The sequence below is a fragment of the Micropterus dolomieu genome, linkage group LG15 (assembly GCF_021292245.1).
Source record: "Micropterus dolomieu isolate WLL.071019.BEF.003 ecotype Adirondacks linkage group LG15, ASM2129224v1, whole genome shotgun sequence".
NCBI classification, from domain to species: domain Eukaryota; kingdom Metazoa; phylum Chordata; class Actinopteri; order Centrarchiformes; family Centrarchidae; genus Micropterus; species Micropterus dolomieu.
This window is the reverse complement of record NC_060164.1, coordinates 6,649,572-6,720,743: the sequence shown is the minus strand read 5'-3', so window position 1 is coordinate 6,720,743 and position 71,172 is coordinate 6,649,572. Positions and strand designations below refer to the sequence as shown.

At 40.9% G+C, this 71,172-nt stretch overlaps 5 protein-coding genes across 12 annotated transcripts in view; 1 reads left to right on the top strand and 4 right to left on the bottom strand.

Annotated features, from left to right (window-relative positions):
* The window catches only part of sgpl1 (sphingosine-1-phosphate lyase 1), a 10,772-nt gene extending 3,261 nt beyond the window's left edge, over positions 1–7,511 (bottom strand). The window contains exons 1-13 of one of the 4 annotated variants that reach the window (XM_046070287.1): positions 7,287–7,511; positions 4,546–4,711; positions 3,911–3,978; positions 3,383–3,530; positions 3,146–3,225; positions 2,909–3,037; positions 2,713–2,801; positions 1,540–1,648; positions 1,351–1,449; positions 1,115–1,261; positions 674–912; positions 432–578; positions 212–332 (exon numbers count right to left, since the gene is read on the bottom strand). In XM_046070287.1, the coding sequence (XP_045926243.1) occupies positions 212–332; positions 432–578; positions 674–912; positions 1,115–1,261; positions 1,351–1,449; positions 1,540–1,648; positions 2,713–2,801; positions 2,909–3,037; positions 3,146–3,225; positions 3,383–3,530; positions 3,911–3,978; positions 4,546–4,711; positions 7,287–7,298 (1,554 nt within the window). In that variant the 5' untranslated portion in view covers positions 7,299–7,511. The other 3 variants (XM_046070288.1, XM_046070286.1, XM_046070289.1) reach the window with 3 other exon arrangements.
* Positions 7,512–12,200: 4,689 nt separating this feature from the next.
* Positions 12,201–13,849, top strand: neurog3 (neurogenin 3). Its single transcript, XM_046071224.1, has 2 exons — positions 12,201–12,358; positions 12,646–13,849. The coding sequence occupies exons 1-2, from the start codon at positions 12,246–12,248 to the stop codon at positions 13,319–13,321; spliced, it is 789 nt and encodes a 262-aa protein (XP_045927180.1). The 5' UTR covers positions 12,201–12,245; the 3' UTR covers positions 13,322–13,849.
* pdlim1 (PDZ and LIM domain 1 (elfin)) lies at positions 13,754–20,549 on the bottom strand. Its single transcript, XM_046071223.1, has 7 exons — positions 20,291–20,549; positions 18,623–18,774; positions 18,019–18,103; positions 16,682–16,866; positions 15,574–15,722; positions 15,193–15,310; positions 13,754–14,405 (listed from the first exon to the last, which is right to left on the bottom strand). Exons 1-7 carry the CDS (start codon positions 20,381–20,383, stop codon positions 14,219–14,221), a joined length of 969 nt encoding a protein of 322 aa, XP_045927179.1. The 5' UTR covers positions 20,384–20,549; the 3' UTR covers positions 13,754–14,218.
* A 2,001-nt stretch (positions 20,550–22,550) lies between these two features.
* Positions 22,551–57,764, bottom strand: LOC123983762 (sorbin and SH3 domain-containing protein 1). Of its 4 annotated transcripts, XM_046070084.1 has the most exons (27): positions 57,554–57,764; positions 54,459–54,501; positions 54,057–54,146; positions 53,560–53,676; positions 52,733–52,839; positions 52,458–52,599; positions 52,220–52,249; positions 51,043–51,185; positions 49,012–49,072; positions 48,784–48,858; positions 46,669–46,704; positions 46,375–46,477; positions 45,437–45,551; positions 39,015–39,064; positions 36,890–37,068; positions 33,570–35,033; positions 32,290–32,354; positions 31,943–32,113; positions 31,211–31,257; positions 30,608–30,722; positions 30,332–30,457; positions 29,965–30,159; positions 29,206–29,727; positions 28,408–28,503; positions 26,566–26,618; positions 26,303–26,409; positions 22,551–25,977 (listed from the first exon to the last, which is right to left on the bottom strand). In XM_046070084.1, the coding sequence occupies exons 1-27, from the start codon at positions 57,731–57,733 to the stop codon at positions 25,910–25,912; spliced, it is 4,500 nt and encodes a 1,499-aa protein (XP_045926040.1). In that variant the 5' UTR covers positions 57,734–57,764; the 3' UTR covers positions 22,551–25,909. The 4 variants fall into 4 exon arrangements, with proteins under 4 accessions (XP_045926040.1, XP_045926037.1, XP_045926039.1 ...); XM_046070081.1 differs by lacking the exon at positions 33,570–35,033 and having other exon boundaries at positions 57,554–57,748; XM_046070083.1 differs by lacking the exon at positions 33,570–35,033 and having other exon boundaries at positions 51,049–51,185; positions 57,554–57,748.
* A 9,470-nt stretch (positions 57,765–67,234) lies between these two features.
* pik3ap1 (phosphoinositide-3-kinase adaptor protein 1) overlaps positions 67,235–71,172 on the bottom strand; it is a 10,949-nt gene continuing 7,011 nt past the window's right edge. The window contains exons 15-17 of one of the 2 annotated variants that reach the window (XM_046070738.1): positions 71,015–71,085; positions 69,704–69,804; positions 67,235–67,466 (exon numbers count right to left, since the gene is read on the bottom strand). In XM_046070738.1, the coding sequence (XP_045926694.1) occupies positions 67,349–67,466; positions 69,704–69,804; positions 71,015–71,085 (290 nt within the window). In that variant the 3' untranslated portion in view covers positions 67,235–67,348. The remainder of the gene's footprint in view (positions 67,467–69,703; positions 69,805–71,014; positions 71,086–71,172) is intronic. The other variant, XM_046070739.1, reaches the window with a different exon arrangement.

Below are 71,172 nucleotides of genomic sequence, written 5' to 3'. Positions count from 1 at the left end.
TCTGTTACAGAACTTAAAAAGCCAACTTGTTTAGTGCTACCGTGTCTTCTATATCCTTGTTTTTTTGGGATGATAAAAATTCACTCACCACAATATGAAATGTACACATAACAGCTCTTTTAGAGACTACGTATATATAAAATGTACCAATTAAACATTGTACTATATATTCAGTGTATGAATGCAAAGTGAGTAAGCAGAGCTAGCTCACCATTCCTGTGGTTTTCTCTTTGGGGTTCTTCATAATGATGGCAACCTGCTCTTTGATATCACGGATAAACTTGTCAGCGACGCCTGACTGTGTGTGCAAAACTGTGCAACAAATGTGGATGCTGTGAAAGAGAAGATCATATAGTTGTTACACTCTTACTGACTGTCATAATAGTACTTTTGTTTTTTAAATTATAATATTATTATTTTTAAATATGTACCTGGATGGGTACTGCAGTGAGTTTAGGTTCCAGCCCTTTGACGTCAGCGCATTAGACAGACGGAAAATATCAAAGACATCTGAACCTATTGCCACCACTGACACCTCTGGATTCCCGAACACAAACACACCATTTATCTTGCTGACTCTGTCAATAAAAAAACAAACAAAATTGTTAACAATGTTGGGAGGATAAGAGATGTAGTTAAAGAGCTCTGATGTTGTTTTGTATTTGTGTCTTACTCTGTTTTGATTTTGCGTGCTGTGCTTATGATCTTCTTGGTGGCATCTACATATCCATTCTCTCCCATGTGCATCATGGTCGCCCAGCAGGCGGCGATGATTCCTCCAGGCCTGGAGCCTGCAACAGAGGGCGAGGCGTAGATCCCCCCCTGCCAGTCTGGAGCTACAAAGTACTGGTAGTGACGGTACTTTTTATCACTGTAGAGGATCACTGAGGAACCTTTGGGCGCGTAACCATACTGGAGAGGAATGCAGTAACATAAGCAATAACATAAGCACACACACACACACTCTATTGGTCTTTCAATTCCATGACTATTGCATTAAACATAATACTGAGTCTAAGTCTATTATCTTTTTTATAAACCTTGTTTAAGTTATGAGAAGAACAAAACAGGAAAAGAAGCACTGATCTGAAGGGACTAATCAGCCACTCCTTACCTTGTGGGTGTCTGCAGAGATGCTGGTAACACCTTTTAACCTGAAGTCAAACGGGGCGAGTTGGTAACCAGCCTTGGCCATGAACACAATGAGAAAACCTCCCAGGCAGGCGTCCACATGCAGCGGGAGGTTGTAGCGTACAGCAAGCTGGAACACACCGAAGGAAAGTGTCAGAGATCTGACTTCCCCGTTTTCATCTCAGAACCTATTTTGTGGACATTTTTTTCACTTCTGACCTTGGCCACTTCCTCAATGGGATCCATGATTCCATGAGGAAACTGAGGCGCTGAGCACACAAGCATGGCGGTGTTCTTGCTGATGGCTCTTTTCATAGCCTTAAAAGAGAAGAAACAACATGAGAATAACTCATGTCTGAGAATAGCAGTCAATTAGCACATCCTGTGTGTGCATAAGTGGATCCTCACCTTCACGTCTACTTTCATAGTTTTCTTGTCAAGGGGAATGTGAACAAGCTTCATCCCAAAGTAATGTGCCGCTTTGTCAAAGGCTGCGTGGACGCTCACAGGTGCAAGACTGCACCAAAAGTGGAAAAGCACAAAAGTCATGTTAGCGCTTCAGTAGAACACACAGTCAAGAACAAGACCTAAAAAAATTGTCCCATGTCTTGTACTGAAATTCAAAAGTATTGGCATGGTCAAACTTAAGCACAGTGCTGCCATATAATGTTATTCAAGGTTGACAAGTTTCATGATTCAGTATGTATGGGAGAAATCTAAGAAAAAAGGTGAGATATTACTGCGACAAAGACGTTTCGTGTTCTGAGAAAGAAAACGTGTTTACAATGAGATTCATTTTTATTTGGGCATTAAAACTTAAAGGACTTCGCAAAACATAACATCCATCCATGGGATTCATTTCCCAGTGGACCCTGGAATTTGTCTTTTGGTTAACTTCACCAATTTAAACGTTTGCCCTGGCAACGCTGTTAAACTTGCAGAAATCTTAATTAGCCTATAGCCAAAACAAATATGTAGCACAGGTAAATGGAAATCAGAAGTACCTGAATCAGCTGGAGTGCGGATTGCAGTAATAATTCTATACCACTAGAGGAAATTTCATATTGTTTGAAAAACATGAGTAAAACCTTTTACAAGATAAAGCAATATTTAGTATTCTATGAAAGCCATTCTTCTAAATGAGAGTGTGTAAATCTATAATTATCCTGTAATTTTGTTTTAGCATACTACAATATAAGAAGAAGAGAGACAGAGCCGCAGCTGCCCAGTGTTGTGCAGAGTTGTGTGTGCACCTCGCCGGACGTTCAAATCTCATTTATCACCGTTGATGAACCACAAAAAGAGTATTTTATTGTTTTTTAACAGTACTGGGAATAGAACTGTGAGGAACCGCGACGTGCATGCAATTGTCGGCAGGCCCAGCTCTGCACAAGACCGGTGAATGGCAGGCAAGCAGAGCAGAGAGAAAAGGGTCAACAATAACAATAATAATTAAATGTACAGTGTAAGTCACAGTGAGACTCCAGATTTGCAGCTTCTCAGGATTAAAGAGCTACCGCGCTTTTCTGTGTGAAGAACGACTTAGAACAAGAAAATTGACGTTACTCATCAACCTCTTACATTTCAGGGTGTTTAACACCACGTTCATACGCCATGTCTCTGTATGCCTTGCAGGCCATCAATATGCTCTCAGTTCCCCCAGAAGTAACCTGGACAAAAAAGGCAAAGAGTTATTTAAATGAAATCAATACGTGATTTGCCTCCATCCATTCTTATTGCTTATACAATGTGTGAGCATATGTTTCTGATAACGTACTGTGCCACAGGAGTTAGGTCCACCATGGAAAAGTGTGCAAGCCATTCTAACAACCTCTGCCTCCATCTTTCTTACGCCAGGAAATATGTCTGGGTGCAGTGGGTTGCTCCATGCAAAGTCTCCATAAACCTAGGAACAAAAGCAAACAAGAGGGACAAAAAGAACACTGAAATGTATTCAAGTTCAACTTTGACTGTTTGTGCTCGGAAGTCCAGAGATGTATACAAAGACACATACCTTCACCAGGAGGTTGGTCAGTGACTCATCACCCCAGTACACTGCACCCGAAACACATCCTTTCTCCCACTTCACGTCATCTGCAACGACACAGTGTGTCCTCAGAAATCACTGGTTTTCCCAAAGAAATTTCTTTTCAATATGAATAAATCATGTAATGAATGAGTAGAAATGCTCTCCAGGAAGTCGGCTGTACAGATAATGAGCCATGCAGCTCAGGAATAAACGACGACTTACTCAGAGTCTCGTACTCTCTGATTTTGTCCAGCACTTGGCTCTGAGAGAGACCTTTAGAAGGCAGCTGTTTAGTGTAGCTCATCCCCTCCTTCAGGGTACACAGACTAGCAGACATGTCATCCAAAGCCTTGTTGAGCTGGCTCTGAATCTGTCAAAAAGAGAGGACAAAGTTACTTTACAAGCATAAGCTCTCTCTGGATGCAGTAAAAACTACAGTAAAGCATGATATTCCGTGAAATGAGCGAAGGTCAAGTAACTGTGTTTCAGACTGAACATGACAACATGTCCACTGTGCCATCAGGTCAACCCTTTATGCAAAAATTTGAGCCTGAAAATGAATGCTCCGTTGGTGACATAATGACCAGAAGTAACCGAATGTTATCACCAGTGCATGATGTTAAATGTGCCAAAGGTCTTCCCCCCCGCACGCTGTACTCAGTCATCTAAGAGTGACTCATAAAAGCCTCAGATGAGAGTCACTGCACATCTGCTGGGAGAAGAAGGAACAGATTCACCACTGATACTTACTGCCACGCCAACAAAGGGTATTTTCCTGATGAGCCGAAAGCATGACTTCTTGATTCGGGATGTGAGACCTATTAAGCAAAAAGACAGGGCAGCAGCTGTGGTTAAAGGCTGGCACATGTTCAACCACAAACATTAAACAGCTGACTATGACCTATAATCACATGCCAAGACAAGACGTGGCCTACGAAAAATGGAACCATACTGGCAAAGCATTTCGTTCTGACCCTGAAAGGTCTGAAGACATTTAGCTAGTTTTCTAGAAGACTTCCCTCTCTAGGAGCTGCACTAAGGCGGGTAGAGCTGATCTTGTTGCTGAGGAATTCAACCACTGATTGATTGACAGCTGATCTAGAAAGTCTTGTTAATTTCTTTGTCAAACAAACAAGTACTATGCTAGAGGATACTAACCGCAGAGTACCAGTAAAACCTTTTCATTAAAAAGCTATTCACTTATTTGCTCACACCACACGATTAGCAGAGGTTACACCTGAGGTCAGCAGCTCAAAGAATACGACTCAAACTCTGGCCACTAAACTGGCCCAGGAGCGAAGCACATGAGGATTTCAGGTGTTATCATCTCTGGTTTAGTCCCCCAGCAGCCCTGCTTTGCACCCATGTATCGTCTGTAAGATTACTTTCTTGCTGGAAGAGGAAGCCTTTAATCCAGACCACTGCCAGCGTGGCGAGGACTGTCGCGCCGATGATCTGCCATGGCTCCAAGTCCGCGCAGTGCAAGTTGACCTGCCGCCGGCCCTCCTCCACGTACAGCAGGACCATCTCCTTGTACACCTCCAAGGCACTCTGGACACAGAGACATGTGCAACACATATTACAATGTGTTAATGTTGCGCTGAGAGTTAACTGTCACAGCAGAGACAATTCTTGAGACGAGAGGCATGATTACCCGCATTCCGTGTATCTTTGTTTACCTGATTAACAGTGAATCCTTGAAGACCAAAGAGAGAATAGCGTTGAATTTCCAAACAGCGACAAAACATAACTCAACAACTCAATTTTAAGAAAGAGTAACTTTGTAAGCAGTTACTTTAAAAAGGCAAGTAACAGATTATTCAAAACAAACGTATCAGCGCCAGAACCTAACAATTGTTTTCTTAATAAATGGATTAGTTATCTGGTTATCTTTTTTTTTTTTTTAAATGACTAAAAACCTGCTATGATTAACTGTTAACATGACTATAAATGCCAGTTAGTTGTCAGTTATATTTACATATAGCCCAATATCACAAACTGAGTACTCACATTAGAAGACATTGTCAGAGTCACACTAATACTGTCAGGAGTCTCTTTCTTCCCCAGGTGAGAGTGAGATCACGCTAATTAGCCAACTATCACCAGACTCCTCCCAGCACCCAAACCGGCAACTACACATGCAGCCAGCGGAGAGGGGACCAATCATGATCAGACAAAACAGCAAGTTCCCCTCAAAATAGGCAGAAGTATAAAATATATTGCACATTTGGTTCCCAGCCTGATCACCACTTAGTGCTGAAATATTTGTTCTGAATCCGAATACAGTGTTTTTTTGACTGCCTGAGCAGATCCAACTGAGTAAATGACTCGCTGACCGTTTCATAAGCGCAGCAAAATTATCTTTCCATTATCTCTCCCCGGCTGTGTCTTTATGACACAGTGGTCTGATAGCGAGGACGCTTGTTTCTCCACCTCAGCCACAATCAGATGGAGAAAAGCCTAAGGTTCAAAAGACAATATCTGAAGTAACCCCAGTCTGCGCTGCCTGAAATAAACATCCCATAATAGTATAATGCGGCAAGTTCCCTTGTGTAACACTGCCTTCATAATGCATTCAGCATGTTTTTCAGTCGTTGTCTCCCCCCCTGAGAGTATGTGACGTATTGTTTCAAAGCATCCTCCACTTACGGTGAAAATTCATGAGTCTCATGATGCCGCTGGAGTCCGCCCCCCCCGCCCAGACTGCAGCTGCCATACCTGCCTGTTAGGATAACATCTTCTCCTACAGGTTTGGCAAGATCAGCTGCACGGACCCGAGTGGGAAGAAATGGAAGATTAGCCTCTAACATGTGTTGATTGAAAGGCCTGCCTTGAGTTTTCATGATAGGAATAATGTTTGTATGTAAAAGGCAGAGCGCAGGCGCAAAAGCCCATCAGTGATCTCTGCCACGCATCGGCCATAAAGATTAAGTGGTGTTATCTAACATCAGTGCAAAAGGCAAGGCTGGCCCTTAAGATCCAGGCCTTCTTTCTGTTATCCAACACATTATCTGTCTATGTTTCGTCTGCAGGTCCACCCACACTTCTCCAAGCTATTCAGTGCTATCTTTGCCTCAGGAAAACTTCACACAAAGACTCTTGTACCAGTATTGTCAAACTCATTGTTGAGCAGTGGACGCCCATTCCTTTGCTCCCCCTCGTACAACATTTGAGTATTCTGTAAGGAGAGCTTTTGTTGTCTCAGAGGGGAGGTCATGTTCTCATGGAAATGTACTGGGTGTGAGGTGGCTGCTCCTGGATACATCAAGGGAAAACAGATCAGCATGGCTTTTAGTCAAAGAGAAATCCAGAAATTATTCGGGGGGGGGGTGGGTAATTACAGCTGTGGTGTCTGGAAAGTTTCCTTTAACTGGCTACAAAGCCTGGGGGCTGTCATGACATGAACTGACATTAAGGCCAAAATCAAAATGATGCCTTCTGAGTTACTTGAATGAACCTGGAGGAGTCCAGACTGTGACAGACAGTTTGGAGGTTAATTTTGCAGTGACAGCAGATATGTGTCAGACGAGCCGCCCTGTAGCGCTGAGTCCTCTGTCTAATGTCTGCTGTCAACAAAAAACAATAAGTGATTCTGCTCCTTTAAGGAAAATACCAAATATCTCTACAGCTCTCTGGTGTCAGCACCAAGAGGGATGCTTTGTTAAAACTTCCTGCAGGTTTAAGCTGAACAGGAACTCCAGTTTTAAACACTGCTACAATAAACAATAGGAGGGAGCCTTAAATCTTATTACCAGGCGCCTCATCAAAAAAGGAATTCAGATTGCGACTTTAGAGAAGCTTAAAATGAATCTATGTCCTTATTTTATTATGAAAACATACTGTGGCTCATCTCATGTAAAGAGCCCCAATTCAGGGGCCAATGTATCAACGTGGGTTAAGTCAAAAATAGCCATTCACCTGTAATGTGTTAAGGTTTTGGTAACAATGCTCGCTTTAAAACACAGTTTTTGGACTTTAAGCATCACTGAGACCGAAACAAGTCGGGTCAACAGCTCACTTTACTATTGATAAACAAGCCTTCGCCTCTTTACAGCAGCACTGCCATCGTCCTGTGTATCATTATGTTATGTGGAAAAACAACTGTGTAAAGTGAAGTCACACCTACCCAGTAATCCATGTTGTCGAGGCAAAGTCTCACCGAAAGGCCTCTTTTTTTGGTCTGCTACTCAGGAAAGTCACCTCCAGCAGCCTGCTTTGGGTCTTCGGGCTCTCATCTACATGCTACTATCAAACGCAGCCGTAACAAGCTAACCCTGATCCAGGAAGTGAGCAGCGGTCTGACGTAGCAGCGCGCGGTCCTAGCAGATCTGACAAAGCCGTGGCTGGGTCTAATTACACGCCGGCCTGCTGTCCGCGTGGCGCCGCCTGCTTTGTTGATCTCATTTTTTTTAGGAGCGAGTAGCGTCGCAAGTTTTGAAACCCAACAGCGAGCGAGGAGCTGGTGCTCCGTTTTTATGCTCTTCGGAAACTTCAAGCCCTAGTCGCGTAACTACAATTACAGCATAACTAACAGTCACGAGTCGAGCCCCCCCCTGCCCAGTATTCAAAATATCCCGCTTGTGATGAGCCATGCAAAGAGACCAATTTCCATCTCTGTTACAATGCTTTCTTCTTATAATCCAAATGTTTTAAATGGTTTGTTTTTTCCCAGCATGTAGAACAAATTTGTCAACCCATAACGTAAACATTTGACATTTACCTGGAAAATATAACAAACGTACACGTTTGGAAATTCGTGGTTTTAATGGACGACTCTGGACAATTCCACAAAGTCAGCTCTGGTGGGGAAGTAATAATTACTTTAATCTTTATCTGTATTATAACAATTAATATGTTGGTGAAACTATTAGGCTATTTTGGTGAATTGCGTGGTATTGAGCTGCTCGTTTATGACAAGAAAATGCTTATGAGTGTGAAATTGATGTTGAAACCAAGGATGTTGCGTAAAAACAAAACGCGACGACTGAACTGACAGACTAGACAGGCTATTTATGAAGTCCTGCATTTTGAAAATAGTACACTAATATTTGCAACTGTGTTGGTTTGTCCACCTTTGTTCTACCTGTAGTTTCCATATTTTCGACATTACATGAAGGCATCATTGAATGTTGCTTTTGTAACGATCTGAAATGTTTTCTTTTAAGTGAGTGAAAACAGCAAATACTCTTTTTGTACAAGGGCTGGGGGCTGTCATGACATGAACTGACATTAAGGCCAAAATTAAAATGAAGCTTTTTGAGTTACTTCTTCTTCTGCCCTAATTGAACCTTGAGGAGTCCAGACTGTAACAGGCAGTTTGGAGGTTAATTTTGCAGTGACAGCAGATATGTGTCAGACGATCTTGTTTAGGAGGGCAAACAGCGCCTCAGAGCAGCCAAGCACTGGCACTGCAATTATACATCCAACAACAATGTGACGGAGACACATGCTGCAGATACAAACCTCATTTCTACTTGAGATAGGTTCTGTTCTTTTGATGGGGAATGTTTTATTTTATTTTATGCTTTTATTTTAATTTAAAAAAAATATTAATGCTGCAGCTGGACTGGTATTATGGCAATATACAAAGAAAAACTAAGGAACTTTTGTTTTACTCAAATAACGATTTTTGATGTAATACGGATGCACCAACATGTTTGAAACAATAACTGTGCAAAAAGTGGTGCGCAGGTTGGCTGGCTACGTGGCATGCTGCGCATTATTATCCCATATACAAACAGGTGTGTTGTGTAGTTTGAAGTCCACAGTGGTTAAATTGCCCTGCACGGTTTGAACTCAATGTTTTCGTCACTGAACCACTGAGCGCCTTTTGCATATTTGAAAAAATGAAAGACTTTATTAGATACATTTTTTAATTCTCTTTAAAGATGTACATTTAGGGGTTATTGTAATTGTTTGTGATGCAATTGCTATCACACTGCAGAGTGGGCTGCCTTTCTCGAACAATTAATTCTGTTAATTTCACTTTTAATTGTGATCTACGAGAGAAAATGGCTAGGTCCACCATTTAAAGGGACCCGATAAAGTATCCTTACCAGTCAGTTGAACTAATATTTATTTATGACTCGATGGCATTGCAGAATACTAAAATATGAAATAAGATATTTAATGTATAACAAATATTCCTTCGGATAGGGCCACAGTTATCACAGAATTACTGGATTTTACTACTTTCAAAAGAAAAGCCCTACAAGAAAGACCTATCATTTGATCTTTTTTTATTATAGAAAAGTCAATATGCAAATCTTAAATGGCTAAATTATACATTTATAAACAGACACAGCCTTAATGTTACATTTCTTCTGATGATTTAACCCACGTCTATTCTTTAAATTCACAAAAAGCCACTAATGAACACAAGGTGTGGCATTATAAACAACCTATCAGAAGAAAGAAAAAAATCATTCATTATTGGGTTAAGGGGAGAAAGGATGCAACTTGCAGCCACAGCCCTATTCGTGCACAAAATGTCTATCTTTACAGAAAGACAAACTGTCTCCATAGGGCAGCTATTCCACCGTAATTGGTGTACACTGTCTTCAAAAGATGAGGTGAGAGGTACAAAGCATTGCTTGTGAAAGGAAACTCCAAAGCACATTAAAAGTGAATTACTTCTTGTGTAAAGTGTGTTCAGGGTCATTCTGGTCACGACGCGCGCACCTCTCCAAAAGCGCATACGTCTCCAAAGGCGCACTCCATACTTTTTAAAAGCCAGTCACATTGTTGAGGGGGTTCACAAGAGGTGTACATATGGCATCTGTGTTGCAATTAAATGTTTGTAAGATGTTTTCCTTTCTTGAAGAAGTTTCCTTTTTCTTTTTTTCTCTCCCGGCAGCTCTTTGCCAGACAGAAGAAGAGGAGGGGGGGGGCACATTGAATGGCTTCGCTGCTAGTTTGGGATGACAACAATCTGGTCAGCGAGTTGTTGGACTTTGATTGCCTCCCTCAAAACGTCCTTCAAACAAAAAGCTGCACACGAAATAAAGCCCCACCTGGTACCTCTGTTTGCTAAAATAATAATCAATAGATTCAGTTTTATAAATAAGCATAAGAGACCGTAAAGTGAAGTAGTACAGGAAGTATTAATCAGGAGCATCAGGCAGGTATCACCTGCTCTGGAGCTTGCTCAGTTTATTGTTAAATATTGTTAAATCACTTTTCGTACCAAGTCTGCTCCGATATCTGCTATTTCCACAGCAACTGGGCGCTTATGTTTGCCTATACTTTGCATAACAAGCAGGACACTACAGCACACTGATAAAAAAATCAAGGAGAGAGACTGACAACTTCAAACCCACACCTGTCCATAATTTCCAAATATGGATTTGGCATCAATGATTATTTGTAAAGTGGTAATATGCAGTTTACTTTAGACTTTTCGTGCCTTTTATAACAGCGAGGCACCATCTCGTATCTCACTAGTGTATTTGTCCAGTTTATTGAAAGCATATGGTTATCAGATTGTTCCCAAAACACATATTTAGACAGAAAGTTAAGGGGAGCTTTTTGTGATCCTTTGTTGGCAATAGAAAATCATGTTTGAGCTCTGCCAAACTCCCCCTCTCCCCCTTGCCAGAGCTGAAACGTGTCTGCATATTGTTGACATATTTTACTAATCTTTAACTTCTAAAAGTAAAGATATATTATATAAATGTTACGCGCCATTGAGTTGTGGCGATAGTGGATATGTTTTTGGAGATGTCATAGCGCACACTTATAGGCTCACATTACAGAAGAAATCCAGCTTTTATTGTTCTGACACACAAGAAGACCCTTTGTACTATCAGTTCACGCAACAGGTTTCACCGTCTCAAATACTCTTTGTTCGGTGGCCCCATGCGTAATTGTCTTTGTCAATTTACCGGAGATTTGCGCTCTAACGCATTAAGTAAATGTTTGTCCAAATATATGTGGCATTAAAAATGACATTTTTAAAATATAGATCAGAATTGGTTAAGCTAAACAGGGAGATATGTTACTTTTTAAAATAACGTTTGGAAACACTCAAGTAAGGGCCAACTTGCAGCAGCTTAATTTTATGCCAAGTTAACCAGGCTTTGCGCACAATCAAATACGCAACTGCATACTTAACAATAAAGAACTTATTTGAAAATGATTGCGGAGATGCTGTTTTTTTTACCTCAGTTTTTTACTACTGTGGTGTACTTGAAGTTGAGTTTAGAAGCCAGTTCGCCATGTTACCATGACCACAATGTATAGCATGTGCCAATATTTTGAGTGCGTAAAATGTGGCATTAGAAGTATCCTAGAATCTCCATAGAGATTTGATAATGTCTGCAATAGCAAACTCACACTTACCATCTACACTCCCGTGCCACATCATTCTTCTAGAGGTTGGTTGTGGATGAATGTATGTGCGTAAAAAGAAGATAGACATATTTATATCACATAATTATATATTTCTTTAGTTTATGTCAGCAACAGCACCTTTTCATTTATGCCCGGAAAACTCCAGCTCCTGCACTCCGGCTGCAATTTTAATGTCCAAAATACAGTCCAGCTTGGAGTCTCAGTGAGAATCTCTACAGTTGTGCATCAGAAACTGAAACCCAAGACAAAGCAAAGCTCCCAGTAGGGTTTTCTACGAAGACGTCTAGCGTTGGCTCAGTGAGATGCAGAAATTACTGGATGACAAACAAGATGTTAATACTACATAATGAACAGTGTGTGAACAGTTACCCCCAAAGAATCGGCTCAGAACCAGCAGCTCCCTGATTTTAATAATATTGCTTCCAGGTAGACTTTTGGGAGTTGATGGTTGATATTCGCTCTCCAGGAAATATCAAGTTTGATCTCAGTTTTTTCATTGTTAACCTGGCATACATATATGGCACTTTTCCACACACGTGTCTGATTGAAAAAAATGACAAAGAATACACAAAGAAATAGGGCACTGCGAATAATGAGAGAGGAGGGGGGTTGGGACGGAGTGGGGGGTGAAGGACGCGCTGCCTGGAAGCTGATTGGCCACTTGACAGGCGCTGTTGATTCAGGAGTCCACCATGCAAAAAGATAAGATAAAGGCCATATAAAAATAACAGAGATGCGCATCCATCCCTCACTGTCAGCTGCACATATAGTATCAGCCGCCTCCAGCTACAAGAGTGGATTTGCGAGGACGACTGGCTGTCTCTTCATCCAAGCATCACCTGTCAAGTAAGTGCAAATATATTCACCCATCTTAAATTCTTTTTATGTTATTTGATCTTTTCCAGATAGTGGTTCAGTTACAAGCTTATTCTGTCTCATTTTATCACTTAAATCTTCTAAAGAAGTAAAAACCTGAATGTACAAAAGTGAACTCATTCTAAAAAAAAAAGACAGACGTTTAGGATGACTCTTTAAAACATTGTTCCCTTGTCTTGGAAAACAGTGATACATGCTCTTTTGCTTTTGTGGCTATGCATCAGAGTTTTGATTACATTTAACTTTAAATTGCACAGGATGTCTCCTAAATTACGGTGCGCCCCCAATGACCTGCACACATCCAGAGAGGCAGGGACGCTCAGCCGGTTTTCTGTTCGCAGCCCAATGAAGGAAGCTGGAGACACTTCAAATGACTCCGGTGAAAATTTGCCTCGAAAACCACTGACTATTATCAGAGGGGAAGCCTTCTCAATGGAAAATCTAAAACACAAAACCAGACGTGAGAAGTGTGGACAGCGGGGCAGGCGCAGGATGAAGGCAAACGACAGGGAGCGCCACCGGATGCACAACCTGAACTCCGCTCTGGACGCGCTGAGGAGCATCCTGCCGGCACTGCCCGAAGACGCGAAGCTGACAAAAATCGAAACTCTGCGCTTTGCCCACAACTACATCTGGGCTCTGACCGAGACTCTGCGCATGGCCGACCAACACGGACACACTCCGGATTACGTACCTGTGGGATCAGATCTCAGCAGCCCAGCGAGTGTTCTGTCTGCGGAGTGGGACTCGGCATCACCTGCAGAGTCTGGTTATATGACTTCAGCTGACTTTGACCCAAGAAACTGTTACACACGCGCTCATGAAATGAACTGTAAGATTTTATCAAGCGGCCAATCCAGTGTTATCCCCGTTACCATTTATTTCAAGTCATTCTGTGGTGAAAGTGATCTCAAAAACACTTGGCACCGTTGACTTTTCTTGACTTCCATCTTTTTGTGACGAACTCGCAATGGCTGCCCATAACTCACAGAAAACACAAAAGTGCTGCCGCTCTCTATGAGGTGAAAAACTTTTAGGCATGTTGCACTTTCAGACGCAGTGATCAGTGATGTCAGAGCAGGTGTCATCGATTGGGATCCTAATTTGCCATGAAACACACGTGCCCATACAGAGCAGAGCAGCATTTTCTGCCTTCAGTGTAAATATATTCTTTAAAAGCACTTAAACAGAGTCACAAAACTGAATCTGTTCAAAATGACTGCATAAGAGGTACTTTCGAAAGTAACTAACTTCTTTGTTTTAGAAAATGATTTCATGACTGTTTCACTCTGTTTTTGCAAAGCAATGTTAAACAGTTTTGATGAAAGACCATGAAGCACAATCAATGATTTAGGAAAACAGAACTGGTTCAAAGATAACATTTATTTGGTAGACATATTCAAATGTGGTTTTGCTGCATAAAAGCAAGTCTATTTATTTAATAAAACTGTAGAAAACGTGTCCCTTGGAGGGAAAAGTTGTCCGGCTTACCATTGTTTCCATAATTCAAAAGAACGTAATCAACATACAAAGACAAATACTACTTAAACTAACTGACCATCATTCAATGCAATGGAAACAGAATTTTATGGAGGGAAAAAAGTGAATGCCGTCATTTTAAGAGTATTCATCACTTTTCCTTTCGTAGAAGCCAAAGTTAATGTGCAAATAAACACTTTCAAAGATGTGTTTCTTTACTGTCCTGAAGCATAATGCAAGAGAAGACAATTTTAAAGTCTTAGGAGTAGCGAGCTAAATGTTGCGATGTCTTGGATTATGTCGTGGTGTCCCATTGTGGCGTGCAGTCCGAGGCGGAGCTCAGTGAGCGCTCTACTTAGGGAAGACAGTGACCACGTCGTAGCCCTCAGGCGGAGTCACTCGCTCGCGTGCGTGCTTCTCACAATAAATCTGGTCCTCCACAAAGAAATGTCCCTTCTGTTTTAGGTTGATGTCGCAGTCTGTACAGGTGTAGCACTCGGGGTGACGGAACTTGTCCCTCAGCTTTACCACCATCCCCCTGAAGATATAAAGATCACATTAAACTTGATTAACACAAAATTCATGAACTGGATTTAAATGATTTTGATTGGTTTTTGATGGTATGTGAGCTTTGAACAGTTAGGAACTACACTACATGGCTAAAAATATTTGGACACCTGAACATTACATCCATGTGTCATTGGTAAACTCATTCCAAAAAGACTGGACATCCACCTGCTGCCATTACAGCCTCCACTCTTCTGGGAAGTTTTTCAACAAAAATGTCTGAACCTGGCCGCAGGGATTTACTCCCATTCAGCCATAAGAGCATTAGTGAGGCCCAACACTGAATATATAAATAAGTCATAACCTAAACCAGGGCTGCAATATTTTTCTTGCTACATCAGGTGCTTCATGCCATTGATGCAAACAGTTCAAGATGCAGAAACAAAGTTAATTTTCATACGTTTCAAAAATGGCACAAACTCTACAAAGAATGAAATGATCGTCACAAGAAACTAACAGTTTTTTAGGGATCCTGATCTAAAACAGAAAACTCCACTCAAATGTAAAACATGTATAGAATATGTTTTGGGAGAAATCCATGAATATGAGCTAACTGAAAGGCAACAGCAGCAACAGGACTTCAGGAAAACAGGTGACACAATTGTCCTGTGGTCTTAACTAAATTCAGCCACAAGGTGGAGACAAACTCCAAACAGAGACAACAACACTGGGGCCCATAATAACATTGGGGCCATTATTGGCTCTGGTGCACTTCCTCAGAGCTGTAAAACAGTATTGAGGAATCATAAAATACTTACACAATCCCGGATCCACATTTGTCACAGGTGGGTAACTTCTCTATGTTCCCCACTGATGACCCAATCTTTGTTGAAGGTGCTTTCACACTCCTGAATCCTGACGGTTTATCAGAGTCGCCTATAAACATCAAACAGAGATAAACAATCTTAACATGCTTTCTGAGGTTCCACTGGTTGTACACACATCTATAGTATTTCTCGTCATTAGAACTTTGTCATTTTAAGCAATAAGTAACCAGGAATGAAACCAAAGAAACAGAAAAACCAAATATATCGGTTTTCTAATGAAAACTGAAAGTGTGTGCCCCAAAGTCATACACTGTAAAAGAGAAATTCTTGATTACCTTTGAGGAAGCTGTGAGTAATAACCAGGATTCGTACCTGTCTCAAGAATCTCCTGAAGCACTTTGAATGAAGCAGATTGTCGAGGAGGCTCATCAGACTCTTGGTTCTCCTGTAGCATCTTGTAAACCTCTGAATCTGCTACTACAGGCGGCCGCTTGCCTGTCTGCGATGGATCTGACGGAGCTCTACAAAGCAAGTTTGTACATTTCAATATGTCCGCAGGAGTCACAGGATGCATAAATGTCAAAACCTTCTCAGGTGACAACAACTTTTGTTTTTATCATCCCTGATGTTGAGACATTGACAGCGTTTCAAGTCCAAGAGAAGCAAACAGAGATGTAGAAGCAAGGACGGTGAGAAAGCAGATTTCTCTTCTTTACTGTGTATACACAGCGTGAAGCAATGGAGCTGTAGCCTTTATACTGGATTGTTCTGTTATTAATTGATCACAAAATACCTGGCAATATTAGCAATAAATATAAAGCAGTGGTAAATATAAGCAGTGGAGCACCTTTTGTTCGGTCTATGCATGCATGTAATAATTAATAATAAGAAAGCTGCCACCACAGTTCTGTGGGAAACACTGCACTTGTCTTGGTCTCAGACACCTTCATTGTTGACTAAAAATAAAATTGCTTCTGTTTAGAAGGATCCAAATTACTAACGTTGATTTGTACCCAGCATTTTGGGAGCTAGCCTAAATCTTGCAAGCTCAATTTTTGCTAAGAGAACTAATCATAACTCTACTGGGAGTGTTGTTCTATCAATGAAATAATTGATTCTTAGATGCACTGCGTGCCTTTGTGAGGCAATATATTACTCATCTAACGTTTAAATATCATTATAAAAAAATAAAAATACATATTATTTTTTTATTATTAAAAAAAAACAATAATCAAACATAAAATACTGTCAGTATTAGATATTGATGAGGTGAGTGAAAATTATTATTTGATTGACCCAGCTCCAACTTCTCTGCAATCGAACTTCCACAGAGACCCTTTTAAACTCAAGCAATGCTTTTACAGCTTTGGTAAAGGACATCAATGGTAATGCATTTCTGTGTTGACTAAATCATGACCCCCTTGGGCTCCAGTCTCAATTTGGACGGGGCTAAAGTGGTGTCATCTCAGACTTATCTTACTTGTTGTTGGGCTCATTAACAGCAGCCATGGTTTGAACTTCGTCCACAGCGGAGTTGAAGCTCTTGATGTTCTCTGAAGAGTAGAGACCAGAGGGGTTGTTGTACTGGTTGGTCACAACTTTGGGGCCAAAACCAGAAAATGGCAGGGCGCTCCTGTTGTGGGTCGAGCCTATGGGTTTCACCTCCTGCAAAATTGTGAGGAACCAAGCAACAGGTGGTGAGTGCAGGTATCAGATTTTTGTGAAAGAACTGGCACTCTGTCTGAATCATGCATAACCTCTTAGTTATGAAATGGTTGTCACAACTTTTGAAGCCTTCAGATGAACTCATCTTATTTTCAAATTCTTTACACACTTGCAGAAACATGCAGTCAACATTGTGATACTATTAACATTACTCAATATTTGAAAACACCCAACCTCTAGCGTTTTCAACAGTGAATTCAATAATGTTGCAACTGCAGACTTTAAAAAACTGAGGCTTGGTAAACTGTTCAACTGAAAACATCAAAACAGACTAATTTGCTTCTTCAACTGCTGCTCCTAGTTTGACTCAAAGTCACACATAATTTAGCAGGATAATGTATGACTGTAGATTATGCCTTAATTATAGCTAAACCTAACGGCCTTGAAAGACAAACACATCATGTCGCTGGCATGCCATCAAAGTGGGCACATAAATACCACCAAATGTAGCTCATGCTTCACAGTGGGAACACGGAAATGCCTCCAAATATAGCTCATGCTTCAAGCATCAGTCATTTAAATTGCAGAATACCCCAGAGTCTCTGCGAGCAAGTAAACTTACACAAAGAAACTGAACACACAACTGTAGCACTGACCGATGTTATAATAGCCTAAAAGGTATGAAGCAATGGTTTAAAATAATAAAACAGTGAAGCGAAATCAAAGTGACAGACGCCACACAAGCGCTTGAAACGTGTGTGGGTGAGAAAAATGCACATCTGTGACTTGTGAAACACACAGAGGTTGGGACACATCACACCGTTTCCTACATGAATTCACACTTTGGCCTCAACTTTCCACTCAGCGGGCAGGAACTGAGGCTTGCGTCAGAGCTTGGCTGATAAATTACCGTCTCCTAGGAAACCTCCTGTTGGGAAGTAAACAATGACTTCATCGTTGGCAGTATTAAACAAAGAAAAAAAAAAGACAAATAGACCATAAGCCTTTGTGGGGGCGTAGTGGGAAAGGAACTTGCAGGCTTCCAGAAACTGTATGGCTACCTGTGAATGGGATTCCCGATTTCAAATCTAAATGGAGGGGGGAGTCATTTTAAACATCCAGCTTTGATACTGAGACAGCAGACACACACACCCGTGGCTCTGATGCAAGATTCATCTTGTACGGATGTGTCCTCCCTTCCTCAGATGAAAGCGGTGACCACAATTTAGTTTCTGACCTGCAGGACAGAGGAGGGACAAGAAGACTTCATAAATATTGTTGCTAAAATCCTGAAAGCACAAAATAAAAATGGTACACATATTGGGTTTTTCCTTTCACAATTTTTCCTGCGTAGCTGCACATGAAAATGATATTGTATCTCTATACCTTGCAGGTATATTCATTTGTTTACCCCACCCTGCTTTCAATACATTCCCTCTTAACTTCAACAAACATATTTGCTTCAAGCTGCTTGTTGTCCATTTCAACATCCACACTGCTTGAGATCATCCGCTGCCACAAAGGTATGATGTAATGCACCGACAGGACACAGAATTACAACACACACACACACACTTACTTCTCGAACAAAAGGTTTCAGTGAAAGAAAAGACAGACTCGCCTTTAAAAATCCTATCATACACATAACGTCACTCCCCAAAACACCTGGATTTTGGCTGAGCTGTCTCCTATTACTCAGTGTTTTTCAGGCCCACGGCTATGCAGATCAAGACTGCTGCATGTTGCTACATCCTACCTGTCTATGGAGAGCACCATCTCCTCTATGCACCCCTTGATCTTGTTCTGAGCTTCCAAGTGAGTCATGTTCTCTGTCGGTTCTCCGTCGATAGCCAAGATCATGTCTCCGATACTTAGGTTGGCCTGGGCGGCTTTACTCCCAGGGGTGACCTACAACACAGGAAACATAATTGATAAAAAATAAAATATAAAACAGCAACCTTTTGGACTGTACGTACTACACATTTTTAAGATTTATTAAGAGCCTGCAGAGTAGGGCTGGAAGTAATGATCATTTTCATTGTTGATTAATTTGTCACTTATTTTCTCAATTAATCGACAGATTGGCCTATAAAATGTCAGAAAATGGTGAAAAATATTGATCAGTGTTTACCAAAGCCCAAAAGGACATCCTCAAATGTCTTGTTTTGTCCACAACTCAAAAGATATTCGGTTTACTGTCATATAGGAGCAAAGAAACCAGAAAACATTCACATTTAAGAAGCTGGAATTTTGACTTCTTAAAAAATGACTCATACCAAATATTTGATTATCAAAATAGTTCGTGATTAACTTAATAGTTGACAACTAATCGATTACTTGTTGCAGCTCCACTGCAGAGGCAAAGCTCTCTGCTGGAATCAAATATAAATATGTAGGCTGTACTTTCAGCAAGATTCTTTCAAAAAATAACCACATAGGTATAAAATAACTTGGAATGTGGGAAACACAGTATGTAAGCAAGATATAATCTTACAGTCTGAAAGCCTCTTTTCTGATCTGCTTAATTCTGCTGGCATATTGTTTAACTTTGACCTTCACACACCTTTCATTATTTACAGTCAGCACAAGGAAAGCCACTTGCAGAGAGGTGTTTCAGGCTGAGGGCCGCTCCATGGTAGACACTTTATAAGAAGATAAAGGTTTGAAGCAGAGAGAGAGACTCTGGCACGGTCTAGGAATTCCTAATCACTTTTCCACGGGTGGGGTGGACATACCACTGCCACAACATTTACAACAGGAACAGGAGCCTCAACTCAGCCAAAGTACACAGAGGAGAGTCATATTCTGTTTCATTACTGTTACACTGCACAGCACGTAATAATAAGGCTTTGCATTTATGTATAGCATGCTGTTACAAAGCAACAGAATGTGCTTCAAAAGCTGTCAGCTAACTCAAATAGTTGCTTAGGAGTTCATCGACACTCAGGGATGACTAATTAACAGTAAATTACAGTTTGGATTTTCGCCTTCTATGTTACGTTATGCTTTTAATTTGAAGTTAGGACGCAGAGAGATAACGTTAAGACAGTGTGGTATATTTCGGGAAAGTTTGTTAAACCTGTAACGTTACACTAAAGTTTACAGTTACATTAAAAAAAAACCCACATTAAAACACAGAGGAGTGAACCACTGGACAAAAAGTTAGCAGAAAGTACAAGAAACCCCAAAACAACATCCAATACTGATAACGATAAGTTAGCTGACGCTAGCTACATTAGAGATATCTGTGTAGCCTGTGAAGTTAGCCTTCTGTTAAAACTAGCTCACGTTAACTAAGTTTCTACCAGCCGGTCTCTCAGTAAAGTAGAGAGGAAACAACGAGAGGTGCAGGTTTTGTCGGGACAAGCCCAAGTGTGGTTACACTGAGTTACAATGCAGCAGCTAACACAAAACATAAACTTACCCGGGAAATAGTCAGTGGCTGCTCGAAGTCCTTTCCCCCAACCAGCCTGAACCCCCAGGGTCCAGGGCCCTGCACGACCACCCGGAGAGGCATAGCAAAATGTTTTTTTATTTTTAAACCAGGGTCGACTGTTAATGTGCTTAAAGATCTGGCTCAGACCACCAACTCTCTTTCTACTGCATATGACATGTGCAGTGGTCGATAGTCAAAAGTCCCTGCCTGGCTCCAGCTCCGCAGCATTAGAGGAGGGGGAGGACCCTCAGGTTACAGTTGGACGAATAGATTTTGAAGTTTCCACGCTGATGAGTAGAGCACAAAGATCGTGTATTGTGAAAATGGATCACTCCGTAATGTGTGTGGGGGAAGCTGACCAAGCTTCCAGGGATGGGGAAAGATGTTGTCATGGTCACAGTCAGAAATTGGCGTACTTTAATAAAATATATTTTTCTTAAAAGACCAAAATCAACAAATCTAGGCTATGTATAGGCTAAGGTCTAATAAAGCTGTGCCAAAAATAATACAACATATACTGTATCAGTTGCACTGGGTGACATCCATCCATCCATCTTCAAGAGCTTCCACCAGCCACCCTCCTGAGAAAACCCATTTCAGCCGCTTGTAACTGCATGATCTAAGTCTTTCGGTCATGACCAAGCCTTCATGACCATAGGTGAGGGTAGGAACGAAAACTGAACAGTAGATCACTGCGTGACATGTTCCCTCAATACAATAAACATAGGAACTGTAGTTTGTTTTGTTTTTTGAGTCAGTCTCACATGAATTGTCCTGCTGCTGTAAATATGCATCTAATGTGTATCAATCTGCAAAAGAGTCCCCAAATCCACTATTTACCACTGAGTACCACTTGCTAAAAACTGCAGTGCCCAGCTGAATCAGGAAATGTTTGCTCCTTTTGAAGAAACAGCAAGAGTACACGTGTGTCCCATATTAAAGATTGACATCTTCAGTTGGAGTGAATAGATTTGGCGCTGATGCCACAGACAGGATAGGGAAGTCAGACAGTGAGAGACAAACCATTGCATTGTTGGTGTTGGTCTTGGGATTTGTTGACAATACGAGAAAGATAGGATGACATCAGACTTATCCTTTAAACGGAGAATAAAATCTAGCCTAAGCATCACACACACATTTAAAAAGTTACTCACAATGTTATGTTTGTTGTGTTCTGATTAGGAAAATAACAGAAGTAGAGAAAATGCAATATTCCCCTCCACTCTGTTCATTCTTGTTGTGAATTTGATACTACCAATTTTTAAACCTGACTGAAACCAGCAAGCTAAACAAAGACATGACTCTTATTGAATTACAGCAAAAAATACCAACTATTCAAAACAAGTAAAATAATTAAAGTGAATCCTTTCACTTTTTTTTCAATTTAAAAGCTTTTATTTAATATCTTTTAAATTCAGCTCAAATGCTTTTAATAAATGGCCTCAGATGGCCATATGGAGTTAACTTTTCGCCTAAAGGAAAACGCTTTCAAAGCAGAGCAGAGTGATCCCTCTTTATGTTTTTCTCCTCTCAGCTGAGCGCCTTTGTTTGTTTTAGGGATGTCGGCCTACCGGTACGTCACCGGTTAATATGCAAGCTTACCATTTATGGTAGAGCTAAATCCCAGGATGTGGAATGTGCCGCTCCCAAAACGTGAATTCCTGCTTAGCCTAGAGGATCTCTGCTGAAAGTGAAGAGAAAAAGCCCCAGGCAGACTGACAGAATGAAACACGTCCTTTCTTGTGGGTTTTACTTAACAGACCTTAAAGTATGCCAGTGGAGTCAATGTAGTGAAGTGAAAAGTAGGCCTACATCAGCTCCTGGCTGTTAACGCCATAAAAATACATCTGTCAACATTGGGATTGTAGGCCTACATATGAGCATAGTTGCCTATACCATAATTATTTATGTAAACCCACTAACATTACAGAAGTCATTCTCTAACATTTATTACTATTTTATTTCACCTATGTAGTATTCATTTCAATAGTTGTCCAGGGTGTAGCCTTAATTGTGTGCTACATTATAAAGAAAAGATAATTAGATAACAATGGGCACTTCACCAACCCAGAGACCAACAGCTCCACCTTTGGCTCACATACATTTGCACCACTCATAATTACACAGCCACAGAGAATGTGCTGCAAGACTTTACTGTATTAACTAACATGCCAAATGACCTTATAAGTTATAAAAATTCACATCTGTTTCTGCTATCATTAAGGAAATCAAAACAGGTAATACGCCAGATGGTTTAAATGGTTTATTAAATATTGCATAATACCGAAGTCACAGCAGTGTATAGTATCTTTATTTTTAATATTGTCAATGTAACAGCACTGCAAATTGAAGCAAACAAACCGAACCTGTTGCAGGTTGTGCGTCTCATCAAACTAGTCCATTCTTATGATTAATAATCATTAAGTTAAAGCATCGTGTCACACTTTAAGGTACTTGCACAGTAACTGACAAGTTCTTAGAAAATGTTCTCCCATCACAGAGACTAGGACTAATGGGGAAAACCATGTTTACATTAAATATGGATACATTTCAGTGATACTCCCCCCCCAAAAAATTACATGAAAATGAGGCACAATTTTGCATCTAACATAAGGCATTATGATCCTCACAAATGGCAGCGTAATGTTCATATGCGTCAAACTTCCTGTGCTCGGTAATGCTCCACTCTGTGCTTTGCCAAAAATCCTTCAGGTAAATAAACCACTGCAAGTGACGGAGGGCTCAATCTGATGCTCCCATCGCTCGCAGTCTATTTTTTATTTTACATATTTACAACCCTTCTTGTGCCATGCTGCTCAATAGTCTGCATGTTCATTCAAGATGAAAATTATTTTATTTATTTTTACATATTATGTGTGCATCGCACCACATTCATACATTCATACATTCTGTGATGTTTTATGGACCACAATAAAAATCTAGAGTGTGTTGTGTTATGACTAAATGAGTGATTGTTTATTTGTCCATCATGTGTGTTTGAGACGGAGCGAAGCTCTCTCCTTTTGTTCGGTCAGGGAAGAAAACAATTCTACAGGTCAACAGACTCCCAAACCTATCAGCACAGTCGTGGGGAGCTGGAGTTACACAGGAAAAAAAATGTTTAGCCAGCAGTGGAGAGAAAAACATGCTTCTGTGGTGTAACAAAATACCTGAAGATTATATCAGTGCTATACAGGCAAACCCATAATGCAGTGTATTGTATTGAGAAAACATTCCCTTGCTGATGTTGGCAAAACTGTCAGTGGCGATCTGCACGAGAAGACACACCTGATTTTGTTCCAACAGCAAACGTCAGAGACAATGACACTGATTGCTACTGAATTTTGGTAAATAATTGTACTTCATCAATGATTAAAACTTCATATAACATTTATGTGGTAGCCACATACAGCTTCAAACCATTAGGTCAATGTTTATCATCATTGCACAACTGTAGCTAACAAACTCAGATGCAAAAACCAACAAAGATACAGTAAACACACTCTTTTAGATCTAGTGAGAGTTACTGTTTTATCTTCTAATACTTCACATTATGTTTCAGAATTTTTTTTGCACAATCATAAAGAGTTAACTAAAAGGCAGGTCCACTGATAGTCTGGCACCATTTGATAAGATATGTGGGGATTGGGAAAAGGCTTCCAGCTTCTTGGGGCATCAGATAGCTCGCCACGTCAATCCTCCTGGCAAAACTAAACTGACTTTAAAATACTTCTTTAGCGGTTGCCCTACAAACTGCATCCATCTGCTAGTCCGAGCAGGCCATAACAAGCACTAAGAATTATTTGCTATTTTGATTTGACAGCTATGCTAAGGACTGGTGAGCACAGTGCAGCAGTTGATGACAACGAGGAATTTGATGAAAACACAAGCAAAGAAAAGCTATCATCTTCCAATCTGTGCATGAAACTCTGTACTCGCAGGACAACAGCTGCGTTGATAGCAGAATTCACAGCCATCTTCCATCAGCAGACTGGTAACCCTGTCATCACTTGTGTTTTCTTTAAGCTATAGGTGGTAAATATTGAGGAGTGTGTTTAGTGTTTCATGCTCTGATTTGATTTGTCAGTCTCTTCTTTTACATTGCATGCAGTATTAATGCTGACCTTATTATTTCAATCACTCCACTAACTGTATTACCTAAGTTGTCGTCATTACATATGAAAATATGTAGCCATATTTTGGAAGGCCTCTTAATGTTTTCTGTACACATTTACATGGCTAAAACATACAATCCTGTCAGTAAGGGCAGGGTTAAAATCTCAATATGCTCTTAAAAATCAGTATTAATATTTCCTAAGACACCTTGTTGGCTTTACTTAAAATATTAAATAGCTTTTTGTGTCATCACTGATTAATCTACTATTATCTTGTTAGGTGGGATCTCCCTAAAAGTCCAAACAGGAAGTTAAGTGCTACCACGCCTGTCCTGTGGTTGCGCTGGAGCCAGGCGTCTACCACCAGCTACCTTACATCCATCAGCAAACAAAGTTTACTTTTACTTTGACAGAAGATATCTAAAAAGGACAAACAAATGGTTTCTGAAAATATAGAATGTGCATATACACAGTTTCTCCTCACTTTTATCAGACATGCAACACAGTCCATGTGCCCTCTATGTGTTTACATGTGGTAGGTGAGAAAAAGGGAAGCTAACAGCACACATTTTAGTGTTTAGCGTCATGCACATGACTGTGTAATCACAACCTCTGGATTTAAAATAAAGGCAATACTGAACCGGTATCTAAATCTTTTGGGTTACACTGAGTTGAATGCTGTCATGTTCTTCAAAAGTAGCCAATACTGACTTTATGATGATTCAGACAAAGTAACAGAAAATAAAACAGGTATGTTAGACCTGTGTGTAAAAGAGCTTCATACATAAGGCTCATTTTCCCAACTCTAAACTGAGGAAAATTGTCTGTTGGACGGAGTCCAAGAATGAACCACCACATTTCATACATGTGTGGTATGTTGATCCAAACACCTGAAGGTTTTCTTTTAGAAGCAACATCTAAGGGACTGAAAATGTCTTTGAATCATGAGAAGCATGCTTTGCATCATACTTAGATAATCGTGATAATCACCTCTGGTCCTGAAAGATAGCTTGTGACAAACAGCTCGAACCCCACATCACATAAAAATACATTCTGAATCCCGTCAAAATCCAGTTCAGGTAATAAAATCCACTCTTCGATCCATACACTGCTCTGCTGCCGGCCTCCAGACTGAGGTGCTACGTAAACACTTGTGTACTGTAAATTACATTGACAAAATTAAGCTATTATCTGTACAATAAAAGCTAGTTAGTGGTAGACTTTCACAGAGAAATTCCACATGTGAAGATGGACGAATTCTGTCAAAAAGTGTGTAGAATATGGTCAAGGTGGACACCATACTGAGGTTTGGGCAGTGAGCTGTCTCCATCTCCGCTACATGCAGTTTGACATACCTCAGGACGAACGATCACTTTCCCAGACAAAATGGATTTGCCTGGCTAAATGACTAAGCTAACCAACAGCCATGCGCGATAGTAATGACTTCCCAAGCTTAACAGGCAACCATGTGTTACAGCCAGATTAGATATCTTTACAGTTTCACCTCCTTCACGTAATTCCCAGGGAAAGTCCCAAACTGTTTTGTCCTCTTTGAGGTACCTTTAGAGAAAAAGAAAGAGAAAAATGGATCAGGGAAAATTCACTAAAAGTATTCTTTCTCAGATTACAGGCTAAAATGACCTTTAAAATCAAGTACAAGGCAAGTGAATATCCACAAAGCACTCAATCATCCGCTGTCATACTTTAGAAACCGTATATGGAAGGATGTGACACAGTGAAAATGACTCTACTTCTCCAAGAGCACTGAGCATGCACATTGCACAGTCCTTTGCTGTCATTCTGCAGAAACCCTATATGGATTAATGTGACACAGTGAGTGTGACTGCACCTCTGAGGAATCTATCCCGAGGTCTGCGACACATACCGACAAACCAGCCGTCATCGCACTTCTCCATGACGCTGACAAGATCTCCCTCCTGCAGCTCCAGCTCATCCTCGTTCTGCGGCACGTAACTGTACAGAGCCTGGAAGCTGGAACAGGATACAGGGAGAAATTGGTAGTCTTGCAAAGCTCAAAAGACATCAAATATGAAATCAGTAAAAATCAAACAGTGTGTCACCTAAGTTACAAAAAAACAAACAAAAAACATGGTGTGAAGCTGAAACTGAAACACAGATCTTACTCACATTCCACAGATGAGACGGCTCGGCTCCGGGCTACTGCTGTGGGACTGGGGTTGCTGGGAAATGATGAGAGATTGTTTACTGGGGTGGGGGTGCAGTCTATGGACAGAGTCATGAGGGTGGTGGGACAGGGTGCTGCAGTACCTCACCGAGGTCTCAGCTATATTCAAGATCTCATTACACACTGCTTCCTAGTAGTAGTAGTAGTAGTAGGTGAAGTCGTCAGAAAAAGACAGACAGCAGCCCCACCGAGAGTCCCGGAAGAGGCCGAGGTAAAGTTGAGTGTGGAGGTGAGAAGTTAGAGAGGGAGATGAGGGGGCGTAGGAAGGTAGGTCCAGTAAGTAGCAAGGAAGAAAAGGAAGTGATCCATTAAAAGCCAGAAGAAAAAGCAGAGGAGACGTTGGTGGAGCCCAGGAGGAAAGGCATGAAAAGGCAAGACACCAGAGTGAGAGCACGGAAACATGAAATATTAGGTCACTTTTTTATTTAGTATGAACATGCAGTATTAAAGGAAAGCTGACAGGTGCAGCTTAAAGAAACTGGGTACTCGCATTGTTGCAGATAGTTAGATGAGAAGATTGATTTCACTCTCATATCTGTTGCTGGTTGCCTAATAGTGATCACCAATGTTCTCACTAGATCTGATCACTTTTAAGACACCTTTGGTGACTTTTTTTTCTTTTAAAAAAGCACAATTCTAGCGTGTTTTTGTGCAAACCTCCTCTCCCTCGAAGAGAGTCACCCATATTTCCAGGTGAATGTGCTCTTAAGTACCTAATACCACACTGTAAAAATACTTTATTACAAGGTCCAGCATTGAAAATCTTACTTGAAAGTATAATCAGGAAAATGTACTTGGATGTACAGAAAATTATAATCATTAGATTTTTATTACTCATGCATTCATGTAAAAGCAGGATACTGCTTTGAACTATTTTGTATCGGACTGCATGTATGGATTTTTTTCATTATGAATAAATCTGCTTATTATTGATTTATTATTTTTGATTATTTATTCGATTGATTATTTAGTTTGTAAAAATTCAACAAATGCCATCACAATTACCAAAAGCCCAAAGTGACACCTTCATAATACTTCTTTGTCCAAACAAATTAATAAAAATTTAAAAGGAAATGCAGCAAGTCTTCACATGTGTGAAGCTGGAACCACCAAATGTGTTTTATGTGTGTTTACAAAAAAATAAAAAATTATGATTGAAATAGTTGCTAGTAAATTATTTGTCAATTGACTTATCAGTTAAACGTTTCAGCTGTAAACTGTTGTAGTTAGTGGTTTAATATAAAACAACGCATCTTATTTTTTTTAGAAACTCTTCATATGTTGTGTGTAAAAATCTTTGCAATTTATAATGTAACCAATAACTAAAGCTTTTAGATAAATGGAGTAAAAAGTACTATATTTCCCTCTGAGATATAGCAGAGTAGAAGTAGAAAGTCACATGAAAATAAAATACTCAAGTAAAATTCCAGGAATTTGCAGTTACTGTTACTCTCTACCCCTGTTAGTTAGTGAGCTTTAGAGGTGCTGGCAGGTGGCTTTCATTAGCTTCAGACAAATTGGGCTAGCTTTTCCCCCCCTGTTTTCAATCTTTCTGCAAAGCTAAGCTAAGCTAAGCTAACTGACTTCTTCCTCCAGCTTTATACTGAATGGACAAACGAGCGATAGTGAACCTCTCATTTAACTTTCAGAAAACAAATAAATGGAAGTTGAAGGTGATGTAAGTCAAATGGATCTTTGAGGGTGATGGGTTAAAAAGTTAAAAAGATGATGAAGTCACTTAACAAATGACTGATTCTTTTTGTAAATCTTCACTGGAGGCTTACCGCAAATGAGTTAACATTGTTGTTGTCTTGGATGTCATACAGCATCACGGGGCTTCTGGAGCTCCGTCCATAATGGTCAGCTTCATTCTTCACAAACTGCAACAGAAAAATGTCATATCAGCAAGGCCATTTCAAAGAGATTTCTCTAGAGATTGCACCATGTCTCCACCTGCTGTAAATATTGTCATAGAGTCAGGTTGCATTTCCCTGTAGGTGGAAATTTTAACCTCGCAACAGCTTTTAAAACGGAAGCCAACATGTGAAGCCTATAAATACTTACTAATAAATATGTCACTGTCCTAAATAAACTTCCAACGGCATCCAAGATATCACACCTCTGCATGGAACAACAACAACATGCAACCAAATGCTGAATTTTATGAAGAGAAAGAAACTTAAGCTCTCAAATCAATCTTAGAAATGCAAGCACAATAGCTCCTTTTACAGTCCTTTACAGCTAGGACACCTGAGACTCCCTATATAAACAATAAAAGACACTGTAAAACATTTGTATGTTAGTAGCGCCTACACACACACACACACTAACATGCAAACTTGCAGCTTTAAGCAGTGTGACCAGTTTTAGCTCATTCTGCCTTCACTAAACCAGCCAAGTCATCCCTGCCATGGGGCTAAAATCAACTTCAGGTCAAATTAACAAGTTAGTCACGTCTTCCACTCATCAATGTCAGCTTCACTACTTCATCGAACATTTATTTTAGGGAATGAAACTGTGGCCAAAAGCCCACGTTGCAGAGTGAGCCTGCGATGCAACACCGCACACCATGCAGAAGATACCTCTGCAGGGCTATTTCGCCTGCTGCCCGGGGCTGCGCGGCCCCTGTCCCCCTCTGTGCCTTCCCCCTCTGTCAATTCCTTCTCCCCCCTCAGCCAGCCCTCCAGCACAGGCCCGCCACAGGGGCTCACACTGCGTGACAGACGTTGGGAGGGAGGGGAGAGCAGGAAGTCCTCCCCCTGAGGTGGGGTGAACGTGAGGAAGGGAGTGGTTGAGTTGGGTCTGGGCGGGTAAGGAGGGGGCAGAGGAGAAGCAGCTGGGGAAGCCATGGGGGAGACGCAGTATGGGCTGCCGGTGATGGGAGGCACGGGGCTGACAGAGAAGGGCGGGGGCAGGTACTCGCCGCAGCGGTAGGACACGGTGGGCAGCGGCGGCAGGGGAGGGGTGGGGGCGGCAGGAGGGCTCCCCCCTCCCACAGTCAGGGAGATCCACTCAGAGGAGATGGCGTGGACCTCGGGGGACACAGAGCGGCGGGGGGAGCGAGGAAGGGGCAAGGGGGAGGTGGTCAGGCGATTACGATACAGCTTTCATGAGAAACATGGGAGGAGGAAGATGGAAGCACAGAGAAGAAGAGGGGATGAGAGAAAGAAAATAAAAGGAAATGAAAGATGAGACAAATTCACTGGACAATTTTTTTTTAATTAAAGGATGGGTGAACATAGAAGGGAATTTCTGGATTCAGAGATGTAGTAGTAAAAAAAAATGTGGGTCAACATCCAGAAATGTGTCCTACGATTGATCTAGTAGTTTGGAGTCCTTACCTGAGGAGAAGCATTGGTGCTGCGCTGGGGCGACTGGCTGACAGGAGGGTCGGGGTACTCCACCCCGTTTTTGACGCGGGGTCGTCTCTGCACTTCTACGTAGGTGACGGGGAAGATGCCCTGGCGGTTGGTGCCTGAGATTTTGCCTTCATACCAGTTCTCATCAACTCTGCGAATCAGCGTGATCCTCTCTCCCTACAGATACATATTTTGCTTCTTTTATTTAGATTCAGAACATTGTTTTCTACTTCTTTGGATAAATGAAGCACGAGTAACAAAAGGATAAAAGCAGTATAAGAAAATCTAAGTTCCTTTAAAGTGCTTCTAAATGTTCTTTAGTTTATAATGGCTAATTCCCACTCAGTACCTTTCTGAAGGACATTTCCACCAGTGTGTCCCCATTGAAGTTAAAGCGGGCGACAGCTTCACCATACTCCAGTACCTGCACTGGGACACTTTTTTTTGGCTGGGCTTTCTCTGTGGGGGGAAGGAGCTGAAGAAGGCAACAAATAACAAAACATACTGAGTAAGAAAATCCAAGTTTATTCACACTGTGCAGCAAATACATAATGCAAAACATCCATAAAACTGTAACGATAAACTGAATAAAACATTATTTCAGTGTCAGAGGGAGCTCACATACCTCCACGTAACTTTGAGGGAAAATGCCAACTCTTCCATGATGTTCCCCTTCATACCAGTTTTGATCCACCTGTCGAATGATGTAGACAATGTCTCCCTTCTGAAATGGTAATTCCCTACAAAAGAGATGAGTTACCCACATGCAATGAAATAAGTAACACATTTAAGTTTGTGTGATTGCATGCAGACCTATGTTTAACAGCACTTTATGGCTAATCTGATGGGTGGGATTTATTCACATTCGAGTACAAGTTAAGTTGTAAATCTATTATCATTATTCCGCTGATTGTATGATTTGTTTTGGCATCATTTTGTCAAAAGTAGCTAACCCCATGTATGAGATAACAGTTAAATTACATGCCAATAATTACAAAAAGTAAGCTCTGCTTATTTGTAAATCTACACTAGGTGAACACAAGGCAACAGAATCATTAACACGTCAACTATTGCAATCTAGCTCAACATCCTTGCAACAAATACCACCAGTTGTGATAATAACAATGAGATGGATAGATTTTTAAAGGTTGTAGTTTCTGATGTTGGACTGGATTGCAATATTGTGTCCAAAGTATTTTTTGGCATTTTTCTGATTATTTCCGCTTACTTTAGAGTTTCCGCTCTGAAGTCGAAGCGAGCCATAGCTGGAGTTCTCTGTGTAGATACGGAAAAAAACTTGGTTGACTCTTATTTTATGATTACAACAACAGACATTTCAATCTTGTACTGAGTCTGTGAAAGTTACCCAAAAGACTAAATACCCTTATGTCACCTTTTCACTATACTCTCTGGGCTTTGTCATTCATGTGTAAAGAAAAAGATTCTTCTGGAATTCAATGGGAGCTTTAAATTGGCCTGTTGTCCTTTCAGTGCCCTGTCAGAACATAAATATTACAGCAATGACAAGAATGATGTGCTTGTGACTGACTGGGTTACTTGTCCTCTAGAGCATGCCCAGTGAAAAAAAAATACTGTGGGTTGTTTGCTGTGAGACTGGACAGCCAAGAGACCAGGCACACCTTGGTAAACACAACAAGGGCACTAACTAATACCAGTGACATTACATCTAGGTATATAGCTGATAAATGTGCACTGTGGAATCGAAGTCTGGAAGTATACTGGAAATTCAGTGATAAACTCAACAACTCATCTTTGGATTTTCTGTAGCTGCTCACACCCTCTGAATTTTTGACCCGGAGAAGAAAGCCATCTGTGTCTGCAGAAATCCCACTGACAAGCCCATCACCCCCCTCCCCAGCCTGCCTCACAAACAAACTGAGAAAGCAGCTGTCATCCTTTTTGTCCTGCTTACAGAAGGATAAGACACCACGCTTTTTACCTCTATGCCTGATTTCCTCTTTTCTGTGTTATCTGTGATGTTGAGCAGGTCTCCGAAGCGCTCGTTGGTGATGAACTGGTGGTGCGTCGGGACAATGCCTGTGTGTCGCCTCGATGCTGTGTCAGCCTCTTCCTGTTCCCGCTTCAGCCGCCGCTGCTCCTCCAAGATTTTCTGCCAGGAAACCAGACTGAACTGTTTGTCCCCTCTAGATATGGGTCTCTTCCCTTCTTTTATTCATGTGACACATTCTTTGTTTTGTATAATGTATGATTTCCTCATTCATAACACAGAACACTTCACTAAAGCATTGTCTGTGAAGGTGTTATTTATGAAAGTTTGAAACTCACCTCTTTGTCCCCATGGCGCCTCCGCAACACGTCATCCTGGCTCTCCCCGTGAACTGGGGACGTTTCTGAAAGAAAAACGGAAAGAGGATCATGCTGTGAAACATTTTCACTGTCAACCTCAAGGCAAATCCAATTCGAGATTTCAAATATAAAATGATAATATTGCAGTCAACTCCTTAATTCCAATGAATAAAATCATAACAATATACAATAAATACAACCACGCATGCTTTAAATGAACAAAATAATCTCTGCAACACTGAAACAAAAAGCATACACACATCCAAAAAGCCAAATGTATTCCTGCATGCACATAGGAATGAATACAGAATGATCCAATGTGTGCTGAAATAACAAATGCAGGAAAGAAAAAAATTTAAACCTACTGTATCTTGGCCCAAAAAAAATAAACATGACATCATGGTTTTACTAATCGACCACCCAGCGTCCATTAGTTTACTGAAGCGTCACTGTTTTTGTATTTGCTAGATATCTTCATGACTTAATTTCTTCCCCACACCACCTTAGATGTTTCATTCTGCGTCCCAGCAAGGGCCACAAGAAACAACTATCAATGTTTCAGATTGGTGTCTGATGCCCAAAGTACCGGCTGTTATGTAAAAGACATGAAAGCAGGGAACATCCTGTCTGGCTAAAACAAACCTTTCATAGTGAGAGAATGAAAGATGGCAGATGTAAACTGTTCCCAAAACAGAAAAAAACCAAAACAGATACAAATATGGTGAGACATCAATTTAAGAGACCGTATGCAATGTTATATCAAAATATCCTGCTTAAACATTACGGAGCACTTCTGGGATTGTAATTTAAGGTAAGGCTTTCAAAGTCATTACTTGTGTAAGGACACGATTTGACATCTCACTTACACCTTAATGATGTAATAAAACACAATTCTGTCTGTGTCGATGTAATGCTTATGCAGGCTCTAGCACTCTTGCATACGACTCAGATCTGATGTCACCAGGCGATATATACATTACCAAAAGCTGCCTGAACCTCCTACAGTCACAGTGTTTTGATGCGTTTGTGGGACAATACTCATTCACAGTGAAATGGAAGAGCACCAAACAGCACACTCAGAATGAGATGGAGGCTTCCCTGTTACTTTGTAAACACAACACACAGACTAGAGATGGAGGGTGGCGCCGTCGCTTTGTGGAGAAAAAGGGACACAAGGTGAAGAGAGAGTCGAGATAAATGAGTGACCACAGAGGGAGGAGTGAGGAGAGTGACAGTGGTGAAAGGATGGAAATAGCCACCTCTGCGGTGAGCGGCCAGCGGCTGCAGTAGGTTCCCGTTGGCATCCAAGCCCTGCCCGTTACTCAGGTGGTCAGTGTTGCTATCCTCCCCGTTACTCAGCCTCTCCAGGACCTCCAGCGAGGACAGGCGCTGAGGGATCAGAGGTCTGACCTCAGGTGACAAAGTGCAGGGCCTCTGGGTGCCCATTGTCACCTTGGTGGCTAACAGAGTCCTACGGGTTAGGTGGGACTGCTGGTTCTTCCGTAACCTGAAAGGAGCAGGGCCCATGAGGAAGAGGTTCCCAGGCAGCGTAGTCTTCTTCTCCACAGGTGGTGGCCTCTCCTGTGCGGTCGTGGCCTGCTGCCTTTCGTGCCTGAGGATGGTGGTGAAGCGAGTGTAGGAGGCTGGACAGGAGCCTTTGCATTTGCTGGGTTTGAGCAGGAGTTGATGGTTCAGGTGGTGCAAGAGGTGATGGTGGTGGTGGATATGGTTGTGTTGCGGAGGGGATGCTGTAAACTGCGCCGAGGGACTCTTTGATTCACTGACAGTTTGCTGGATCAGTTCTGGGGTATTTTTACTGAGGATCTGCTCAACCTCTGCCTCAGTGTTACAGGGGGACTCAGTCCTGACATTGTGTCCGTCCTCTGAGGAGGAGGCCGACTCCTCCACAGTCCCACATACTGGTGACAAGGCCTCCTCCCCACAGCTCTTGCCCTCTGCCTCCAATGGGGAGCAGGCATCTGTCTGGGTGGCGTCGGCTACCAAAAGGGACTCAGCTGACACTGCAGACGCCATGTAGAGGTGGGCGGGGCTGTGGTTGGGGCTGTGGCTATGGCTGGAGTGCAGGGTGGGCAGGGAAGAGGAGCGGCTGGGAGTCGAACTGGACCGCTGGATGATCATTTCAAACTCGCTGACCCGTGACGACACTGCCTCCCGTGGAATGTTACCCCCGCCATCTTCCTCTGACCTTTCACCCTCGTCGGCCTTTGCTTTCTCAAAAAGAGAGGCCAAGCTGCGGACGCTGCCATGGGGGCTGCAGCCGACCGAGCTGGGCCGCTGGATGTGATGCATGGTCCTGTACAGGCTGGAAAACTCAGATGCGCTCCTCCTAATTGCAGGGGAAACATTCCTGAGGCCGTCTGCACACTCTGTGCCACAGCTGGACTTGGAGCCTGAATGTTGCCCACTCTCCCTCTCCTCTGCTTCAGCAAAGTCCGTGTCACATGGCCCCGTGTACAGATCCTCACAGCTGTGGGCCTTCGGGTGCCTGACAGCTTTAGTCCTGCTTTCCTGACTGTCACCACTGGGCGGCAGCAGCTTGGGTTTGAACTTAGAGGGCAGGATTTGCGGTATGCAGGCTTTGGCAGCGGATAGAGGCTTCATACTCTTACACTGGTTACCTATTGCATTACTGGCAAGAACCAATCGACTATTTACAGAGGAGCAGGGTGAAATTATATAGCCATTCCCACCTTTATAATCCACTGGCAAGCATGCAGGACAACAGAATAAACAACATATTAGATTACAATGGTCACAGGTTCACACACACTAAAACAGAGTCAGGCACATTTCTAAAGTAAAGACCAAGTTCCATCAAAAGTAGATGAGAAGAGGAAGCAGACTTGATGCATTGTGCATCAAGTAATAGATGACTGTTATAATAACAGCATGGTACTGCAGTGAGGAATTATGCTTTGTAAAATGTACTGTCTAACAGATTCTTGCATCATCAATATCACTTTAAACAGCAACATAACAAGTGTAACATAAAGTATTAAAACAGTAATATGCCATGAAATGCAATGTGATGTTGGAGGTCATATAGGAATTCTTAACACTGACTGCAGTATCAGTATAATTCAAAAGAATAAAGAAAAAAATATCCAAACCTATTCAAATATTTTCTGTTACCTCTTTGAGTTCGCGTTTCTCCCACATGACTTCTGCCTGTCCCACTTTAACTTCCTACATACATTCTTCTTCTCTACTTTTAGCAATTACGTAGGCAGCTACAGTGATAAATGGCCTGTGGCACCTGTTAATACACTTCTCCCCCACACGGTTGTAAATTAAGAAATGTATCCTGAGTCAACCTGCCCGTAAAATATGATTGTCAAAAACCTCTAACGAGAAATACTAGTGTCAGATCCTGGCTATAGTATGCTCGTGACAGCACCACAGATGGAACTGGGAAATGACACTTTCACATGCTGTGAGACAGTTCTGTAGCATGAGCATGAGAGATCTACCAGAAAAACACACACTGAGAAAGTAAACTAGATTTTATCCAAGCCATGTGGTAAGTAAAAACTTCAGGCCACTGAAAAGCCCTCAGGCTCAGTACTTTAAAGCACAAAAGATTAATACAGATATTTTTTTTTATTTCATGAGCACAAGACAGAAACACATGACGAAGTGTTTGGTTTCTATTGCTTGGTTATTTCTTTGGGCAAGGGGCTAATGAAGTAGCATGCTAGTCAGTTGACTGGAGTGCTGAATACATTTACCGCATGGTTCCACAATTACACTGGGTTAAAGGTACAACAACTAGCTTTCTTCCAAGACTGCTATTGTGAATGATTCCTCTTTAAACATATCCTTATTAGGTCAATATATTACTGTGGAAATAGAAATAATAACTTTCAACTTTTAAGTCCTCTCCTCTCCTCCCCCAGCACTTCTCTCCCCAACCATGTGCACAGGCATTCCAGCCCCTGACCTCACACTGGCAGCTGACTTCCTCATACTTACCCACCCTCTGTGTCCCTCCTGTTTATCTCACCCCAGTCTGGCCAGGTTGTGAAGAGCAGAGCTCTGTTTATCTCGCTCGTCCCTTCCTCATCCATCCCCTCTCTGGCCCTCCACTCCCTGGCGCTGGAACACTCTGGAGTCTTGCCCTAAGCCTGCCTAGTGACTGGTGGCTCACAACTGGAGCAAGAGGGGGGAAAATCCCCAAGGTTAGCTTCCATTGACTTAGCAAGACAACCTCAATCCCTCCATGAGTTTTCCAAAGCAGATGGCCAGTACACATTTGATGAAAACATCCGTGACATCAATAATAAATCAAAAGCTGCTAGGGGGATGAATGCTGCAAGGTGATAGGCCAATGCTGTGGGGTCTGGGAGCAAAGAAAATGTGTGGATAACAACAGAAAGGTAAGCAGAAACACATGTATCCCTGTCTGACATTTTGAACGGTCCAACATCAGTGTCTGTAAATCATTGGTTCTGTCTCAGCAGGAAAAGCATTTAATGGCCCGCTGTACTGTCTAGCCCCCACATCCATAAAATACACTGCCATTTTACTGGCCACATATGTAAAGTGGCTGGTATCCTACCTTTAGAGGAAGAGGAGCTGGCTTGGCGCTTGTTTAGGGCCCGTAGACCTTGTAAGGGAATGTCGCCGCCCTCCAGGACACTCTTGTAAACATGGCGGTCGCATTCTGGAGCCACGGGCTCGCCTGTGGATGATCCACTGTCCTTCTCCACCTCGCTGTGTCCAGACTTGCTCGAGGAGCTAGAGAGGAAGTCAGACTGCTAATTAAACACAGTCGAATTCATTCCGATGGTTTGTGTTACATGTTTTTTATGATAAACAGAGGAGCACAAATTGGGCAATGAGCTGTCATATGGTTCTTATTTAGTATATCTTGAGGTAATTCCTGTCTTTGCAGACTTGTGGGAGACAAAATAATCAGAGACAGAAAAAGCCAAACTTGAGAAAGAAAGTGCAGAATTGGGAGGCGGATCTTAAGAGAAGGCATTGGCTACCACACATATCTTGTCATTCCTGAGAGGCCAACAGGGCAGATTTCTATAAATATTCACTGAACATTCCCCCATGGTGCATCAGCCCATGCCATGCACCTGTACGACTCTCAGGTTTACTCCCTTTCACATGCCGCTCATGTGTTACTCACGCTGCTACTCTATTTGTACAGACAAACATGTCCATTAAACTGACACGAGACTCGAGTATCATCTGGTGAAATAAAAACCCATGCGAAGTATTTCACAGATGTATTACCCAAAATGTGTTTTACATCTGCAGTGTTGCCATGTCAGAGTTTTATAAGCTTGCACAAATGTATGGATACTTTACGCTCCTTGTTCACCACCTCAACAAGAAGCTCTTTCATAGCTGCTGGAAAGAAAATGTGCACTGCTGACTGCAGAGAGCCAATAAAACCATGGCAGTTCAAAGTTACTTATAAGAATTTTAAAAAAATGCTATAATACAGGAAATCTGCAGTACAGGAGCCATACAAGATTGAAGACAATCTCTTGGGAATTAGTTGTTGCAGGTTAACTGTAATGTTTATCTATTTACCTATAATGATGGGATTTAAATGGTAATTATTCAGGATGTACTACTGCAAGCTCAGTTTGTGATCATTTACATTACTCTTCCATAAACTTCAATAACATCCACTTGCTATTCTAGCTACATATTTGTATTTTGTAATTCTCTCATGCACACACAGTGGGTGTCTATTCGAGGCCTGAAAACACACACATTTACTTTTAAGTTCATTCATTCATCCAATTAAATTGCACTAGCACAAATTGTTTTGTGTCTTACAATCAAATTATATCTTTACAAGAACGTTCTTCAGAATGGCTCTGGTTTCAAACAGACCCCAAAGAAAAAAACATCCTGATCTAAACACATGTGCCTTTGAAGGAAGTCACTTTACGACTTGAGGTTTCCTTTGAAAAGTTTGGCTGAGTGAACTTCCAACACCCCTTCATCAGGAACCACTTCCTTTCAAAATTAACAACGAATCAATGGATTAAAACGTTGAATTAGAAACCTCTTTTCTAAATACTTGGCCATGATGACATAATGACTGTAGCAGATGGAAAGTTCTTAGCAGAAATGGAGGGAGAAGTTTATTTTCCCTGGGCTGTAGCGTGAGGCAGTCACCGTGGCCCGGTCTTAAATTCCTTACATTTTATTACACAAACAAAAATAGAAGATGTCAATCTCATCAGACAAAAACAAAAAAGATCAAGGTAGGCTTTGTTTTGATAACAGTTAGCCTCCCCTTTCATATTCCAGTTGCTGGTCATAGTTCTGTACACACACCCACTCAGAAGGAGATAACGGTTTTTTAAGTTATGCAGCAGCTGGGTGAGTTCCCTCTATCCCAGTGACATCCAGGTTGCTGTCTTTAAATAAATCACCACATAGCAGCCGTTTCTCCACACTATAAACCACCCCCTAAACACACCATGAAATACAGACAGAGGACATACTGTTCTGGTAGCTTTTTGCCTTATTAACAGGATCTCCTCAGGAAGCAGGAGTCCCCCGCTGTAGGCAGGCGAGCTCTACAGGCTGGAGAAATCTCTCACTGACATTTATCCCACTAACATTTCTTAAATAATCATCAACATACTGGAAGGAGGAAGCCAGATTTAAAGCACTCATATTCAAATAAGGAGGCGGCATGGACTTACTACTGCTGCAGGTCGGAGGCTGTTTCCAGGGGGCTGAAAGAGGGGGCACTCTGCAACAAACCAAACAAAGAAGTCATTGATAGATCCACAGGAAGGTCTCCTCCAGCTAGAACAGAGGCAGGAGCATTAGCTATGGCCAGATTTTCTCTTCTTTTCCTCTCTGTCGTTCACTCGCTGGTCTGGGTTTTTGTCTCGAGCAGCCGGGGTTCTTAGCTTCTCTGGACTGGGCTTGGCATGGAGGAGTAAGCGTGTGTTTTGGCCTGCATGCAAGTTGGAGAAAACAAGCGGCAGTGAGGAGAGTGGAGGGAGGGAGGGAGGGGGGTGCTGGGCGTGCATCGGTCAGGGGGCGCCCATGCGGGGAGGGGGCTGTCACAGGCTCAGCCAATGGGCTGCTGTCTCCCAGTGAAGCTGTCTCTTTTGTCTGGTATTGAGTCACTCTCATTACCACTGGACCAGACCGGGGGACAATTAACCAGCTGGTGGTAGAAGCAGGCCAAATTACACACAGATACTCACTCACACACACACACACACACACACACACACACACACACACACACACACTCACAAACTTACACACCCATACACTCAACACTCTATCTCACACTTAAAGAGTAAAAAAGAGACACAAATGCTTACTGACAAAGTAAAGAATAGAGCAAAACATATTCGTTGTAGAAACAGAAAATCATAACAATGTTATAAAGACAAAGCAAAAACATAGGCAGAAAGAAATAATGTAAGTGAATAAATGTTTAAAGGACTACAATAGAAAATGTAGTTGGTATTTAGGAGCAGAAATTATCTCAAAAATACAGGAGTGGTCATTCAGTGTGGTAGCACCCACTAGCACTTTGAATGGTTAACTAATTTTAGCCCACTGTTTCTGTTGCTTTCCTCTTTTTGGACGTCAGAGTAGGCAAAAATAACAGACGTGACACAGGCACTATGAATAAGAGCGCAAGTGTTGTTTGCAAATACGATTGCACAATCCCCATCCTAGCCAGCCTGGCCATGCTGTTAATACCACATCCACTTCCCCACGTTGCAGCCAAGCCTCCGCTTCCCACAACGATGACCAGACAAGGAGCATTCTCAACAGCTCATTTGCCACAACATGCCTTTCCACTTAGTTGCCAGGGCAGGATGGTCAGTAATAACCTTTCAGAATAAATGCCACTCTGTATAAGAACAGAACATCAGGCTGGCAGGTCTATAGTTTGATCTATTTATAAAGCCAAATGTTCCATGTCAACTCGGGGAACACACCAGTGTCATTGAATAATCTGCAGCTCTTCCTTGCCCCGCCACATCTTGAACCCCCCTCAAATCTGATATCAGGGGGAGTAGATAGTGTCCTCTGACACCCCTGGGTAACACACACAGCATCAGTGGAAAGTAAACAGGAAACAAGCATGGACGGCTTATCTGGAGTAAAGGAATGGAATCTTAATCTGGTTATTTACAAGATGCCTCATTAGTGACAGTTAATGTGAACTTTTCTTCAAATAAAAGCGTAAAACTCTTCAGATTCAAACTAATCCTACACTGATATCACTTAACATCACATTTCCGCTAGGAGTTGTTTTATCCAGTTTATGAAATAAAAGGGGCGAAATAGAACATACGGATTAAGACCATAAAAGCCACTGGTTTGACTTATCAGATGGAGACACACATACAGGGTGAAACTACCTAAAGCGTTAACGGTGTGAAATGTCCAAAACTGTACATGGCCATGAACGAAGGCCTCGGTGAGTCAGTGGAACACCGATGACGGTGTTTCTACAGAATTTCCTGTGCATGTTTCCTAACAGGTGTCCCCCCAGCTACTGAGAGCGCCGGCTCCTGTGTGCCGCTTTCATATTCAAAATAGCAATCATGAGTAGGTCATGGTAACATGAATCTCATTCTTTCCAGCGCCTTATTTGTGTTGATATGTACTCATGAAAACAAACAGCTCCCCCAGTGTGAAGGGCCTGTTATAGCCATGCGCGCCCCTCATCTCATTTCCACTAAATGCTTAAAGGTAAAGGTTAAGTGTATAACAGAGGTTATATGACAGCACAATGAGCTGGCTGGCTTACGGCGTTGCCTCCTTTAGAATATGTCAGGTGGCAGGGGGAGCCTCTATGTAACTCAGCGCTGAGACAGTGTGGCAGCAGCCACCTCATCAGCATATGCTTGACAGATGGAGTCACTCTGTCGGTAGTAGGGGTGCAAAATGCTCTTCCTGACATAGATATGTGTGGAATTCCAGTCCCAGCTAGCCATGTATATCTATGAGCCTATGTTTGATCATAACTGTCACTTGACATGTTTTCTAGAACTTGTCAATATTAATTGACAGGACCATTACTGTGATTATACACAGGTGTCACTCTTAGTGGCTATTAGGTGACTAAAAGTGGCCACTAGTGAATGAATAATGATAATTTGACAGGACAGGATAAAGAAGAAGAAAAAATAGTGCGGTCTTATAGGATTATCTGATGTATCACTTACAGTAAGCCTCCTCTTTAGAGGTGTTTGGTTGATAACTGGCTAATTAGCTGTGTCAAACCACAAGAAGACAAGGTGCCTAAGTCCCGCCTCGTTGCAAAAGGTGACCGGGCTTTTGCAATGAAGGGCCCTCGTTCATGGGCCTCCCTACCTGAGGATCTCAGGCTAGCAACTTCAGTGTCCTTTTTTGATTTATATCTTATAGTGAACATTCTATTTATTTAGTTTTATTTCTATTTTTTTTTTCTTTTACTATTTCAGCTTTTACCATTATTATTACGTGGATCAGAGGAATTAAGACAAATTTTGAATACTGTCAAGAAGTTCCCCCCTATTATAATACTACTTCATTAATGGAAGTGGTTCTCCACAGCAGATTGAAGGTTATTAATAAGAACAAGCTAACTGGACCCGAGCCATGAAGGCCTAGGTCTTCATTTAACCCCTGAGTCGTTTTTGCAGACTTGCAGCCATATCGCTCCTCCGGTAACACAGTGTGAGTACTGATATGTCAATCAAAATCCAATGAGCCAGTGTGTCTGGCTGGGCCTTAAGGTCAAATACTGCACATACCAGGTGTAGCTTTAGAAGTGACTTTGACATTAAACAGGAGCCAGTCATCAAGCCGAGCTCATCTGGCAAACATCCAGGCTGCCAAGAGACAGAGTCTGCTGCCTCCACCGCTAAACCTCCGCTACATATACACTATCCTGGAACAGGAGAGTCTGCCCCTGTGTCTGGCTGATGCTAGGACATGACCTCATGTCGTACTTACACCTCATATGATCCAGGGTGTGGCGGTGAGGCTCGGACTGACAGAGAGCGAGGAGACCCAACATCTGTTTGTGGGCGGCCAGTGCCACGCTTGTCTGGTGCCAACTAAGGCCTGAGGCATGGATTTGTCATGACACTGTATACTGATTCAACATGCCTGCACTCGTTTGGATATTTTAGTAAATATACCAGATGGCAGCAATCATTATTTCAAGGGCCTGGGATTATCCTGGAGCCTAATGCTCGCGTGGACTGCAGCCTCTCCAAGTGAAGAGTCACTTCAGGGTGAATCATCCAGTCCAGGCCTCTGGTACGATATGTATTCTAGTTGGCAGGGTGCACATCAAAATGAAGTGTTCCTATTGGGTGTTGAGTTAGTGACATGGAAGATCAGGAATTCTGCCACGGTTGGCAAGAGATTGCAAGATTCTATTTTAAATAAAATATGACGGTGATAAACTCACAGACCTGTGATAATTTAATTGGTCCTTTATCACGGGCACCTGTGCTGCTACTTTATCCCATTCAATAATCAGCCTTCCTAAATATGAACGATCTAAACTGCACAGGGTGAAAGCCACAGCCAACGTAAGTGGTCAGACAGTTTTCTGTTGCCTGAGTTGATAGTGCTCACTCAGCCTCGCAGATAGATAAATTGCTGAGAGGCACTTTTGAAGAAGGCAAAAATAGATCTCAGTTGACTATTTTAGACACTATTGGGGACAAAATCCTTTTAAATTGCATGAGGTGATGATGAGGAATGACAGTAGCTATATCGAGTGCTTTGAAAAAGGTTTGCTGCAGATGAGATTGTTGATATACGTTGAGGAAAACAGTGAACGTTTAAAGTAAAGAGAGTAAGAGAGATTATGATGGAAAAATAAGGGATGCGTAAAAGTTGATCAGTAGTTGGTCTCATTAAGCCACATTGATGGGACACATGGTAGTAAATTAAGTTTGAGAGGAAACACGTTTTCCTCTTACGCATGCTGTCACATACCTTTTTATGTGCAGGATCAATTAAAAAATGATTCAGTACAATATGTGGGTGGAAAGCGGGAGTTGAAACTGAAGTAGTCTTTATAGACAGACACACTTTGTTTAGGCATTATTTGAACATGAATGTTATCACATGCAATAAAATACAATATACTGTCACTTTATAGACAGCGACCACTTACCGCTTTGTCAAACTCCATCTCTGAAAAGAATTTATACCAAGGCTCATTCTCTAAATCTACATCTTCTGGACTTACATCCTGAGTCTAGGGGCATGGCAACAAGAAGAGGAGGAGAAAGACAAAGAGAAGACAGTTCAGACAGCACAGAATATACACACCGAGGTAATGAGCCTACACTGACACTGAGCCAACAAGTGTTCTTGTTGAACCTACTGATTTTCCTACAAGTAAATAAAAGGATCAGGTTAACTTTTTTTCAAGTAATTCTTAAACTTCTGTTTTTGTATGGATTAAAGAAAGTTTTATTGAAGAAAGTTTAAATATGTCAGTTATTTATCTTTAAAGGTGCTGGCCAGAAGATGTTATTACCAGCCTAGCTGTTTCTCCCCGTTTCCAGTCTTTGTGCTGGAAGCTGTGATAAGCAGCTGCTAGCTTATATAAGTAAAGGACAGATGTGAGAGTATTATCAATCTTCTCATCTGACTCTTGACAAGAAAGTGAATCAGTATATTTCCCAAAATGTCGAACTATTACTTTAATACAACACTGACATACACATATGTAAACTAAGTTGTTACAGATCACTGAGTTTTTCTCTGTGGCTGTTACTTTCCCTCCACCGCAGCTCAGCAAGGAAAAACTATGAAAAGAAGGAATTGTGTACTCAAGACTTCAACTTTGAAAGATACCCACTTGATTTGACTGATGAAGCCTCCCATTAGCCTTGGCTTTTTAATGCAATTTTGCAACTCTTCCAGTGCAACTGGTTTATGACAAGATATCTCTGGGGCCAGTATGGACAAGAGGAACAATTTCAGTCACCAAATGGTTAAATGTACATATGGGCATATGGTTGTTGCTTTAAAACAAACTGGGTAAAAAATTAACCCCTCCGTCAAGCAGGTACTTAAGCCAAAAAGTGCTATTATTTAATGCGAACAACATACTTATTGTTTTCATTTTATTTGATCTAATCAACAGGCAACATACCGATGACGACCAACAAAACATGCAAACAAATTTTTTGGAGCTGTATTTTAATAGTCTTCAAAATATATATTTTTGGAAGGTCTAAAATAAGTGCCAACACAACTTTAGGCACCAGAGAGTAAAAAGAACGAACCTAATGGTGAAAATGTCCGGCTACAGCAACAAGAACACTAACCCATAATAACAGCTCTTGTATTTGAAAAACAACAGAGTCCATTATTTTAGGCGGTCCCAGGATGAACTGGAGCAAACTCTCTCTAATGAGTGTATTTGTTGCCAATGGGACTGGGCCAGATCTAATGACATCTACTAGCTTGGTGTAACTAACTACTTAATCACAATACTGAACACCTCCATGTCTTCTCTTATGTAAGAGGGAAATATAAAAGACTTCCGACCTGAGAAATCTAAACACAAAATCTATGTCCTTTGGTAAACATTACACTGTAGGCTAGATCTAGGCAGCAGCTGCCTAGATCTAGACCTATTACATGTAACAAAGCTCATCATCAAAAGACACCGCTCAAGGACACTGACTAATGCGCCATTTGATTCAGCACAAAATGTTAAGGCTCGGGATGAAAAGTAGGGTAGAGCATTACACTTCCTCTCAAGAAAGCACACACACAGGATCAATGTTTTGTGTCTGTGCTGGGATCCTCTCATGCCAAGCTGATTCAGTCCAATAACCTTAAATTGAAGACAGGGAGACAATGGCTATCCTTGTAAGTGATACTCCCATGCTACCAAGCAGGATCATCTGTCAACGCAACGGGACACCCTTAAGGAATGTGGTGCACATGGCAATTCAGGCTACACATACGTTGTCTTCCGAGCTGTTAGTGAAGCTGCCACCCGGTAGCTTAGATACAAAGGGGGTAGGTGGGGGGGGGGGCAGCTTACACTACGTGCACATAGAAAGAAAGAGAGAGAGGGGGAGAGAGAGAGAGACAAACAGGCAGGCGGCTTGCATACCGTTCTCTCCAGCTTCAGCACCGACGATTTCCCCGGCTCGTACTCAAAGATGCTCTTGGGCTCGGCGCGATACTTCCTGGTGTCTACCTTTTTATCCGGGGGCTCCCACTCATTCCTGTGGAGAGGCGGGTGTCAGGGAGGGGTGGGGTGTGGAATGGAAAAGAGCCAATCCTTATGAAGTAGTCTCCATGGCAACCAGCATAGGCTTTCAATTTAAGCATGACGTTCGCCCTCATCATCCCTGCTCCCCCCACCCCCGTCCCTCTCTTCCTCTAATGATAATATGACAGAAAATCCAATTCACAGTTGAGTCAAATCAGTAATTCAATCAGGTAAACAAGATTGGACCCAGTGACAAAAAACAGAGCGCTGCATTTCCTGAGAGAACATCTCACTGTAATAGACAGCCAACACTAAAATTACTGCTCAGAAAAGGACAGAAATAAACCTCTTAGATAAGAAAGACCCAATCTCACACCTATTCTCACCACACAAAAACATTTTTCTGATGTGTTTAGGAACACGGCCCTACATACATAACCACTAGGAAAGTGTAAAGAGGAAGGTCAGTCCTCGACATGTCATCTGCAGCTCTAGTGGGCAACAGTTTATCCTCCATCACCTGTCCTCCTTCATCACTCTATCACTCATTCTCTGAGAGCAGATCATCCTGTGTCAGTGCTGACGTGTGTGTGGAGGGGGAGACTAAACTGGAGGGCACCGTAGTGCAAACCACAGGGGACAAAATAATCTCTGATTTGCTAAAGACGGAATTGTTGTTGATTTCTAATCAGAACTATATTCATGGCAAGTTATATAATTTGTATGTCTTATAGTATTCTGAGTTTTAAACAGGTCCTTTCTCCACTAACAAACAAGAATTGTACTGTGTTGAATATCAAAGTTAATGCCATAAGGAGCAGATGGAGGACACTGACTTTTTGGCAGAGGGTTTGAGGGAAGAGGACCGTGTTGGCACAGGCATCGACCGGCCTCTTGAATCGACCTCGGCGTCACTTTTTGAGCGTGGGACTGCTTTCACTAAAAACAGACACATAAATATTAATGCACATCAATTGCATGATACTAAACTGCATTAAAGCATCAACTGAAATGTTACCAGTGTAAAACATATATACTGTATGCTGAGCATTATTTTGGAATAATCTTAATAAATACTAATAATGGATGATTTACAGTTTCTTGAATGAAAGCCCAATTCCAAAACTCACCATCTTGCAAGTAACCAAAGGGGGTGTGACCATCATCTGAAAAAAGGTCAGACAACAATTAAAAAATACAATTGTTATCTATCTATACTGTGTTACTTAAAGCAGAGACCTAAATAATTCATAAGGCATTAGAAACACTCCTGTGTTTCCCCCCTGCCTCACACCTTCCATTAGGCCAAGCATTAGTTCACTGAACACAATCAAAGTGTGTCAAATCAAAGCACTTTACAGGAAGCATTACTGAGCTAAAAAGGGATCCAAGCATCGATGAGCATCAGGGCTCTGAATAAGTAATGCACTGTAAAGCAAAAAGGCCATAACTGACACATTCAGAATCATATTAGTCACAACTACACATGATCATGTGAGGTAATCATGTTGAGCAGAGACTGACACACCTACTGTATTTACATGGTGCAACTAAAGAAGAAAAATTCAGAATTCAGGCAGTGGCTCCTCCCCTAAAGCTGCATACAAATATTGCCTCCTCCTGACAGACCCAAAACTTAAACCATGAACCTAACCATCTACAAAACATTGATGGGTGAAGCTTGGTCGTGGCAGTACAGGGTCTGAAGGTTGCTTGAGAGACTGAACCGTCAGGACAGTCCATAGCCTCAGTGCAAGACTGCAGCAGCATCTAGTGGCTACAATAGTGCACTACATCAAAAGACTGATCACGCTCTACTGTGTGACAATTCTGTTAGAAAAAGCATTTAAGAACAGTTAAATATTTGACAGGAGCAATTGTCTGAAGAATTTAATATTAGACTAGCTGCATATTAACAACAGGTTAACAGCAAAAAGGGAAAAGCCATGAGTAATTGTTACATTTTGGTAAGTGAAAGTAGAATGACACTACAAGGCTTCGTGCATCATCCTTGTCAACATGCCAATATCAAAGTACTTTAGAAAAAGTGTACAGGTCGACCTGTTTATAGCTAACCACATTTAAATTAAGATTTTAACGAAAGGCCCAATCCTTATTTTTTTGTGACAACATTAATTAAAAGGTACAGTATATTTATAATCTTTACAGAGGTTACTGATGTTTAACTTTTAGCAGCATAGTAAAACAGTAAAGTATTCCAGCAATTTAGTATTGCACTTCCATAAAGCTTGGGGACTTGCAAGACAAAGCAATGTTCAAAATGTATGCAGCAGAGGCTGACAACTTTTTGTCTTTATGGGTCAAGCTCCAAAAACACTGCCTACTACATTTCCCATAATGCAAGTCTTGTCAAGTGCGATACCCCCAATTTGTAATGCAGGTTTGAGTTTCTTTAAAAATGTTAAGTCTCCAAGCCCTATCCAAGATAATGACATCATCAAGGTTACTACAAATAAACTGACTCTGATGTGTAAAATCGGTGGGCTGCCCCTTTCATAACTTTGATATTTTTGACTGTAGTAGAGAAGCCTATACATTAATTAGAGTGAGAATATTGCTTGCATGTAAATTACTTTATGTATGAATCTTTGTGTCTGTGCTGATTGTTGGTAGTGGGACTGTCTTTGTGTTTAAATCACAGATGGTGCCTTTAACAGTATTTGTACTATTCAGACCAGGTGCATTTTCTACAGTGGACAGCACAGGTGTCACTGATAACATTAACAACGCCTCCCTTCTATTCAAGTGTACCACTGCGACATGACAGTGTGACAGTGAGCCAGCATGCACAGTACCAGGACCCTGAAACTGAAGCAGCTAAGTGGAATTGGAAAATGGAAGCCATCATTTGTTTTATCATTTTCACCTGTGCTTTTCCATACGGTGTCAAAATGTCTTCTGTGAAAAGGGCCTATTAAATCCCAAAAGCCTAATGATCTTGAAAATATCCCGGGACAGCAAAAGTTAGATCAGGAAATCAGCACGAAACCTGCAGTGTTCAAAGTGTTGCAGTTATAGAAATAGCGGCTCAATGGAATGGAACAGGTGTCAGAAAAGATTCGATGAAAACCTTTCAAATACTTTGGGCTTCTTCAAGGTATGTGGTTTTTTATTTGACACCGGGCCAGGTATGACAGATTAAACAAAGCTAAAGTATTTGAAAGGGCCCAGCATGGCTGCAGATCAGTAAAGCCAACGAGAGCAGAGTCACTGCTATCAGATACCTTTTGATTTCATCTGATTGTCATAGCTCTCAGGGAAAATGTAGGTGGGGCGGTAAGGGTTTTCCTCAATAGGCTCTGAGCACAGTGATGGAGAGACAGAGCACAGCGTGACATAACATACATACACATAGAAACACACACAGGGCTTGGACACCGACACAGAAACATGATAGTCTAAACTGACCAGACAAACAATAAGTGTAAATGATTTTGATGATTTTGTCTTACCAGGTATTCTGTGTATCTGTTTGAACATAGTCTTGTACCAGTCTTTGGACTTTTCAGTGTTCTGAAATTAAGATGCAGATATTTTTAATTAATAACAAATAAGTGAGGATGACAGACAAATATATCTACTAGAGCAGCCGGTTGATGTTGTGCATTGTTTTGGCAGGACATTTTGACTCGTCAAACACAGGTGTACATAATAACATTAACAATGGCTACATTCCATGTGTACGCTGGCACCTAAATGAAACAGAGCCATTGATTTTTTAAATAATATATTATTGAATTTTTATATAACATTGTCACATTCTGGTCAACAAATCAAATGACTCCAATATATATATAAACAACAACAACAACAACAACAACAATAATAACAATAATAATAACAATAACAATAATAATAATAAATTTAAAAAAACACAAATCATGTGTATATTCCTACGTTAATATTATGTATTATGTACATGGTAAATGCTTCACTTCATGATCTGTCCACATTAACAATGTATTCCAAGTAGTCTCCCCACCCTACATATTTCCCAGCTGAAAGAAATGTGTTCATATGATGCCACTTTTGCCAACTTGAGCCATTCCTGAAAAGAGGGCTCGCCTTCCTTGAGTATCTCATTTTCATTTGCTTTCCCACCATTATACTGGACTGAATAAAGTCCTTGGCTCCACAGTGGGAATCACTGAGGACAAACAGCCTCGGGCAGAGCTTAAAGTTGGTCCAGGTAATGTTTTTTATACATTGATGAACCATGAATACATTGAATCATGGGACATTCCCAGAGAAGGAGAACAAGACTCCCTTCAGAGCTGCAGCCCTTCCATCAGTCAGCATTGTCCCTAAGAATAAGCCTAAACAGTCTAGAAGGGGTCCAATAAAAGCAAGTGACAATCTTAATTTGAATAATCTAATTTTGATGTGTCTTGATACCCTCGTAATGTTTTTACATACATGATGCCACACTTTCTTTCTCTGTAACATAAATGTTCAAATCTACTGTCCAAGTAACTTCAAAGATACAGCATCTGTCTGCTGGAAAAGCATTGCTTGATAAATAGAGCCTCATGTCCCAGACCCATTAACTTTGTACTCTGAGAGAGAAGCTCAGACTGTTGAGGTGGGATTTCTTTTCCCATAATGTAGACTAGCAGGTATCAGAGTTGCAAAATCTTCCAGAAACTACTTCTTGGCAGATTGTATTCAGTGACCAACTTCTCAAATGACAGCTAATGTTATAATTCGTCCATAAAAAGGAGTGTTAACTAACTTGAGATATCTTCCTCCATACGTTGTAGAGGTTGGCTGTGATATGCTGAGATTGTAATTCAGAGGGTATTTTGCTAGACAGCACATTTATAGGGGCAAGTGGGGAAAACAATAAAACGACCCTGCCTGAAATAAGGTTTTTGGGGTCTTGATAAAGGTTTTCTATCCATCTTATATATGTTGGGCCAAACCACTGGGAACATGTCAAATATGATCTCTATTCTACCCCATCAAATGCCTTCTCACTGTCAAGTGAAATAGGTGCTGTTGGATTGTTAGAATCCTGCACAAACCACGTAATATTTATAATGCGTCTCACATTAAGAGAACAATTTCTATGTCTAATAAAGCCCACTTGGTCCAGATGGATAATTGACTAAATATTCCGATTAATCTATTACCAGCTATCTTAGATAACAGTCAACAATTGATTGAGCTCAAACTTATTGTACAATAACCTTTGAAGTCAGAACAGAGCCATTGTTAATGTTACTAGTTACACATGTGATTCACCTGCTACGACAAGTCAAAAATATTTCCTATTGCTCTTCTCCTTATTGCTAATGATAAAAAATCTTTCTCAAATCAGCTTGAATCAACAACATGCTATGTTACAATAACTTATAGTAATGTGCTTTATATAAATACTACCTCTTTTACTGTAATATCAAAGACCCATGTATCATATGAACAAATTAAACATCTGCAGTGGGTAGATTAGTCTTCATTTGACAGTATGCTTTATGGCTCACCCGTACAGGCACAATTGGCTTGTTGAGAGGACTGAGGACAGGGGAGTGCAGTGATAACCGCAGCCTCTTCCAGTCCATATCAGGGACTGGACTGACTGAGTCTCTCCCTGGATCAGGGCTTTTGTCCCTTTCTGGGGTTGGGTCTGTAAAAAAACAGAAACAAAAAAAACCACGATCAAATCAAAAGGTCCACAGCACATTTCAAGTGAAATGTCAGACAACACAAAAACCTGTTTAAATTAGGAATCTGGTGTGAAGGCCAGAACTGCATGACAAGATAGATAAATGGCATGCAATAAACCTTACCACCAATAGACACTTTTGTTTGGTGTGTGCGAGACTGAGTCCAATACTAATTGCAATTCATTCTTAATGTGTGTATCAGTCCACATGGAGAATGGATACTGTATGTCATATGCTGTATTTTGTGCATAACATATGTGCCACTGAACACATCAATATTTTGCATTGTCTACATACAATTCACCAACTGTTTCAGAGTGAGTGAAATTATCATAATATAACTCGCATAAAATACCTGACAAATATCACAGAAATTGCATTTCTTATGCAAATATATAAAAATATATTGTGTTTAACGTTTGTTACGTTATACGAATATTGTAATTATATTCTTCACATTCTTGTTTCCTCATTTCATGGCAGTAAAGGCATTTGATCATACAAACTGCTGACCCCAAGATAAACTTTGTAGCACATATACAGCATGTGACTCTTGGCCCCCACGAATGAGATGTGTCAGTAAGTCAAATAAAGTCTGGCATTCATGATAACCTTGCACTGTTGCCATGTAGGTAACTGAAATGAAATTAAATCTGGTTTGACGCAGGTCTGGAATTAACAGATTGTAAATTGCAGTAAAATATACAGAAATGTGATGTTTGTGTATAGTCTGGTACATTCTTGTTCAACAAATGAACATTTCTAATATTTTTTAACACATTGACGCATAAAACATGACTGATTCACTTCATGAGGCTTGTGGAGAACACATTTAGACAGCTGTGTCATTGCAATAGAAGGATGACAGATGGTACAGTCAGGGAACAAAAAAATATTGCTCTGTTATAAAACTTAGTCTGCTGCTGGCTAAGTCTAAGACATGAAAAATAAATGACAAATATCCTTTAGACATCACCAGGAACCCAGTGCATACCTTCGAAATGAGAAAGATGCTTTTGCTGCTCTGTTGTGAGAAAAAGACGGACAAGGACAGGAAGTGTGACAAAGCAATGAAGTAAATGTGAGCAAGACAAGGCTAATGGATCACAGACAAGACACAGTTGATAAAATGTCAAACCGACATGTAAAAGCATGTTTACGAATAAACCTGAGAGATTTCGGAAACTCTTCTTGATAGCCGTCATCCCCAACTCACAGACTCGTGTGCTCACCTCTGTTGTGCTGCAGCAGGACTATGGTGGGGTTAACTGTGCTAGTGCAGGGATAAACAGAGCTGGAAGTTGATGTGATACAGTGCTGAATGTCAGTGTAGGATGGAGCCTGATTTTCTTTGACGCTTTCGGGCGAGTTGGCCTGAAAGTAAAAGAAAATACATAGAAGTTTTCCTAGGAATTTATGCAAAAGACATCACACTGTTCTCATAATTGTAAATCCACAGAGAGCCAAGCAAAGATCTCTGTGTTAAATGGGGTGGAAGTAAACGTACCTGGCACTGAGTGTTGTTTACAGGAGGTAAATCAGCTGCGATGTTGGTGCCTCCCTCAGCCAATCCTGCTTTGGAGCTGTCTCCATTAATCTGGTTTGTCCAGCCACCTAAAAAGAGTTCAGCAAGAATAAAAAAACTGAGGATGACACTAAAAAGTACAGAGAACTTATAACAGCAAACCAGAAAACCATAACAGCTAATTGCTGGTCAAATAAATCTCCATTTCACGCAGGGCGTGAATGCTTGCCTTGGTGGTTTTCATGCACAGAGATGTTAATATGCTCAAGAAAGGAAAAAAAAGATTCTCCCACAATCTTTGTCATCAGAACAAAGCGCCTATTCAGTGAGCTGCAAAGGCCGTTTGTTCCAATGGCCTTTATATTCAGGCTCTACAACAATTAAAGCATCTCCCCAAAAGCCTTGGCCAGACTCCAGTCCGGTTCCAATGTGCTCTACGTAACAAACAAGCCCACAGTCAAGGCGCCCTGCTCCAAAGTGCAATGTGGGCAGGCCGCAACAAAAAAGCTCTTTGATACTTGCATGAAAATATGAGCAATCGCCCTTTATCACCACTCTGAGTGTGCCCGGCGACTGAGCATGCATTTCAAAACGTGACGAGTTATATAATCCTGACATCAAAACAGAACTCTGAATGGCATGTGAGGATTTTTTACATGATGAAATGCTTTTGAAATTACAGAAACCTTCCCATTCTACAAGGACGTCTCCTTTTTTCACGTGTCCATGCAACTATTACTGACCTCTAAATATTTTTTCATCATGTGGAGAGTTGTTATGAAACCTCTCTGGCATTCGCTCTGACTTACTAGGCGTTGGGATGACATTTGGCTCGTCGCCGATGCAGCCCTCATCATCTATGTGGACGAGGGTGGCCCGTAGAGTCACGACTCCTTTCCCTTTGCACACTCTGCTGGGGTCCAAATCTGAAAACATTCAAAATAAGGGTCTCATTGCCACAGCTCCTCATCTTTCATGGCATTGCGAACTTATATTCAATATTCTCAGAGTGCACTCCTGCTTGTCGCTCCCTCATGGCCCAAATGACCAAAATAGAACTGTAACATCAAAACCAGGCCATCACATTAATATCCTACTGTCCCCCTAAAACTAATTGCCATTATCACACTGTCAGAGCTGGAAGTAGAGCAGCTGCAGCTTGTTCTGTCTCAGCACAGGTTATTAAAGTGACGCCACATTGTTTACAAGTGAGTTTTAAAAGCATCCTTCTAAGATTTCTTTGTGAGTGTGGGGTGTCCTACAGTTGCAGGCACTGAAAGATTGATGAAGCGGAGGGATACGCCACCTGTGGAGGGAATCAGGTCCGGAGAGCCTTTCATGGTTGTTAGAGGCGTGATCCTGACAGCGCAGACTGTTCGAGGACCTGATGGGACTTCAACACACACACACAAAGACATGGAGACATTTTTTCCATATATCAAAAAAGTTGCCAAAAAATTTTCATTAGAAAATTAAACCACAAAGTAAAGACAAAACCTAATTTTTTCAAAGAAAAAATTTAAATACATACAGAAGAAATGAAACATACTGACACATTCTGTACAATGCAAACTGTGTTTGTCAATATGACTTACATGTTTTTGTGCTTCAATAGCATTTGATTATTAAACGCACTACAACTACTCAATGGTACTTATTGAATTAGGCGCACTGAATTATTTGTTGAACTCTGAGTGAGATGACTTACTGGGAGACACACTTGGTCTTATGCTGCCCCCTTCTGGAGAGCCCTAGAGGAGAAACATAGGGATGCAAACATTCAAGTGTGATCATGGACAGGAGCTGATGTCTGGGAAGCATATTGCCCATTAAATCACTACTTCTTCCCCCACTACACAGGTGTCACCATCCGCAGATACAGTAGGCTACTCTATCTGCTGCTCTAACTTTACTTCCTTTGGTAACCAGGCCAGTGCTTTGCTGCAGTGTTGGCTTGCAGCATGCAGTGTACTGTGAGCAATTTCTTCAAGGGACTGGGTTGGCTGTAGTTTCTACAGTAGAGCTAGTGGAGTCGCTGCAACCAATAGTTGTAATTGGGGTCTACATACATCTAATTACAGAATTCCAATACAGAAATTGTGGTAATACAACGGTTGTCTTACACACTGAAATGAGATACAACGCAAGCCAGACAGGAGGCGGTGAACTTTCAGTTATCTCTTTGAATCAAGTCTTGAGCACACAAGACTCCATAATTTATTAGTATTCAATGACACAGACATGGCTTGAACTGCATCATTAATAGAAAAGTTATTACTTTAAAAAAAACTGTGTATTGTGCCTTCCCTGCGCTTTTGGATTATTTCATTGGTGTATATTTTGTTCTTGGATTCTTCCCTTTGGATTATGTTTTGTTTGGAGTTACCTTTTGTTTGAACATTTGCCCCTGAGCTCCCAGCGTAAGCCTGTGTAGTTTTTATGTGTTAATAAATCTTTATTCGAACTGCAACAACCTCGCCTACAGTCTGCATTTGGGTCCACACCTCATTTCTCAGCTTCAGCACTCAACGGCCCATGACAAATAAGTGCTATAAAAACTCATCTCACTGATATTAAAATTCTCTGGAAAGGGAGCAAACCGCAGCACAGATCAGATGCCAGAACGGAACAGTCCAATATCACTGTTACTCATGATATCTATGATTATAAAGCCGCAAAAACAATCTAATTTAGGATGTCAACAGCTGCTACATGTGAAATGAATGACGGAAGGGAATTTTCTGTGAATAATGAATATTTCAACCCTTAAAATTGAAAAAAGTTAAAACTCAGTTAAGGTAAAAACAGAAAGATACTGCTAATAAGAATTATGTAGGTGCAGTTGACCTCCGATTCATTGAGGGGTTGGCACTTTCATCTCTGACGATATCACAAGCCTTTGCATGTCTGTCATTCTTTTGGTTTTGGGAAGAAGTTTGGCCTGTTTTAGACCAAAAGTGTATCAGTCTTCTCCTTTAAGGACAAGAAGGGAGGGTGTGAGAGAGATTAACAAACATATGTTAATCTGAGATGCATCAGTGAAGCATGTAGAAGCAACACCAAGGCCACCAGAAAAGTAGCTGTGAAACACTTCCCATTGCTCCGCTGGGCCTCCCATTGTGCTCAGCCAGCACAATTTAGGAGACGTCCCCATTTAAAGGGCCAAGAAAAGGGCTGATTGAGTCAAGACACAAACACACACACAAAGGCACTCAAACAGTCACCCAAGCATACATCTACACACACAGATGCACACAAATAGTGTTTTTGTTTGTAGGCTATGGATAATGGTGATGGAGAAAGCATAACCAGCAAAATCCAACTAGAATTTGATGTATGCTGTTAATTTTATGTTAAATTTATGTTGTACTTTTGCTCGTTCCACTCTGAGTTTGTGAGAGACTGTGTGTGCACTTTGTTTACACATGGTGGTAAATAAGCTAACCTGCGGAACAAGCAGGGGACTCATATTCCAGCTGGAGACCTTCGCAAATAGGCTTAAATGGATGAGGGAAAATGGGAGCGATGCCAAACGAGTCCTTCAGGGACACAAAGCAAAAACCTTTTAAAACATCTTCCCGTCTTGGAACTGAGCTGTCCCTGAGCATCAGAAACTCTGCGTATTTATTTCCCCTCTCTCTAATAAAATCAACTTGCTTCCTGACCCCCTGCATCCCAGAGAGGCAATGCATCCATGATCTCATTTCCAAAACCAGTAACAGACATTCCTTCGAGGAGTGCTTATACTGATCTCAGCTCTGCTTCCGCTGTATCCTCAGATGAACCCCAAGATGGTGAATATACAGAATAAAGCGAGGCGTGGGAGTATTTGAACCTCTCACATATGATAGATAATGGGAAGATGACAGCTTGCAGTGCTCGGTTCGCTGTATAAACACACAAGAGCAGAGATCACCCCTGGCCTTTTTAGGAAGATATGCCTCAGAGCAGAGCCGGGCAAAAAACACCATCCATCCAGCCTGTGAAAGAGAGGAGACCAGTGCAGGAGTGGCCTGACGTGAATGGGCCGAGACAAACAGGACAGAGACTTTATCGGCCAAACTCCTGTAAAAATCAATACCTAAATGCACTGTCACTACTTATAATCTACCAAGCTTTTTGATGTCTCTGCTTCACAAATTGGGTCAATTTAGTTGATCTCTAAGGCAAAAACAAATGAAGTGGGGGGCTCACAGTTCAGCAGCTCAATGGTTAAGCGTTTTTTATTTATTTATTTTACTTTAACCTCACATTTTCCATCAGAGTTTCTTGGTGATCTGATGCATAGTGACCTTACGTTAGATTGGACCAGCAGTCTCATGACAGTAACAGAGCAGGACTAGATAGAATCAAAAAAAATTCAGGGGTTTCCCTAAAAATTAGAAAGAAGACAAAAACTGCCACAAAGTGCAGCTGTGTAAGTGGCAGTCCCACTAAAGCTCAGACGTCTTCTGATCATCTCTTGAGACTTCAAATTCACAGACCTGAGAAACCTTGTACAAACCATTTCTGACAATGCAGGTGTTATTCATGAGCTAAAATTATCAATCAAGATTCCAGGAAACCTTCAGCTAATGCAAACCCCTCCCAGATCAAACCTGTGTGATTACCTAAAAGCAGATGATTCATCCCATTTGCATCTCTTAGTTCCACTACTACGTGACACTCACACACACATAAATACATAAATCTCCCACTGAAAGCTCTTGGGTGTTACTAAAATACCTTTCCAAAACAAGCATGTCCCAAGAGGCTATGATCATCCCAAAGCATAGGTGCAGATCTAGAGAGGTGCATACCTACTTGATGATGTGAACAGCGAGTCCTTAGTCCACGTACATCAGGTCCCTCTGAAGCCTCCTGAGACTTCTGGCTGAGCTGAGGTCTTGTCTGGGTGGGACGGTCCCAGCTTTGACCTTGACCCTCGCTATGCAGGGGGTCTGTTTGTTTTTGACAACAGGCGTGCCCAGATGGACCTGTCATCACATGCCACCTGGGAATGTGGCAGTCACTCAACAAATGTGCAGACCACCACATAAAATTCTCCTACCCCCTCGAAATGCTCCTGCGGGGCCAGTAGATGAGAAACAACAGTGGAGGACAGCTGGAATTTGCTACTAGACAACTCAACTGTCGATAAGGTCTTACTAACTCAGTCAACATTATGAACTAATGCAATGACTATGATCTAAATCATTTAAATGTGTGTATGTAGATACTGCAATTCATCAAGTACTGTCAATAAATCTCCCAAAGAAACCAAAATTACGTGTTCAAATTGTATTTTTTTCTGCAACCCAAAAACATTAACAGTGAAAAAAAGGACAGAAAAACTTCAAATCTTTAGATTTAAGAAAGTGGACCCAGTGAAGGTTTGTCATTTTTGCTTCATAAAATGAATAAAACAACAATTTAATTATGAGATTAACTTGCTTACTCTCATGTTTGTGTATCAACTCTGGAGATGGAGCCGGGTGTTGATTAGCTTAGCTTAGCATAAAGACTGAAAGCAGGAGGAGCAGCTAGCCACCGCTTTGGTCGTACAGTAGAGGTAGAGGTATTGGTTTGCATATTTTTAAACTTTGGACAGAGCTTTTTCACCCATTTCTGGTTTATGTTAAGCTAAGCTAACTGGCTCCAACTTTTAGTGTACAGGCACTGGAGTGATTCTCATCTAACAATCGGAAAGAGAGCGAATGAGCGCATTTCCCAAAATGTTGAGATATTCTTTGATGTCAAGGAATAATTTTTTTGTATAACATTAATTTCAGCACTAAAATATGTATTGTTTACAAGAAAAAGTATTAAACTCTTAAATTACAGTAATGAATTTGAAACACAGCTGCTTTTATGTCGCTGTAATCAAGAAGAAACCATCTTATGAAATATAGCAAAAACAAACTGGATAGAATCCAACAAATTGGTCTAAACCTAGCAGATACAGTATATTTTTTATGAAAATTGCTTTATGAATAAATTTTTCAATGTCATATCCAGTGGACCAGAACATTCTCTATTGGCAGCATCAATCACTTTATCACTTTATCTGAATGAGGCTCCAGATTCTCCCCCCATGTGAAAACGAAACAAAGGCGGGGTGGTACCAACTATGTGAACTATGATGTATTTTACGCAGGGGGTCTCTGTGCCACAGTCAGAGGCCGCCTTAGAAGTGAGCTATGTTAACACAAAAAAACTCTCATCGCATGCTCAGCTGTACTATGGACGGAGAGAAAAGGCTGTTACGTAACGCCGTTTGACTTCTGCTTTGTCAACAAATGGCAGAGAGGAGAGAAGCTATCCAGCGCTGTCCGTGAATCCCACCAAATAGCTCCAAACATGGCTCGAAAGGGCCGCTCCGGAGCAGCAGCTTATCCCCCTAATTGAGAAGAGACCCCCACCTACCCCTCCACCCTCCCAACTCTCTTCCATAAACAGCTTCCACGCTGGACAGCAGCCTGGGATTCTACACATTCCTCAAGCATGCTATTTGAAGTTCATTTCAAACAACTGCAGCATAAAAGGAAATGTATGTAACTTACACACTGTAGTCATTATTAGGCCTCTGAGCAGGATTACACATTCTTGCTGATAATGGAAGGAGTTTAAACTGAGTCTATATGGAAACTGCCTCTATGCCTTTAAATTATTTGAACCTCACCTAATAAAATATCTTCATTTTAGAGAGTAAACAAGTTTATAATGATCCTATGGTATCACTGTCATATTTGAGGACTTCAGGAATAAAATGTCCTCTTGCTTTCTGAGGTAAAAACAAAAGCACCCGCCACACCAGCCAATGAAAAATGTGTCCCTCAGCGCTCAGCTCGCAGCCTGCCAGCGTGTCCATGAGAAGCACTGACAGTTATTGGACGTGACCATGGCCAGATCCCCGGGACAGGGAACACTTGGTTGGCACGTGTGAAGGTCCTGGGGAGGACAGCAGTTGGCCACATGGACCTAACCGCTACAGATGCTGTGTTAGAGAGCCAGCCTGCTTATAACGTGCCTGCTAGGCTTTTAGAGCCAGCGTAATAAGAATGTCAGAGAGCTGACAGTTTACTCAGGGTGATACATCTTCACAGCAAGGGCTCCAGGCTACACTCCAAGAGTGAGAAGGCTTGGATCGCAGGCCCCGGAGTTAGGATAAACATTGAACTGAATATTTAAGTAGGTCTCTCTTTAGGGGGCTTTTAGAGAGTTTACTTTTCTAGACGCAAAGTGAAAAATTCTAAATAAGAAAAGCTTATGAGCAAATAAGGAGATAATCATAACCAGGATACAGTAAGTGATATAATTGGGGGGGAAATCCTCATTGACAACACTATAATGATAAATTCCTTGAGAATATATTGGCATTTAATTTTGGAATATGATAAGAGACATGCATGATGTTAATTTAATGTCATCACTAGATAACGAGCTCAGCTGTGCACAACAGATTCCTTCTGGCTTAGATAATAGGGCGTATTGCACATTAGGTGAGCTGCGATGACAATTCAAATCATTGTCTGAGAGAGTGCTGAAAGTGTTTCCTCGTCTCTGCTGGATGTTTTGACTCCGACGTGGATTGGAAGCTCTGAGTGTGTTCCCTAATATAACTCTCCGAGCGCCTGTGTGACAGGATGACTCGATAATTGAGTCATAGGATATGGCGGCTAAACGTGAATATAAACAGCAATGTGATAATCCAGCAATTTTAAGTGCTATGAAGGTATCCTTGTGTGAAAAGAGCGTGCAGCAGGACCCCAGCGAGATCCCATCATCTGTCTATTTCAGGAATGCAGGCCCGGTCTGACTCGTCCCGTCACACCCAAACACAAAAGGCAGCTCCATCACTAACAGCCTGGCATCATTGGTGGCAGCACAGTTTTTCATTATTGTTTATTATATTTTGTAGTGTGGGATATATAAACCTGCTATGCATCACTGTCGCTTGATAATTTTGGTTTTCTTTGTGTGATGATGTGTGAGGACACATACTGGTAAAATATCTGCCAACAACTGCCGTGATGCTGTTGTTTACCATCAGTTGCTGACATATAACACAAGGGGGAAGGTTGGAGGTGGGGTGTTGGTGGTGGCGGCAGAGAGGAGTGCTGCTTAAATCCATCACTGAAGCATAAATTGTCTTTTCACTGCCTTGTTTACATGCGTCTTTGATCAGGGGGGCTTCTTTGTGCCGCGGACCTAGAAAAGCCAAAGCATAACACTTCACCATCCACTTCAGCCAATGGCAGCAGATGGAGAAAGTGTGGGGGTGGGGGGGTGGGGTTGCTAAGCGACCTGTTGTAACATTAATGGAGTGAAAACAGAAACCTGGTGTCTGGCTGAAACATCCGGCCTGATTCAAAGCTATCCGTTATTCACAGTAAAGACAATGCTGTTTTCTACAAATGCTGCCACAACAAAGGCTTTTGTCCATGTCATGCTAATATCCAGCTTAACTAAGCATTTGGCATGCCTGAACTCGGAGTAATATATAAGGATGATTTTAAGAAATATACCTTTTACAAAAGAAGAATATCATCAACTTATTTTGCTATTGTCCAGTTTAACTTGGTGCGACATTCAGAACTGCAATTAACAGCTAATCATTAGTTTACACTCATTCTGAACACAGTTACAGTAGGCCTATACTACAAAGGCTATACATTGTCTTAGTGTCAAAGTAACAGGTAAAAGACACACTTATTTGGCGAAGCAAGAAAATTCTAATGATACTGTCATAACTTCTGTGGTAATTTAACTTCAATAAACATACTGAAACTAGTTCATATTTTCTGATATTCTGTGTAAGGTTTCCAAACCAAATGGAGATCCTCTAGGAAAAACAGAATTGGGTGATCTAGATGCCAGCTGAGCTGGCTTTAGCAAATCTTTGAAATTCAGTTTTGAGATTCGTGTTTCCGAGGGCTGCTCCTCTCAAATCTAAGGGATCTATGTAATGTGACTCTGATCAAGCTTCATAAAATATTAATGACTGTGCTGGGTTCATACCAACAGGTCCCCTCCTTACTCCACAGGTTATCATTTCTGTTTGTCAAGCTCAAAAGACTGAAATGCAACACTATGACCTTGATTTAGTGTGACTTTGAAAAAGCAAGCACTAGCCTAGATGTTACTGGCTTATAAAAGCCAGTGCCAAACTTCCCATTCAATTTGAATACAAATTTGTACAGTAGCACTCTGCTCCCTGACATCCTGCTGAGAGATGTTAAACACCTGAAAACATCACTGTTCCCCCAAAAAATTTATAATCAGAAAGAAAAGCTTTCTCAAAAACCTAATTTTCTTTAGCGTGAGTCCCCTATAGTTTGCACAGAGGCTAAAATAAATGAAAATTAAATGACCATTAACTACTGTAAAAGATCAGTTGTACTATTGTAAACAGGATACATCCTTTCATCGCAACTAAAAATGCTGTTTGGGCACAACAATATGTGCAGAAGGTCAAAGGGGTTTGATGCTATTTGAATGACTGAACAAATGGCTCTTGGCTGAGCCATATGGCTACCAAACATATGACTGATTTAACTGTTCCATTTACATGTGCAAACCTGGCACCATCTCTGTGTAAACACCTGCAACTCCTCTGCTGACATGTTGTCAGCCAGCTTCATACGCTGCTGAACTGCTACTGAGTCAATACTCTTGTGAACCTGAAGACAATGTCATCGGATATTAGCAGTGAGCAGAGTGGACACAATATCTTAAAGAGATTTAAAATATTGTTTCACAGATAAATAATAATAACAATAAGTCTTTGAGGCTTGGTCACCCATACACAAAGTCCTTGAACACGTAGAAAGCTAATGGAGGTCCTGTTCTTTCTGGGTAAACATTATCTAGATACAGTTTCGCTGTTACATGTGTCCAGTGCAAACATGTGATAAGGCAAGCAGAAGAGAGTGTGACATTCTGTACCGTCCACATATCAAAACACTGAAACAGGCATTTTTGAGAAAATCTGTCTGACTGCTTTGCCTCTGTCTTTGAAGCAGTTTCATTAATAATTTGTGTTGGGGTTAATATTTTATCAAGCGAGTGACGCTTCGTGTTACTCAGATCCCCTGGAGTAAAAAAGAGATCATCACTGTAGTAAAATTATGAATGAAAACACAGGCAGAGACGAATAACTACATCTGCTGAGTTTCAGAAGTCTCAGCTCATTGACAGTTGTGCAACTCATTTTGCAATGGGGGTGATTATTTTCTTTTTCTAGAAGGATTTAATGGCATCTGTAAACTGTGGTTTACTTAATGTGGAAGCAAAGTTCATGCTGAACGCGGGTCAGATTCTGTAATTTTTTAATCCATGTTTCATATAATGGTCTATAATTTTCTCTTCCTCAAAGACTTTTGTTGTTAAAAAGCCATGTCCACACGCTGGCCATTATGAGGCTTCAGGCAGACTGGTTTGTCAGACTAGAACATGAAGTTTAACATTCAGGTCCCCTATGTCAATAACTCACACTACTGCTGCTACTGTGCAGTTAAACAACACAACTGCTCAGTTAGTTGAAATGAAAGGGGGGGGAAATAAGAAACTGTACTAAAATAATCTTCTAAAATAACATTACAACCTGTGTTATTAAGAATGCAGCACTGATAACCATCTTGAACTGTATATAACAGCAGCTGCTTGACTCAAACTACTTCTACATTCAATTCCTCAAAGTCTTTCCACCTCTGAAATCATCGAATTAAAAATGGCTGCGGTCTAACCTGACAACACTGTGATAAAAATTACAGTGCAATACTACCCAATAATCTATTCCTAACACCTCTGTGCCGCATAATATGCATTCTATTAAGAGCATGGTCCTGATGTCACTGCCTTATTGTATGCATGTGGAGTAGCCTGTCGTCTGCTCCCAAGACTCCCAATGACAACCGCTAATCAGCCCCACTGCTACCTGCCAACTTAAAGAAACAACCGCACTAGAAATTATTCATTCGTATTTTCTTTTTAATTACACCATATTCAGCATGGTGTAAAGATAGGAAGCGTTTAATTCCCAGACGTGTGTGTTTGGGTTATCTCCTGGGCATTCAGCTTCAGAGTGCGGCACGTGTCGCAGTTATACTGTATGGATCTATCTTTACTGCAGTAACTGTCCCAAAGCCAGAGCGCCTCTGCTGAGAAAATCAAAATCGACTGACTGATAAAAGCACTTGTGTTAGATAAAGGCTGCTGAATCCACGCTTAATGGCCGAGAGATGAATAAGAAATGCATTAAGTGGTGCTGGTTTTTCATCACACAATAATAACACAAAGTCAGCTGTTATGGTGCCAATGTAAAAAATAAATAAATAATATCAACATTAAAGAGCCGCAGCAGCAGCAGCAGCAGCCACTTGCAGCAGTGATTCAGAACAGGAACATGCTTACCTCTGTGTGATGGTAATCCAGTGTTATGCTCGCTGCTGCAGACACACTTCACTGAGCTCTGTGCCGAAGGCTGCTCTCCACCAGCGTCCTGTCAGCGCTTCACACTCACCGGCCCCGGCTGCGTCAATCTCGCCGCACAACACCACCACCGAGCACCGGGGGCCGGGCCACCGGTCCTTCACAATAAAAGCCGGGACTCAGTCGCATCATAATCAACACCGAAATGAAGGTCGGAGCTGTAGCCAGAAATATTTTGACGTAAAACAGTGCCAATCAATACATAGTATTGGCCACTTGGGGGCGGCTGAACAGCTGAACAAGCTGTAGGGGAGACCTGGTATGGTTTAACACTTTTTGCTCAGACTATAACTCAAATCATTTTTAGCTAGAGTTCTTAAACTCTTATACAAAGTAGGCTACCCACATTTGTTTACTACAAATGGCACCAATTCAGTCCTCTACAAGAATATCACAGACCTCATGAGTTGATGTCAAATACATGGTGTTCCTTTGTTACAACCTACCACAACACATGCTGGGACGTTGTAACAAATAATTAGACAAAAGAAGCAAAAAGGAATGCCACACCATATCACATGCTTTAAAAAAAACATATGCGTGTGCCTGTGTGTCAATGTGTTTATATCCTTAATCGGAGTCAAAGTCAGTGGGCTGGAACCTTTTTATATACAGTCTATGGCTGGCACTCATGGGTACACAGTAAGGGCACTTCTACATTGCTACACATCTATAAAACATTGGGGGACGATACAACATGTGAACAACATGTAAATAAGGAGTACTGGCTCGACTTCAAGAACTAGTCACAGTGCTAACAAATTAATGCTGGTAACCCTGGAGTGTAGGCTTGGTGTATGGGCCCTGAGACCGCATAGGGCACTGATTGTAACACTTTATAAAGAAGTGTTAAACTAACTACTTAACTACAATACTATCTAATATAAGTCACACAATCATCAAATTATCTGCAGTAGTATAGATACTAAACAAAATCTTGGTCAAAAATGTACTTTCTTGCCTCAAAATCATTTTTTCCCCAACCTTGACAACCATCATGCCTGACGGGGGAGGAAGTAGGTAAATACTGAAATGATCACATAACTCCTAGATTATATCTAATTGGTGGAATTTGTGTTGTTACAACCATACCCGGTCTCCCCTAAACACAGCACTGACATAGTAAAAGTTCATGGCTACCATGTTACCAAACAGACGACTTTAGACTTCCAGGAAACACAGAGCATCGGTTTCATTCATTAGGAGTCCACTTATGTCCACTTGATGAATTTAAGTCCAATATACACTCTTCTGTAAGCTGGTTTTCAACAGGGTTGACAGGCTAAAATACTCTGTAGAGCTGAGGGGAACTACAGAGGTGGTTATCATTATGAATGATATCTTTACGTTATCCATTGTCATTTGACAATGGGGCCATTGTTAATATTTGACAAGTGCAAAGATTTCTGTATATAAAAAGATCAGTTGGGTTCTAAACAGATGCACTGACAGTTCTCATATATGCCTAAACTGAATAATGACCATACCAAAATAGCAGAATTCCGTACAATATTACAAATGAGCCAGTTTATTATGTCTATACTGAATGTGATTTAATTCAGTGCGTGTCACAGTCATGTTTTAATTTCTCATGATTAAAATGTATCCACTGATGGGTTCATATAGGCCATTACAGTAATGCGTGTTGTTGTCAGGTCAGAACATGAAATAAGTCTAACAACCACTCAGAGGTTTTTTAGAGTTAAGAAACAAATTCAGGTAATAAAAGAGTACAAACGAACAAGATCCTTTAACTGTGTATGGAAGCATCCATCTTTCATCTAAAGCATTCAAATCATAGAGCGTATTCATGAAACAAATAAACAAAAAACAACAAAACAAAAAAGTTGAGTACATCCTATAAAATAGAAAAAAGATAAAATGACACAACGTTTATAAATGTATCAATCAAACACCTTTTTAAGGAGTTTAAGCCACAAATCTATACAGTAAATGATTAAATAAATAAAACATGCTTGTTACTGTGTTACTACAGATGTCTTTGGGAATATTATTTTTCTTTAATGCTGTGCTTGTAAGTAAAGACTTTACTTTGAAAGTTTTTACCAGAAGTCCTAGCGGGCTACACTCTCTCAGACTTTGTACATGTGTCTCTTCTCCCAGAACTTTAGAGGGGACATTTTTCGCAGTCAGGGTTCATTTATATTTATAACAGTGAAGTCATTTGTAATTTGATTAAACTGTGGCATCCCTAAGGAGATAAAATCCACCTGGAAAAAGCCTTCACTTGAACAACATGTTAGTGGGGTCCACAAACAGACAATATGGAGCGCCACCTAGTGACTAGACCTCATATTCCACAAGAAACAAATCAGCATTGGTTGTAAATGAGACTTCTTTTATACAGTCTGTAAAATGAGCCTGTTAAAATAAGGACACCTTCAAGTGTTTAAAAGGATTTTTATTTTATTTTTTATATTTCATTATGAAATTCAGAAGTTACATGAAGTCTGCTGTACAACAAAACTGACTTTCTAAAGGCACTTCCTAAAGGTTATTTTATCATATATTATACAAATATTACAACAAAACTCTAAGGCCTTTAAAAAGTGTACTGCTGGCATTATTTGAGGTAAAATAAGTAGAATATAATGTCACAACAACTTACAATTAATAAGTAATATAAGATAAAGTATTATTCTCTGACAAAGTGAAATTAATGTCACTGGCTCAGTTCAGAATGTTTAAATATCATAATTAAGGTTTAAAATGAAACGAATGATTTCCCCTTTTCCCTGCATTTCAACACATTACACGGAAAACCCATAACAAAACGAACTAACATACTCGAAACCTATAATTCGTTAAGGTTAGCATATATCACATAGGAGTTCAGTAAAAACATACCACAACATATCAAACTGAATATCACAGACTCACCCACACAAACACACACACATACAATGAAATATTATGGGAATTTAATTACAATGTTAGGGATACTGATACATAAGATGAATAAAAGCAAAAAATAAAATAAAAAACTGTCTCTCTGTGTGGATTAGTCTTGTTAATCACAATGTCTTTCCAACTCCACCCTCCCTCTTACATAAAAATAACCCATTACTTTAAAGACTAAATCCAGCAAAAACAGACATGTCTTTATCACCGCAGGCGGCGAGGTATGGGAGGTGCTGAGTTTGTGTGTCTGTGAGTGGGTCTTTGAGGAGGTGCTCGCGTCGGGCAGGATATGTAGCGCTCATGCATCTTCTCTGGCACCCTACTGAGAAACAGAGAGCTCTAAGGTCATTGGCTCTGATGCAGTTGTCATTATCATTTTTTAAAAAACAGTGGTAGAAGCAATAATCACATACATCCAGACTTTGAAACTAGTGTTTAATACAATATATGGTACCATTTATTTAAAGGGTAAACTTAATAAAATCCTTCGTAAGCATTTAACGCTTAAATAAATCTACATGATTATGGTAGATTTTATATTTTAAATCAAAGTTTTATATTTAGATTGCCAGCAAACAGCAACTTTGTCATAAATAAAAAGGGTGTAATGCTTTTCATGCCTTTCTAGGCTGATTATTTTGCCCATAAAAATCACTGTAGTCAAACAATACTTAAGAATTCAGATTGCACTCTCAGTCATCCAGGTCATAGTTATCCAACGAAGGTTAAAATCAAGGGCAACTGGACTTGGTTGAAGATACTGGAAGACGTTTCGTCCCTCATCCAAAGGACTTCTTCAGTTCTGACTGACTGGCAGGGAAACTCAGCTATTTAACCTCAGTGGGGTCGTTGGCCCGGGTCATCGATACCGCTGGTTCGTTAGTGTTCCTTGTTGCTGTGACGACAGTCGTTACAGTCGTTAAGACTGTTGGCCTCAGGTAGTCTTAACGACTGTAACGACTTCAACCAAGTCCAGTTGCCCTTGATTTTAACCTTCGTTGGATTGCACTCTCTCTTTAGGCATTCACGTTATGAAAGGGAGAACACACCATATCTACAAAAAAAAGGGCCCTTTCACCTTTTTTATACTCTCATTTAGTTATGTGGAGAAATGAACTGAATTATCAAAGTGTCACTTAATCAAAAATGACATTCACTCTTCAGTGTTCACAAAAGTTCAGAAACATGGTCTCGCCAGAGACTAAAAAAAGTACGGAAACACACACTCCTCCTTGATAAGATCTCACAGTGCTGTGACATTTGCAAGAATTAAACCCCCACAGGCAACTTTTACCAGCCTATTCCTAGCACCTCACCTTTCTAGCCATGGTGTAGGTGTTTGTTAATTTCTTTTTCCATCATTGTGACCCTTAAATTTATTTAAGAAATATTACTTAGACCATACTAAATCAAACAATGCTAAAAACTCTATTGAACTGCATTAACTTTGCAAACTCCATTTTCTAAAGTTTAAACATGCAATTTTGTGAGCGGCTTTGCCTAACTCGGCTCAACATCACACTGATGTCAAAGGCCAAACATGTAATTGCCATATTACCCTGTAATACCATGTATTTACATCGTAACTAAACAGAAAAACACAGAATTATATTAGTAGCTAGAATACATTTAAAGACTTTGCTGTTCACAAAAAAGAAAGATTCTTCATGCACAAACGGCAACATGAACAAGAAAGAAAGATTATATATACAGCACATTATAATATATGTTCAATAGCTGAACAAACTAAAGGTGTATTGGCGTTTATACATGGTAAACTGTACTAGACTCTGCACTGCAGACTTCTATCATTTCATATCATCAGGCTGCTGAGTTTCTCAATGTTTATCAGCAATTCAGGGCAGCTATAGTTAACAATCAAACCACGTTTAGAGTCACTTTGATGTGAGCTTTCATTTAAAAATGTAAAAGTATTTGCTCGCTAGTGTATGGGAGGTATTTATATGTTTATACAGTGTGAACATCAGTGCCTTCATCACTTTCTCACTTTGACTTCCTCCCTAATGCACAGCTGTGAACCACTGTGGGTGAAGATTTCCTACTTATCATTTATTGTCTCATTCACTGCTGCCTGTAAATTCTTTATTGGTCTCTATGTTTATTCCTGTCATACATCCACGCGCTTATGATAGCTACACTACCATATACAGTGAGGAAAATAAGTATTTGAACACCCTGCTATTTTGCAAGTTCTCCCACTTAGAAATCATGGACAAATAAATAGTTAAAAAATCATACATTGTGATTTCTGGATTTTTTTTTTTAGATTATGTCTCTCACAGTGGACATGCACCTACGATGACAATTTCAGACCCCTCCATGATTTCTAAGTGGGAGAACTTGCAAAATGGCAGGGTGTTCAAATACTTATTTTCCTTACTGTATAATCACTGCTAGGTAGGTATCACCACGTTGCAATATGATATATTTGCTACATTGCATTGTTTTATATAGACTTATATTGTATTGTATGGTTCAATACTGTATTGTTCTGCATTGTAACATCAGTAAACTCAATCCCTGGGTGTTTAAACTGACCTTTCTGGGATCCGTGGAGGAATCCTCGGTGGAGCAGTGAGGGATGCAGCATCAGATGGCCTCGGAGGTCGTGGTGGAGGAGGGACATTTTCTATTGTGTCCTTGATAAAACAAACAAAATCAAATGTATACTGTGACGACAACTAAAACATTTTGACAAATCCAACGTTCCACCATGCTCTACCTTCACAGCTGAAACACTTACAACAACAACAAGTAATTCAAGGAGAAATGTCGCCCTTGTAGCTTTAAATTTGTGATGATTTCGCGATCTTGTGCGACAGTAAACTGAAAATCTTTGTGTATTAGACTAATGGGAAGACAAAACCAGCAGTTTACGATTTCACCTTGGGCTTGAGGAAACTGTCATGACATTGTTAATATTTATAATGATTTATCTAGTAATTAGAAAAAGAAGTCGGCAATGAATCAGTAAAGAAAACAATTGTTAGTTGCAGGCTTATCTACCTTAATCAGATATAAGACCCTTACGATATGACAAAGTCTTTCAATGAGGTGTTAAAATTGAAAAAGCATCACAGTTCTAATCAAACCCTGACAAGTGATTTCTGAGAAACCATTGAGCAATGTGTCAAACTTCAAACATTTCACAAGAGAGAAAATTATGGGTCTTTCAGTTTGAGTCTATTCACAATTTAACCCCTTAAAGCCGACTGTCGTGAATTTGCATCAGACCTCTTCCTTTCAGACTGCAGCCAAGATGGCGCATGTATTCCCCCAATGCCTGTTTGTGTATATTCGATACTTACCTAGGAACCTTTGCAACACTGGTTTCTCATTTATGCCTGTTGTTGCTAATTGCATCATACCTACATCATAGCTGAATTTATATCTTTTCTATGTTCTATAGACAAATTAACAACCTCCACTTAATTTAACATGAGCTTGAAAGCAAATGAAAACACAAATAATAAAAAAAATGTTTTTATTGTAAATAAATTCAGGCGTCAAGGGATTCTAAAAGTAGATCTGTACTTTAGGTATTTTAGGAACTGAAGAACTGAAATAGGCTACAGAACAAAACTGAACACTAGACTCTTTGTCTACCTCTCCGCTGCATATGTATTCATAGGTGATACGTGTTACAAGAGCAGAGGAAAGGACTTGTCCATCACCACAAATGAAAGAGAAAGTTCAGTTTGGTTCACAGGCACTTATACAGCAATAAAAGCAGCGCAGAGCTTCTAACTATCCAGTGCATCCCTGACTGATGTAAAAGTCTGTGTGAAGATTGCCGTTTCCACACGCACTAAAAATGCATTTGCCTTTTTTTTGTTAATGTGGGCTCACCTCAAAGTCAGGCTCTGTTCCGCTGCTGTAGCTAAAGGTGCTGTGAGTGCTGAGTCTGTTGCTCTCAGTACCTGATGTAAAGATAAAAACAGGTTGATGAGGAAAGAAAACACGAGATCAAGTCTCTCTGAGGTTTGTGCTTGTGGTGAATTATGTTA

Excerpts from the sequence above, each read along its gene's own strand:
- neurog3 (XM_046071224.1), top strand. The coding sequence starts at position 12,246 with ATGCGCATCCATCCCTCACTGTCAGCTGCACATATAGTATCAGCCGCC. Across the intron at positions 12,359-12,645 it reads ATCCAAGCATCACCTGTCAA|GATGTCTCCTAAATTACGGT; the intron begins GTAAGTGCAAAT and ends TAAATTGCACAG.
- pdlim1 (XM_046071223.1), bottom strand. The coding sequence starts at position 20,383 with ATGCCTCTCCGGGTGGTCGTGCAGGGCCCTGGACCCTGGGGGTTCAGG. Across the intron at positions 16,867-18,018 it reads ATCTTGCATCAGAGCCACGG|GAGGTGAAACCCATAGGCTC; the intron begins GTGTGTGTGTCT and ends ACAATTTTGCAG. Across the intron at positions 15,723-16,681 it reads GTTAATGAGCCCAACAACAA|AGCTCCGTCAGATCCATCGC; the intron begins GTAAGATAAGTC and ends CTTGCTTTGTAG.
- LOC123983762 (XM_046070084.1), bottom strand. The coding sequence starts at position 57,733 with ATGACAGGTCCATCTGGGCACGCCTGTTGTCAAAAACAAACAGACCCC. Across the intron at positions 45,552-46,374 it reads CTCAAACCCTCTGCCAAAAA|GAATGAGTGGGAGCCCCCGG; the intron begins GTCAGTGTCCTC and ends GCCTCTCCACAG. Across the intron at positions 26,619-28,407 it reads ACAATGTTAACTCATTTGCG|CAACCCCAGTCCCACAGCAG; the intron begins GTAAGCCTCCAG and ends ATCATTTCCCAG.